General features: G+C 47.4%; 1 protein-coding gene across 1 annotated transcript; it reads right to left on the bottom strand.

The window, feature by feature from the left end:
• Window positions 1–18,975: 18,975 nt before the first annotated feature.
• On the bottom strand, window positions 18,976–34,812 carry Nfil3 (nuclear factor, interleukin 3 regulated). Its single transcript, XM_051194275.1, has 2 exons — window positions 34,696–34,812; window positions 18,976–20,793 (listed from the first exon to the last, which is right to left on the bottom strand). The coding sequence occupies exon 2, from the start codon at window positions 20,616–20,618 to the stop codon at window positions 19,227–19,229; it is 1,392 nt and encodes a 463-aa protein (XP_051050232.1). The 5' UTR covers window positions 20,619–20,793; window positions 34,696–34,812; the 3' UTR covers window positions 18,976–19,226.
• Window positions 34,813–50,554: the final 15,742 nt, after the last annotated feature.

Here is a 50,554-nt window from a genome sequence, read left to right as displayed (position 1 = left end):
TTGCTTTTGTCAAAAGATTTTTTTAAAGATAGTTTATTATTTTTATTTTATATACATTGGTGTTTTGCCTGCATGTATGTCAGATCTTAGAGTTATAGACAGTTGTAAACTTCCATGTAGGTGCTGGGAATTGAACCAGGGTCCTCTGGAAGAGCAGTCAGTGCTTTCAACCTCTGAGCCACCTCTCCAGCACTCTTGTCAGAGGATTTTATCACATCAACAAGAAAAACAACTAAGGCAAAGCCATTTGGCAGACAGATGGTACCACCCAGAGTGGGCAGATATTCCAACCTCCATTAATGCAATTACCCCTCAGGGTTGGCTGAATCTGCGGATTCAGAGCATTCTCAGTCATACTCAGAAATAATGCTTTATCAGATATCTGGTCAACCCTCAACCTAGTCAAGCTGACACAAAAAATTAGCCAAGGCATTGGCCAAATGATAAAATCTGAAAAGGAAGAAAGAAGACACATACAGAGAGACAGACCGAGACAGAATACACTGGTACTTCCTGCTATTGCCAGTAAATGGGAGGTCTGCTTCTTATTACACACTTGCTCATGAAATGTGTTGATTATGTATACCCTTGTACTGAAATTAGTTGATGAAAGAAGGCTAGTGTGGCAGGAGTGGGAAGGCTTCACATCGAACATGTATACGTGTGTTTCGGAAGAGGTCTACATACATAAGCTTCAGCATGGAAATTTACAGACACACTGTTGACCATTGGTAGTAGGAAGATCAGGTGAGGGGAAGGCTAGTGTTTCTCTATACTTCCATATCATCATCCATCCATATTCCATGACCTTAAAAATATTGTGGACCTGGGTGGTGGTGGCACATGGCTTTAATCCCATGGGGGTGGATCTCAGTGAGTTCAAGGACAGCTAGCACTGTTACATAGAGAATCCCTGTCTCCAATAATTAAAAAAAAGAAAAGAATTGTGCACACCTCTTTGTCTACTTCATCAAGTTTGGGTCTAATGTTGCCTATAGTGGGTATCAACCATCTAAAATCACACCTACTGTTGGAAAAAATAGGGATCCCTAGTAACTGAATGGACTTGTGCGTATGAGCTGGGCCACGTATGCTAGGTTGTACACTATCTGTCGAATACTCACTATGCACAGTCAGATAAGGCACTGATAAAACTGAATTGTACACTGCCAGTTGCTAACTTGAAATCCTCATTCCTAGACTTGAGAGTGTGACTATATTTGGAGGCAGAGTCTTTAAAGAAGCGATTCAGTTAAAATGAGGTCACTAGGGTGGGCTCTAATCCAACATTACTGGTGTCATTACAAGAATAGGAGATGATGAGACAGAGAAAGAGACAGAGACAGAGAGACAGATGCAGAGAGAGACAGAGAACAGAGAGAGAGACAGAGAGAGGGAGAGGGCATATGTGGACACAAGAAGATGCCCTGCTCATAATTCAACTCAAACTTGAATTTCCCGCCTCCAGATTGTAAGAAACTAGAAATCTGTTGTTTAAACTGCCCAGGCTGTGGTTTTTCCTTGGTCAGAAAACAAAGCCAGACAGCCACAGCCACACCCTGCTGTCTCTGACATGTCTCCGTTCTTCTTTTGTCCTTTTCTTCTTCTTCTTTCTTTTTTTTTTTCCTTCTTTCTTTCTTTCTTTTTTCTTTTTGCTTTGTTTTTCATGACAGCATTTCTCTGTGTAATGGTCCTGGCTATCCTGGAACTCACTCTGTAAACCAGGCTGGCTAGGAACTCACAGAAATCCACCTGCCTCTGCCTCCTGAGTGTTGGGATTAAAGGCGTGCACCACCACCACCCATCTGACTCCACTCTGGTGTGTGTGTGTGTGTGTGTGTCTGCGTGTGTGTGTGTGTGTGTGTGTGTGTTGTGGTAGGAATGTGCCACAGTGAGTGTGTGAAGGTCAGAAGACAGCTTTTAGTGCCAGTCCTCACCTTCCACCCTTGTTGGAGGCCGGATCTCTTGTTGTTAGCCACTGTTAGCTAGCTAGCCAGAGAGCTCCTGGGGTTTCTCTGGTTTTTATCTCCCATCTTCTTATAGGAATGCTGCAATTATAGGCATTCATGCTACAAGACAGATTTTACTTGGGTTCTGGGGATTCAGACTCAGACCCTCACACTTGCCCACTTGACCTACTAAGCCACTTCTTAGGTCTAGCACATTTCCACTATAACAGGGTATTTAAAAGCAAAGATCAACTGCTTCATGCCATTTGTTCTGCATTTCAACTTTTATCTATTTTACTTTAAATGTATGAGTGTTTGGCTGCACGTGTTTATGTATGCCATGTGTGTATACAGAGCCCTCAGAAGCCAGAAGAATATATTGGATCTCCTAAATCCAGAGCTATAGATGTTTATCAGAGCTCTGTGGGTGCTGGGACCCAAACCCTGGGTCCTCTGCAAGAGCAGCCATCTCTCCAGTCCTAACATTGCAACTTTTAAAATGAGGCCACTCGGGTGGGCTCTAATCTGATGTTAGTGGTATTCCTACAGTTCCCACAATTCTTTGGTTCTTACCCTCAGGATTATCACATGCAGTGAAGAGCATCAGAGATTCCTGTCTTACAAATGAAGAAACCAAGATACAGATGGAGTAAGAAAGTGAACCAGCATTTCATGGCAAGTGGTCTCAGAGGCCATTTCCCAGCCTGTGTGAACATCTGTAACCATGGAGGGTACAGAGGCGGAAGGAAAGGAGAAGAGAAAGGAAGGGGGCTGTTAGATCCAGCAGCCAGGTGCACAGTTGCTTGGGAGTGGCTGGCCTTGCATTAGTGTCCTGTGTAGTGCCCTGTGAGTGTAAGTCTAGGGGAGGCGGAGGTTGTGGAAGATGATTTTAACATGGCCTCCCAGGCCTCTGACAGATTCGTTTCAGGAATTTCTCAACTGGAAAGAATACCACAAAACTGCACAAAATAGACATCCTCTGAATTTTATTGTGTATGTCTCTTCCAGGTTCAGATCTTAGTCTTAATTTAGTCTTTATGTAGTAGAAATGGAATTTTAGTGAGATTTGTTGAAGTAAGTCACGTGCTTCAGTGGCAGACAATTTACAGCAAGTAAATAAGTATTACATGAGTTTAAGTTTAAAATAATGTTAGCAAACCAGCAGTGGTTGGCTTGATGCCATCTTGTCTCAGGGACATGAAGGGTTGCTGTGGACTGTGTGTGGCGAACAAATTGCTGCCCATGAGGTCTATTAGAAATTAACATCCAGGCAGATGCTCTTGGCAATTCTGTTACCACTGAAGATTCAGCATGCAGGGGCTGCTCTCGTTGTAGAAGAATGTGTAACAACAAGCGAACATATTTTCCCTCACATCTTAATAAGGCTTAATTTGTAGAGAGTCATACAAGGCATTAGGGAGGTTGCAAGTGAGTGACCTAGGACTGGGAATGTAGTTCAGTTGGCAGACGACGTTTCTGTTATGTATAAGGTCCTGGGTTACATCCCCAGCATAAAGATAGATGTAGGCGCACCTGCCTATGCTACTACAGGAAAGAGACAGGAGGATCCCAAGTTTAAGGTCAGGAGCTAAATGAAGAGCTGGCTCAGTGGTTGACTTCTTGCCAAATATCAAAGTTAGCACCGGTTTAGGTATCTTAGAACTACCTGTAACTCCAGTTCTAGGGATCTGATGACCTCCTAAGGCACCTACATAAACAGGCACACACATGGAACTAAAACAAAACTTCTAAAAAGTTCAAGGTCATCCTTGGCTATACCTGGTGAACTAGAGGCCAGCCAGGGCTTCATGAGACCCTGTTTCAATAAAACAAACAAAACTACACCGCTTTAACTAATAACTTTGATTACATCAGAAGCCTAAGATAGACTGAAACACTGGAATCTTACAAATGCAGTGGAATGATGCTGGCTCAGTTGTCATGTTAACAAGCTCTTTGCTCTGAGGTCAGCTGGAGTCTTTCGATTCAGACACCTCCCCAGAATGTAATTTTCCACACACCTATGGATAACAGATAAGACCCCAGCACCTTCTGAAGCCCAAACTGCCTTATTTACAAAGTATAGTTAGTGCCAGAGTCAGAGGACTCAAATCTCCAAAACTCCAGTGAAGCTCTGCTAGGAGACAGAAGGTAGACCTGTAGATGGACACCCGTCTTTGAAACTCCAAAACATTTGAGTGCTTTAAACTGAGATGCTAAAATATGCATTTGAAAAGCATAAATTAGTGGTCTGAGTTGTAGCTCAGGCAGTAGAGTCCTGACCTAGTGTGCACGATGTCCCGAGTTCGATCCCCAGCACCATGTAAACCAGGCATGGAAGAACATGCCTATAATCTCAGTATTTCAGAGGTTCAGACTGGAGGAGCAGCAGTTCAAACTCAGCACAGTGATCTCAGAATGAACGCTGAGCCTTGCCTCTAATTCTCTTCCTCTGCATCCCAGAAGCCAGGCACCTTCCAGCCCCCAGACTCCTAAGAGCACTGTTGACAGGGGTGGGTGTGTGTCTTTCACACCAATAAGAGGCAGATTTTACCCTGGAAATAGAACCATGCCCGATGCAGACTTCACAGGCCTGCAGTCATTCTTAGCGTATAAAAGGGATTTCCCTACCCTCTGTTCATACTCAGAAATAATTTTCTCTGTCTGGGATGGATACAAGTCACACTAGGATGGATTGACAGGAAGGGAGCCTGGGCTGTAAACTCCATACAAGGCAGCTGTTGTAAAGTGAAGATTCCCCGAGTCAAACTGTCACCATCTTCATGGGAAAGCCACTATTCATGTTGGGTGAAGAATTTAGAGTGCGGCCGCTTTAGGGTCACCCATGCCCCTGTCACTGACCCTTCACCCATGCTCTGTAAGCCAATGAAGTTGTTGTTGCCCCCACAGTAGGCTGCCCATTGTCACAGGTAAGTAAGAGAGTATACTAGCAACCTTTCATTTGTATTTGATTGTTAAACCATTATTTATTATTGTTGCACATGTGCATGCTATGTGTATGAACACTGATCATGTACATGTATGCATGCACTGAGCACGTGCGTGCACACAGGTCAGAGAGCAAATCTGTGAAGTTGCTTCCCCCTCCATGCACCCAGAGCATCAAACTCAGATGAGAACCTGTACTGGCAGAGCCATCTCGCTCGTATTGCTTTACCTTTCGACGGGGTTTCCTGTGGTGTAGGCTAGCCCAAATTAGCCAAGGACGACCTTGAACTTCTGATCTTCCCGTTTCCAAGTAGACACCTTGGAAGGAATGAACCATCAGATTCAGTCAGTCCTGACACTGTTAATTCTTTATGGGGAAGAGCTCAGCCTCATAGCTGGAGGGATGTAGCCAGACAATGGTAGGGAAGGACTGCCTCCCACCTTGGTCCCATATCTAGGATCAGCAGCCCACCTTTGTCACCATATCTAGCATCAGCAGGAAGTTGGAGCCAATGAGGCCACTGTGTGTATGGCTTTAACAATACATCCCGGTCCTTAGCTATTGGCTTCTTGTCCTGGCCCACAGAAAATATAGATGATAACACAAATAGTTGCTTTCAGATTGTTTTTTTACTCTCTCTCTCTCTCTCTCTCTCTCTCTCTCTCTCTCTCTCTCTGTGTGTGTGTGTGTGTGTGTTTTCACGTGTGGAGGTCAGAGGACAACTTTTGGAAGTCTGTTTTCTCCTTCCAGCAATGAAATGAGTTCTGTGGTTCGAATCAGGTAATCAGGCTTGACAGCAAACACTCCTAGGCACAATTCTATCTCACCATGTTTACTACTTAAACAAATAAACCAGTTCAAGGTGCAGGCTATCTCAACTCCTTCTGTCCTTGGATGAGAAACAGCCTTTTGTCTAGCTTATCCACACTGTATTTGCTACCTGCCTTTCAGTTACTTAGTAGCTGTTTCAGCCATCAGGCTGAAAGTTACTATACAGAATGTTCCTATTTAAGAAGCCCCTGTTTTACTAATAACTGTCCAGATCACCTAAGCAATGACGCCTCCAATTCTGTACCACCTCCATGCCATCACAACTGCCACTGGTTCCTCCTTCTCCATCCTCTTCTTCTTTAGATAGTTTCTCTATCTCAGTGTGGTCCTGGCTGTCCTGGAACTCGCTTTGTATACCAGGCTGACCTCAAACTCAGAGATCTGCCTGCCTCTGCCTCCCTAGTGCTGGGATTAAAGGTGTGCCACCACACCTGACTCCATGCTTCTTTTAAACGGAGTTAAAAGTATCCTTTTAATAACAAGGAAACAATTGAAATGCTGTGGTATAAGAACAACTCATTCAACTGTAAAACTGCGAGGAAGAAGAGTCTGTGTTCATTTTATTGTATCTCAAACTGCAAAAGTTACAGAGTTTCAGGAGAGGTTCTAGCCCAGCTTTGTGGAGGGGGGATCCACTGGGCTCCCCCAAACACAAGCACTTGCTCCACAGGGAGGACAACTTCATCCTGCCTGGCCAGGGTATTTCTTTGAAGAAGCTTCCAGATCTTCTGTCCTGGGCTTCCCAGCCTCCTGTCACCTCCTTCTCCAGCAGAGCCAGGTTGAGGGCTCTCATCTGTGTCCAAAGGGACTGTATTTATATCTTAAGTTCCCATGAAAACGCACTAATATGATCTGCTGTTGATCTCTGTCACACTTCATTATAAAGGGATTGCTGCACATTTGAGGAGGAACTCCATTTGGCGGGAAGGGATTGGATGTAAGTGAAAGGAGTCAGGAGGCTTCAGGTGTTGAAATGTGTTCCCCATCATGACAAGCTAAAAAGATGGAGATAATCCCTTTGCCGTGTTGACAAGACAGGCCTTGAGAGGTGTGATGAAGGGCAGAAAAAGTCATCAGGTGGGGCCCTGTGATCGATTCCAAGTGGCTTTATAAGAGGGAGGAAGACCACTCATACACATTCACACACACACTTACACTTACACTCATACACATTCACACACACACACATACACTTACACTCATGCACGTATATATATTCACACGTACTCACACTTACACTCAGACACATTCACACAGACAGACATACTCCCACACTCATACACATTCACACACGCATATACTCTTGCACTCATCCATACACATTCACACACACATACTCACACTTACACTCATGCACACATACACATTCACACACACATACTCACACTTACACTCATGCACACCTATACATTCACACTCATGCTCATGTACTCACACACATTCACACACACACACACACATACTCAGACATTGAGTGTGGGTACATTCCCTCACTTTTCTAGTCTGACACCACATATCTTTTTGGGACTCAACTATCAAGGACATCAGCTGGCTTGGGGGAGATGGCTCTGTGATTAAGAGCATTTGCTGTTCTTACAAAGGATCCAAGTTCAGCCCCCTGTGCCACATCCAGAGGCCCACATCTGCTGGTAACTCCAAAACAAGGGGCTGGTCTCCTTAGGCACTGCAGGCATGTGTGCAAATGCATGCATAAACACACACACACATTAATAAACCCTTAAAAAAGGAAACCACCTGATGGATGAACTTGGAGAGGAATCATGGGTTACTCTGGTATGAGAGAACTTGACAAAATTGATAAGCACAGTAACTCTAGCCACTCCTGCTTAGGCACAGTCTGGTGCTTTTGTTTTATCCTTTTTTTTTTTTTTTTCTTTTTCTTCTTTTGTATTTCAAGGAAGCTGAGGGCCTACTGTCTGGCTAAGCAAGCTCTCTCTCGCCTAGCTACTCCCCGAGCTGGATTGTTGCTTTTAGCGGCTATTATAGCCTACTTTGCTTCCTGGTGGAACAGTCTGGCCTGAGGTTAATTTACTTTCAAACTCAATGAACGGGAAGAATGGCGATCTTCTCAGTTCTGTCCCGTCGCACGCTGCCACGAGGACCTGTTAAGATGCTCCGTTCTCCTGGAGAGGGTGAACTAACTCTCTGCGTGTTTCCCAAGGTTTAGTGGCACTTTGCATGTTCACGGCAAGTGAAGTGGGAAACACGGATCATTATCTAGGTTTCCCTAACAACATGCTAATTTATAGTCCCCAGAACTCACTGCTTTCACCTGAATTATACAAATAATGGTCTCAGCTTTGTTCTGTGGTGAGGGAGAGGTGATCTTAGATGCCACGGGAGGCATAGAAACACAAAAGCAGCCTCAGATCAAAGAAGCCAAATCTAATTTATGGTATTTATTACTCTTTGAACATGGCCAAGAATATCTTCGTCAGCATCCCTCAACCTACGTAAACCAGGAGTGGCTTGTGTGTTAATGCCGAGGCATCTGGAGGATGCTGACATTCTTTCATGGGGGGATACAATGTGAGGACCTTTCCAGTTGTTCCTTGGTATCCATGGAAACATGTGTTCAAGACACATGAGGAAACCCAAATCCATAGATGCTCACATCTTTATATAGCTAGCACAGGATTTGCATGCCACTTTTGTATGTCACCAGTGGCTTCTAGACTTCTTTTAGCAGTTGTGCAATGAAGATGCTGCAGAAATTGAATGCTGTATTGTGTAAGGAATGCATCAGGTTTTGTTTTTGTCTCATTGTAAGACAAAAATGTGACCAAAGCAACTCCAGGAAGGAAGGGTTTACTTCAGTTCACAATTTAAGGATACAGACCATCATGGTGGGGAAGGTATGTGTTTGTAGCACACGGTCCTTCTAGCAAAATAGCTACCATTTTTATCACTTTAGCTGTGCCCTCTGGCAAGAGTCCATCACAATCTGGTCTGTTGACACGCCATCAATGGAGGCGAGGGTCATTGGACCCTCTTGCCACTCCCTGCAGCCGTGTGCATGCACTTCTGCCCTAACCACTGGTCTCAGACGGTGCTGACGTAAATAATGTAGGCTGGAGGAAGTCGAGATGGGCACCATCTATGTGCTATGGGTGAAGACGTTCCACTATAGCTGCCCATGCTCCTGTCAGTGAGCTCCTCTCATCCCACATTCTGTAAGTGAGCCCAATAAACTCATTTGCTCCAGGGGAACTTTAGTTGCCTTTGGGACCTTAAAGATGGAGCTGACATAGTTTATATCCCTGCCTCCAGGGTGGCAGGAGCATGAGATGGCTGTTTAGTCTGAAAGCAAAAAGGGGGGGGTGTTCTCCACTCTTTCTCTCCTTTTTATTCATTTCAGGACTCCAGCCCATGGGATGGTATTGCTCACATTCAGTGCAAGTTTTCCCACCTCAGCTAACTCAACCTACAAACTTCCTCACAAATGTACCCAGACGTTCATATTCTAGGTGAGTCTATATCCTGACAGGTAGACAGTCAACATTAACCATCACAAGGACAAAAAATGACAAGAAGTCTACAATGCTAAGAGCAGAAGCAATTTATTTCCAAAATCATTCTGACCTGTGGCTGGTTGAATGTTCAGCAGTGGACTGCTGCTCTTCCGTGGAGAACCAACTCTAGCGTCAGACCATCAGGTGGCTTGTGGTCAGTCTTTCTGGGGGTGAGGGTAAGTAACTGTCTACTTGATGTTAGCATTTTCAGGGGCAGAGCTTAGGCCCTGGCAACAGCTAGGCTTGGCTATGGGTCCTCAGCAAGCCCACAAAATGAACAAGTAACAGCGAAAGGCAGAGAGAGGAGTCTGATTCAGGGTAGCCACATCAAGACGAGGGACAAAGATCCAGTAGCTCCTCAAGTCCATCCCCAGAGTCCCGCCTTGAGGTTTACCTTTAGGTGGAGGGCAAGAGGTATATACAATTAAAGAGTCCTGGTCAAGGTGTGGTCCTGCCTATTAAATGTGTCTCCAGTCTGTTCTGTAAGGTGGTCTGACAAGTTGCCAGCACTGTGTGAAATCTCTTTGCAGGAGACAAGATGACCAATACCGGACTTGGCTTTTCCCTTCTTTTAGCATGTGATTTCTGGAAAATTCCATAGTCTGACAGCCAAAGGGAGGCTTGTAGGATCTGCTCAAAATGTCTTCACTCCCAGAGGGTGATGGTCTTAAGTCCTGGGGGGTTTAGCCTGTTGCTCATGACTGGGAAAGGCTAAAGCAGATACCATGTAAGGTGGGTGCTAAGGAAATCTGGGGCTCTTTTCTGCTCAACTCTACGGCCTGACCATGGCCCATAGAGATTAGCACCCTAAGCTGGTCAGCAAAGAACGCTGCTTACATGGCACCCTAGGGATTTTGACAGTGTGGGCCTGGAGACAAACCTCTTGTCTGAGCTCTCTGAGCTTCTGTTCCAGGAGCGCTGGAGAGCCTGTCTTGTCACTGTTGTCCCCTGCCTCAGCACGGTCCCCTCTGTCAGTCCATGGCTCCACCTGTCCTCTTCCCATCCAGGGACATGACTTGAGTCTCTCCCGCCAAACCCAACTCCCAGGTCTTTCCCTTGCTCTTTCTTCCTATCGGCACATCACCATCTTCCCTCCCCTGAATGTGCCTCGTCTTCCAATTCTCTTCTCATTCTTTCCCTGGGCCAACCTGCACCCTTGTGTGCAGGAAAAAGAAGTTTACGCTGACCCTCAGATAAATGGGAGTCATTGGCTCAGCGGTGACTTTTGACCCTTTCACTCTTGTCACAGGATGAGGGACGGTGATCTAGGGTGTCCCTCAGCCTAATTGGTACAGTTGTAGCTGGAAGCACTGATGCTCAGCCTTCTTCATGAGGTGGGGAGGCTCACAAGAAACCCACAGCTGGCTGGGCAGAGCTTCATACTGAAGAGATTGAAAGGAACTGGGAAACCAAAGCATGGGACAGTTCGGCGTGGTGCCAACCCAGGAATTTCCACACTCTTGCAGACATGCTTTTCTTCTCTTTTGGCCTCTGAAGACTCCTAGAACTTACAGAAGGGTATCACCGCACCTGGTAAGGGCTGCTTCTTAAGTCTGGAAGCCAACGTTCAACAGCAATCGGGCCTGTGCTTCCTTGTGAATCTGTGTGTGGGCAGGTGGGTATACACGGAGAGCAAAGGTTGATGTCTCTGGTTTCCTTAGTCATTTCTTAAGATAGGGTTTCACCTATTGGCTAGCCTGGCTGGCCAGGATTCTCCAAAGATCCACCTGGCTCTGTTCTTGAAACATGTCTTACAGACACATGCAGCCATGCAGGAATTTTCACATGGGTGCCAAGGGCCCGAATTTGGGTTCCATGCTTGTACAGCAAACACTAGCCCAGTTTTTGAATTGTATTTTAATTTTTTAAGCATTTACTTTGATTATTTTTAGATATGTGTATGTGTGCTATCTATGTGTGGGGATGCATTTGTGAGTACAGTACCCTAAGAGGCCAGAAATCCAGAGGTCTAGGAACCCCTGGAACTGGTATTCCAATATTGGCAGGGTTGAGCCTCCATGTGGTTGCTGGGAATTGAACTCAGGTCCTCTGGAAGAGCAGCAAGTGTTCTTAATCTCTGAGCCATCTCTCCAGTCCTTGAATTTTATTTCTTGCTAAGCCTCCAGATAGTTCACTTCAGTGACACACAATGCCTCAATTTGCTTCTCTCCAGAAACATAGTAAGTAACCAGTCATTTATTGATGTGGACATGAGAAATCTGTTGCCAGGCAGTTAGGTTATTGTGAGATCTCAGAGGGTGCATGTACCTACACAAACCATGGTGGTTGAGATGTCATAAGGCAATCGCCTTAGGGGACCATCAAATCTGAGGACTGTTGACAGAAACACCACTGTGTGCTGGCCTCTCTTCCCTGCGCCATCTTTCTTCCTTGCATCTGACTGTTCCATTTTCTAGTTCAGGCCCTTCACTTACGGTGTGCTCTTTCATTCCCTGTTGACAACCACAGAGCTGAGTGAGCTCGGTGGGCATGGAGAGGAGCTATTCTAGTCGCTTCCTTAGGCTATCAGACTACAGGAGCAGTGGGTCTCAAGTAGTTAAAATTTCCATAAGCATCTCACACTGGGGGAAGGCAAAGGCTGAAGCCCCTGTCACTGTCACCCAGAGGAGGACTTGCTTCCCAGGAAGAGATTTCACAGTTTTGACCCCCTCATAGAAGAGACTAGAGCCAAGTCAATTCTGATAGAATTGACCACCCCTTGACCAGGACTGCCTAGCTACCCATGCTTTTTGCCCTCTACTTCACCCAGGACCTCATGGCAGGGCTAAAGTTGGCCTAGAGGAAGTGAGACTTTCCACTGGACCCCTTTATTTGTTCCTCTTCCCAATGTGGCCACATAGAATACATCTCCCTTCTCTGCCTTTTATTGTCATGTGTCTCTTTAATTGTCCCGTTGAGGAACTGGATTACCCTGTCTGGATATGGCTGCCAGGCCCTGGGCTTCGAGCCTTATGGCTTCAGTAACCTGTATGCTCGCTCTTCCCACACCCTCCTCCTCCTGTTTTTCCTCCTCCTCTTCTTCTCCTGGCTTTTATTACTGTGAGTTTGTTGATCGTTCTTCTACAAGAGACTTTAAAATCCTCAAAAGCAGACACTGTTTCCCTTTGCTAGGTGTCTGCTACCACAGCGGTAGCTAGCAAGACCTCCAGGTAAGAGTTTCTCTTGAGTCTCAGTGACAACGTGTTCTAGTTTCATTCTGTCATGGTGATAAACTCTCTGACCAAAAGTTACTTAGTGGAGGAAAGGGTTTATTTGGCTTCCAGGTTGTGATCTATCATTGAGGGAAATCAGGGCAGGAACTTAGAGGCAGAAACCATGGAGGAACACTGCTTTCTGGTTTGCTTTCTAGCTTGTTCAGGCCTATGATGAACCAGCTTCCTTACACAGCTCAGGACCATCTGTCTGCATAGGGGATGGTTTCACCCGCCCATGGTGGGTTGGGTCCTTAAGCCAATCCCTCACAGACCAACCTGCTAAAGATAATATTCAATTGAGAGTCTTTTTATGGGTGATACTAGGCTGTGCTGACAAGTTAATGTTAACTAGGACATGTGCCTTATCAAAGCCCATGTCTCCTATACTGCTAAGTGAAGCCAGCTCATAGACATGGATGGCCTCGGGCCCCTGCAGTGAGAAAGATGCTTCACTAGCAGGATGCTGACCCAGATATACAGTCCAGCAAAGTGCAAAGAGGACACCAAGAAGGCACCCAGTCTAGGATCCACTCAAAACAACTGAGGAGGGAGTGGCCACGTACTTTTGCCTGTTTATATCACGTCACGAAAACGGTTTCAAGTCACATAGCTGGCTTTCAGTGTCCTGAAGCAGTCCCCCCACAGTGGGTTAACAGTGGCCCAACTGTCTCTTTAGTCCATCCACCCTAAAAAGGACAAGCAAGCCCCGCTCCCAGCTACCTTTTCTTTTATCTGCAAGGCAGCTTACTGGTTTTCTGGCACTGGCATTCCTGTTCTTGGCTCAGAGTTTCCTGTGCCTGGAAACCCAACAAAGCTGTAGAATGAGAGGAGTTGTTCACTTGCAGGTTACTGGTCTTGGGGTAGCTCCCTCTTCTGTTTCTATTGTTCCACATTATTGTCAACAAGTTCATTCCCCTCCTTTCCAGCCTCCTGCTCTCGTCCACGTTTTCTTCCTTTCTTCTTCCTTCCTTCCTTCTTCCCTTCCCTCCCTCTCTCCCTTTCTATTCTTATACTTTATTTTCAGTGTGTGTGCATGTGTGCGTGTGTGTGTGTGCGTGTGTGTGTGTATGCACCCATGTATGTGCAGTGACATACGTATGCAGCTCAGAGGACAGCTTGCAGGAGATCAGGAGATGGTAGGTCCTCCCACCATGTAGGCCCCAAGAGTGGAGTTTAGGTTATCAGAACCGGCAACTGGTACCCTTACTCTCTGAGACATCCTGCCCGATCCCATTCTTCATACATGGGTGAAATGGCATTGGATATGCTGGGGACACTTGGCTAAAGTGGAGGTGACTTGTGCTCCCCACTAGCAGCCTTGGAGATCTCTCAGGGGCTACTCTGTCACTTCCCAGTCACCTGAGCTTCCTCATCTATCCCAATCACTTCCTGAAATCAGCCTTTCCTTCTAGAATCCACACTAGCTCCCTCTGCAGGGCACAGACAGAGTGAGGCCAGCTGTATTCCAAATGTTTTTCTCATGGCATCCTACCTCACTTTTTTAAGACCGTGGTTTATAATCCAGACTTACTCCACTCTTTTAATCTTGCTGGTATTCTGGGGCCCCAGTAACCTCCTGTCAGTGGCAAATGTTCCTCATTTGAAATTTTATGGCCCAAGTGGTTGATGGGATACAGCCCAGATCATTGATGACTACATAACATCAATGACTCCTGTCCCTCCCTGCCAGCTGGGGCTGCCAGCAACTTTCATCTGTGAAGGTTTTCTAGTTTTCAAAACTGACTTTAATAGCTTCCAGCTTTTCAAGAAAATCTCTCTCTCTCTCTCTGTGTATATATATATACATACATATACATACATATATATGGGTCTCTAATTCAGTCTGACCTCAAACCCCCAGTGTGGCCAAGATTCTCTTGCCTCTGCCTCCTGTGTGATGAGATTACGGGTAAGAATGACCATGCCCTGTTTATGCAGTGCTGGAGATAGAGCCCGGGTATTGTGTGTGTATAAGCACCTAACCCACACTCCTGACTTCTAACAAGACTTCATACACTTTCTTTTTTTAAACTAGCAAAATGCCCATGGCAGAAAAGTATCAATGGACGAGGGCTCAATTGTTCAGAAGGTAATGTGTATAGGTAGGCAGCCACAGGAATTCACGAAAAAGGGAGCTGTTTTTATTTTGGAGTGTTTCCTCCCTTGAAGCTAATAAACAAGCCATTATACAACTTTTGTACAATAGAAAACTAGACATGTCAATCACAGCTTCCTGCTGTTCTTAATTCTGACAGCTTCCTGTTGTGGAGCCCTTGCTGGCCTTGGATTTGCAATCCTCCTGCCTCTGCCTCCCTAGTTCGAGGATTAGAGGTATGTATCACTGCATTTAGCTTTAAAGGCTGTCTTACAACTTCTCAAGAAAGAGCCCCTTCATCTTCTCCCTTCCTCTTCCTCCATAGCTACCTTTTCCTCCTCTGAAGTGGCTCACATTGGCTCCTGCCTACCCTCCTTGTCCAGGCATGGGGCTTGGATCATGACCCTGCACTGCTGGCTGCTGGCTGCTGGGAAAGCTTCTACAAGGGACCCTCTCATTACAGTGGCACAGTGGCTACTCTTTCTGCACAAACTCAGTTGCTGTCATAGGCCAATCTGAGAGCTGCATTTTGGATATTCCTGAAACTTTTTGGTGCTCTGAAGTGTATGTTCCTCATCTTTTGATAGTCAAGGCTGTACATGGCTGTAAACCTCCATGTGTGTGCAGGCCAGAGACCAACATCAGATGATTGTGTGTATGTGACTTGAGTGTGCAGGCCAGAGGCCAAGGTCAGGTGATTGTGTGTATGTGACTTGAGTGTGCAGGCCAGAGGCCAAGGTCAGGTGATTGTGTGTATGTGACTTGAATGTACAGGCTAGAGGCTAAGGTCAGGTGATTGTGTGTATGTGACTTGAGTGTGCAGGCCAGAGGCCAAGGTCAGACGTGCTTCTAGTGCTGTCCACTTTATTTTTTGAGACACAGTTTCTCAGTGAAGCCAGCAATCACCTATCGATCGGGCGGGCTGGCCGGTGAGCCCCAGAGATCTTCCTGCCTTCACCCCACGAGCTCTGAATACAAGCTTGTACCACCACATCTGGCTTTTCTTTTTTCTTTCCTGAGACAGTCTTTCCATGTAGCCATGACTGTCCCAGAGCTCACTATATAGACCAGGCTAGCCTTGAACTCACAGAGATCCACCTTCTTCTGCCTCCCAGGTGCTAAGATTAAAGTCATATGCCACCACGCCTGGCCTCACATCTAGCTTTTTATGTGGATTCCAGGGATTAGACTTAGGTGTCCTTGCTTACATAGCAGCCCTTTACCAACTAAGCTGCCTCTCCAACCCCATTTTCTATCATTCTGGGCAGGGCACAGCAAGGGAAAGACGGATTTCTGTTAGCAGTTCGGAGCAGAAGCGCTTTAGTTTGTTGTACTTTTTTTTTCTGGTTCTTTACGTGTTGGTAAGGTTCCTTTTATTTTCAAGGTATAACATTTTAGTCATCTCAAAGATAATGTAGGGTCTTGAAATGCTAAGGCCAAGTGACACTAAGAGATAAAACAATGGGGGTGGGTGGCATCCCTAATGACCGCTCACATCTGACAATGAATCTGGAAGACAAACTGGGCTTGGAGGTCACTGCTATGGGACCAGGCTCCTGAGGCCCAACCCAAAACAATGGCAGCCAAGATTGGGAAGGTGCTGTGGTCTGAGGCCAGCAGTCTTCATGGTCCTGGAGACCAAAACAACAGAAACAAACCAAAACAGGTAAACAAAACAAAACAAAAACTCCCCCAAAACAAAACAAAAACCCCAAAAACTTCAAAACAAAAGACTTTCCTTTTTTGCACCTGGCCCTGTTCTTGATGTCTTTTAGCAGCCCAGAGTATAGACTGAGCCATTTCTGTATAGCTGACCAACACTTTTCTTAATGTTTTCATTCTCTTTATGACTGCAATGCTCACTGCCCACACCTTGTTAGGAATGACTATGTTTTAATTTGTGTGTGTGTGTGTGTGCGCGCGCGCGCGCGCGCACGCACATGTAGGTATCTGAGCTCAATAGAAGAGGGTATTGGATCTCTTGGAGTTGGAGTTACAGGTAGCCGTGAGCAGCCAAAGGAGGGTGTTGAGAACTGGAGTCCCCCAGAAGAGCAATTAAGCAAGTGAGCTTAACTGCTAAGCCATCTTTCCAGCTGATACACAATGTTTTCCCATCCAAGACCTAAACAGGCCCAACCCTGCTTAGCTTTCTGGATGAGACTGGGCTGGTTAGGGGTAGGATGGCTGTGTTTCCTATTGTCCCTCTGAGTGCATCCACAGAGACAGGGGACAACTGCTTGGATGTGTCAACACAGACATATTATTTCACAGGGCTCTGACTCATCAGCTTGAAGAAATCCCCCTCTCCTTATTGTAATTACTTTTTTCCTTATTGCACTTTTGTTTTGTAAGGCTAAGAACTGAATCTCAGGTCTTACACATTTGATCTTAGCACTGTGCTGCCATGCTACAAGCCCAGCCCTGGAGACTTCTTCCCATGTAGGAAAAACGACATCCTGTGTCTCCTACAGTTCATGCTGGGTGACTCATCCTGTCCATCCTGGGCTGCTTAAGTATTTTGACTCCATTCTGTCTGTTAGGCCTGATTCTTTGCTTTACAAGGCTTGTGGGTAACTGTCTCAGGCCTCAACTCAGCCTGTATGTAACAAGACTGCCCAGCACTGGGGAGGCTCAGCCTGTATGTATGTAACAAGACTGCCCAGCACTGGGGAGGCCGAGACAGGCAGATCTCTGAGTTCAAGGTCAGCCTGGTCTACACAGTGAGTTCTAGGACAGCCAAGGAAAAGACTGGGAGAACCTAGGTAGAAGTGGAGGTCCATAGCAAAAGGACAAAGTTGGTGGCTTATGTACGTGTGTCTGTGTGAGACAGGAGGTCTCTTGAACACAAAGCACCATAGTATAAACTATGACAATGCAGAAAACACAGCCTAGAACAAGTACCAGGCCTGTGCTGGATATGGAGAATCAAAAAGACTCAAACAGGGCCCACTGCCTGGCCTGCTCTGCCTCCAGTCACTGTGATTGGCCTAGGGGCACAGGCCCAGTCACAGTGTAATGGTTCCCCATATCCAGCACTGAGAGACAATGAGTGCAGAGACAGCCCTTGGGTGAGGAGTGACCCACTGGGTACCCTGTCTATCACCCACCCACTCCACCCGAGAGACGGGACACCAAACACTGCACGGCAGGAGCACATGGGGCTTGTGACACTTGCTTCTTGCACAGTAGAGACTTTCGGGTGAATAACCAGGCCTGGCCTTTTCTCCAGTTTGCTGGCGGTCATGTTTTCTAGATCTATGTGTTATGATTCCTAATGTCTACAAATGGAGAGACATCCTTAATATTGTTCATTAACATAACCAGGTGACCTGAGGTGATGGGGACAGAGTCTAGGGCCTGACACGTGCTAGGCAAGTGTTCAGACACTGATTATCTCTGGCCCATAACTGAGTCTCTTAGCAAGTCATTAAATATCCCTGAATTACATAGATATTGCTGTGTAGTAACTGATGGGGGGGGGGGTCTCAGAAATTCCTTTAATGACATCTAAATGGCATTTAGCTTTTTCTTCCTCCTAGATGGCCACACTCTAGAACTCTTAAGCTTTAGGGTAATGTTAAAAACAAAACAAAACAAGAAAAACACGAGTAATAAAAACTTCCTCCTTCATCCTGTCTTTATCCGTTTTTAAACATCGTCTTTCAGCTAGCAAAGTGGGTCAGTGACTCAGCCACCCCACCACGTGCCACGCTGAAAGCGGAGGTGACTAAGGAGAGGCTGACACCAAACTGCTCAGAGTCTTTTACTCAAGAAAGTCGGAGAAAACTCAGACCTAAAAAAACCTACCTAGTGGGGAATAATTCGGTAACCCGGTGCCCAGTACAGGAGCACGCACCGTCTCTACCCTAGCCTTTCTCCCCTGGGCTACACAGCCCCACTCTGTTCCCAGTCCTTTTTGTTAGAAGCTTCCTAAACACATCACTGCTTGGAAAAGCAAAAGATTAATATTTCCATCTTTCTCTCATTCTGGGGAAGCTACCATTGCACATTAAATGAAAGGTAGAGTGCCTGTTTGTACCTTGGTAATTTTTGCATGGTGAGTGTGTGTCAGGTCAAGGGTCACAGGTCAGTGTCCGGAGTCTTCCTCCATCACGCTTCACCTTAGTTTTTGATCCAGGGCCCCTCACTGAGCCTGGAGCTTGCCAGTTTGGCTAGGCTCTGGGGCAAGTGAGCCCTGGGGATCCTCCTGTGTCTTGTGTCCTCAACTAGCTCTGCTTCTCGGAGCTACAGGTAAGTGTGCTGCTGACCTGGCCTTTCATATGCTAGGGACGGAAACCACCGTAAGATATCTCCACTGAGATATCTATCTCTCCAGCCTCTACCTTAAGAAACATCAGTAGCCTTTTCCTTTCCCATCAGAGCAAGTAGAATGGAGCCTGTGCTGTGTTTGCCACCAATCCTTTATTGAAACTGGCAACATACACACTTTATAATAGAGCAAAAATAACGTTCGCTATGTACAGCCTCTGTGGGGCTATCTGACTATACACCAGGCAGAGTGAGGGCATCAAGTCTTCCGCGTGTGCACACCAGGACACCAGACAGACACCGTGTGCACACTACAGTGAAATGACATCACAGGTCCAGTGGAGATTCGGCGTCCTCCTCCTCCACAGCTCAGCCAGTAGGCGTTTACCTGGAGTCCGAGGCTGAGATGGGTTGTGCGGTTATGAATCTCTTGAGCGAGACCACCTCTGCAGATAAGTTTGCCATTCCCTGCTTCAAATACAAATTCTCAGCCTCGGAAACCTTATAGCCACTGTCCTTGACTTCCAACACTCCTGTTTTGAAGCTACTCTGAGTTTTGCCGTTCAGTTCTTTGTGATGATGCCAGTGCTCCGATTTGAGGGACCAATCTTGAATGTTCGTCACCTGCACTGAGAAAGGAGTGAGGGAGGAATGGACCATACCCGGGGCGCTGTGCTTCTCCAGGTCAAAGTGTCTTTTGGCTATCACATCTGCAGGCGAGGAGAGTTTCTGCATGCCTTCAAACTCGCTGTCCAAACCCTCCACTTTGATCTGCATGGCCTTGGCTTTAATTCGGAGCTTGTGTGGCAAGGCAGAAGGGTTCACTTCCGGAACCTTCACCACTGTGGCATGCACCCGCTGCAGCTCCACTGGAGAATGGATGGGGCCCTTGGGCACCTGCTGTTCATCTTCTCCATCAGAGGACTTGCCCACGACACCCTCGTCGGCCTCTGAGGTTCTCGGGGAGTTGCTGGTGGACCCATGGACCTGCAGGAGGGGTGGGGAGTGGGAATAGGTGGAGAAGGGGCCGCCCATGTAGCTCTGGTAGATGGAGGTGGCATAGGTGCCCCGCTCCTCCCTGGATTCCCTGGCAAAGCTCTCCAGCTCCACCGGCTCCTGCTTGATCACAGGGAACTTGTTCTCGGGGCTCCGGCAGCCTCCCTGAGCGGGGCTTTCCTGCGTGTGCTCCACAGAGGACACCTCGGACACGTCGGACAGAGAGCTCTGCGGAGAGTGTTTGATGACTGAGATGCAGCTCCCAGCTACCATCGCGGGTTCGTGCTCATCCACGAATGAGCTCACAGCAGCCTTGGATGCCTGGTAGTCCTGAAAATACACAGCTGTGGAGTTACTGAGTTTCTGGATTTCCTGGGCATACACCGTGGAGCTAATTAAACCAAACTTTAATTTGAGAGAGAGCAGCTCGGCTTTTAAAGTGGCGTTTTCCTCTCCCAGCGCAATCAGCTTGTTCTCCAAAACCAGGTCATTGAGCCTGCGCTTCTCCCGAGACCTCTTGGCAGCTTCGTTGTTCTTCCTCCTTTTCTCCCAGTACATGGCATCTTTCTTCTCGTCGGGAATGAATTCCCGTTTCCTCCGACACGCAGAGGATTTGTTCTTCCCCACGCTCCCCTCGTTCAGGAGCAGATCTTCACTCGAGGCAAGGTCCTCCGCCACCTCGGCTAAGGCAGAGTTCAGTGCCATCACCTTGTCTGAGCTGCTGGTAGGATCCAGGGGGGCAGGCTCCTTTTTGATGGTCTGCATTTTCCTCAGCTGCATCAGAAAGGACCTTACCCTACCCCACAGATCCACTGGAGGAGAACAGATCACTTTCCCAGGGTTCTTTCGGGCTTGAAAAACTCCAGCTTCTCGTCCATCAATATTCCTGCCGTTGCCCAGTCCTGGATAAATCTGTCAGGTGCCTTTTGAAGCAGAGTGAGGTCACACTGGTTATCTGCAATAAAGGAGAACACGGTGAGTCCCTTGGGCAGATGTGTGCTGGCAGCTGTAAAGGGGCTGTGCTGAGCAGGCAGGAGGTATGGGCTCCAAAGCAGCTCAGGTCTTTAAAGAGCGAGCAAGCTGGAAAAAGACGTGAATGTACAAATACTTCCACTTCGGTGGCAAAGGACCTCTTAGCAGTGAACTGTGTGGTTCAGGAGAGGGGGGAAATGAGGTGTCAGTGGCTCACTCACCCAGTCACTGAATGTGTCACTCGGTAAAGCATCCCTTCATCCCCATCCCTCCCTCCCTCCCTCCTCCCCTCCCTCTCTCCTTCCTTCCCTCCCTCTACCTCCCCACCCTTGGATCCATCTAATCCTTCCTTCTAGCCCCATGCACCCATCTATCCATCCATCCATTCCATTCCTTCCTCCTCCCTCCCCTCTGCTCTGGGTCACACAGAAGAAAACCATGCTTAGCAGAGATAAAAGGACAAGTACAGTCATATTACAGGATGATTCATCACAGGGAGAAATGGCAGCCAGCCCATCAGCGGTGAGTCCCTGACCAGGTCCCTGGTCCCTACCTCAGAATGGCAATAGATGACACGGCTAACATCTGTTAACCTGCCATCGCACCCCTGAGGGCCTGGTGCTTCCTACTCTCCTCTGGCCCCACCATCAAGATGCTACACTTACACGAAATGCCCATACTTAGCAGACGTGAAATGCAAGGGCCCTCCGGACTCACTGACCAAACTTTTTAAGATTGACACCCACAGTGTTTTGGGGGGAATCCAAAACTCAGCTTAATAGACTTCAGTTATATATCCCCTTTGGGATACTATTCAGAGGGACTTTTTTTTTTTTTTTCTTTAGAGCTTCTTGAAAGTTAAAATTACTTCAAAACTAGAGGATATAATTATGGAAAGAACTTCTTTTCAATCTTGTAGTTTCTAGTAAAATATAAGAACAAAAGAAAAATCATCAACTGTTTTTTCACACCCATAAGTAAAATATTTATAATATGAATTGGGTCTCACTGTGTGTGTGTGTGTGTGTGTGTGTGTATGTGTGTGTGTGTGCAGACACACACACACACTGAGAATGAAACCCAGAGGAGGGCTAGGTAAGTATTGTACTCCAGGCTTTACCACACAATAATAAATCCTTACTATATGCCAGTGACTCTCGCACGCGGTGCCTCTGGATCTTACACTGACTCTATAAAGCAAAGATGCACACACCCTGCACACCCCATTCCCTATTGCCCCCTCCAAGGTGCTGCTCGCCCTGACGCGGACACTTGGTGCCTTTGCTTCATGCCAGTTATTTCTCACTCTCTGTGCCTCTTCCGGTTACCCTCTTCCGGTTTGCCTATGTGACTGAAGGCCAGAGGCCAACCTCTGCCTCTCATGCCTCAGGTTCTGTCCACCTTGTTTTTTTGACTCATAGTCTCTCTCACTAGCCTAGAACTTGCCTTGTAGGCTAGGCTGGCTAGCCAGTGAACTACAAGAATCCTCCTGTCTCTGGATCCCTGTCACCTTTTACATGCATTCTTCTTACATGAGTCCTGGGGATCAGGTTTCCATATTTGTGTAGCAAATACCCTAACAACTAAGCCAGCTAGCTCCTCAGCTCTCTGACTCACAGAAGCCTGCCTGTTGCTTCTGTCTTTTCCACGGCAGCAAGAATGTCAAACTCATAAAGACTGAGGTGCCGCACAAGGCTCTGTCCATCAAATTGGGCCGCCACCACACAGGAGAGGCTCCCCTACTCAAGGAAGCCCAAAGGTTATTAACAACAGGCTTCTGTTTGTGACAATGACACCCTAACAGTCACCACTTCAAGAAGGGTGACAGGGTGACACTACAGGCCAAAAGACAGCTTTTCAGCCTTTAGTAAAAACTATGATCTCTTGTCGCCTCCAAGCAGGCCTTGTCTTCCAACCTGGAAATATTCCCCTCTGCACAGTAGAGGGCATGCTCCTCGTGCTGCAGTAGGCATGCAAACACTCAGGGTGGTACGCACCCCTAAAGTCCATAAAGTGGACTGAGCCAGTGGGAAGGCCAAGGAAGGACGCTGACCTTGGTGGCCTTTCCCAGCATGCCTCTGAAGTCTGCCTGCCACACGGTCCCTCCCACACTATTTTTGGGGAATAATTTTTTTCTTGATGTGCTACTATTTTCCTCCATATACTTACTTATCTCAGTTCTTCCTTAAAATATACATTATATTTCATTTACACATCCCACCATCTGTGAGTTACTATCTCTACAAATCTCACAATTTCTCTACATAGCTGAGCTCAGAGACATTTCCACCTTCCTGCCCCAAAAGTGTGTATCATGTGTCTGTATCAATCTTGTTGTGGGGAGAGAGAGAGGGAGGGAAGCAGAGAGAGAGAGAATATTTGTTTGTGTGTATGTTTGCATGTGCATGTGCACAATGGCAGGCCCCCATGGCCACGCTGAACAGGTAGATGACTCTGTCTGTGTAACAAATATCAGCTCACGGTTGGGGAGATGACTCAGATGGTAAAGCCCTTGACTTGCAAGCGTGAGGACCTGAATTCAACCCCCAGAACCTATGAAGAAAGCTGGGCAAGGCAGCAGGGACTGTAATCTCAGTGCTAGCTAGGAAGATAAAGACAGGAGGCTCCCTAGGGGCTCACTCCCTGGCCAGTCAGGCTAGCCTACTAGGTGAAGTCCAGGTCTGTCGAGAGACCATATCTCAAAAACCAAAGTGAACAGAATTCTGAGGAATAACATTGGAGGTTGTCCTCCGGTCTCCGTATATACCATAACATACATATATGTATGCACTTGTACCTGTATACAGACAGACCAGTAGATGCATGCACTCACTCATACCTTATGAATTACTTGGTAACCATATACAAAACGCCTTTATACTGGGCACTAAGCTAAATTGAAGACTGTACTAGTAGGGAACCGAGCCCTTAAAAATCCAGGTTTTGCAGGCAGGGTGGGGACCGAACTGAAGGGGACTGACAGAACCAAGACACATGCTTGGACTTGAATCATGACGGGACTTGAAGTATTGATCCTGCCGCCTCCATGTCACTGACTGAGTATGGCCTGCCTTCCTCAGCATCATCAGAGAAGAACACAAAGGTTCATAGAGGCAAATGGCATGCCTATTGATCTGCCACTCACCTGATGATCAACCTGAGACCCCAAACCAGCCTGAACCCTGGCTTTGACCCCTCACAGATGCTCCCAACATCCCACCTTTCGATCCCAGACACACACAGCCACCCTTCATCTCTCTTAGTTTGGAACATCATACATTCAGCTATAACGCTCCTCTGGGGACAGGAAGGCACCTTGGATCTAAGGCTCACTCCACAAGTTGGCTGCAGCATGACAGACTGCTCAGAGCTGCGTTCAATCAGCCTGAGCTACTTCATAGTCAGATTTTAATCTCCTGAGTCCCATCTATGTTGAAATAGTGAAAAAGACACATAGCTATTGGCCTTGAATTTATGATCAACCTCTTGGGTGTCACTACACTAGTTCCAACCCTCCTAATTGTCATTATCATTATTTTATCTTTAAAAGAATATGTTTATTTGTGTGTGCTTCTGTGTGCATGGCCTTTCTATGACAGGGCTAGAGAGGCCAGATGTTTTAGGTCCCCCTGGAACTGGAATTACAAGAGTTTGTAAGTCACCCACCATGTGTTCCGGGAACCAGACTCTGGTCCCCTTCGAGAGCAATGTGTATTCTTAAGTAATGAGTTATCTCTCTAGCCTCTATCATCATTATCTTTTGTTGTTGTTGTTCAAGACAGGGTTTCTCTGTGTAGCTTTAGCTGTCCTGGAACTTACTGTGTAGACAGACAATGTTGGCCTCAAACTCACAGAGCTCCTCCTGCATCTGCCTCCCAAGTGCTGGGGTTAAAGGCGTGCAACGCCACCGCCACCACCAGGCTTACAGATTTACTTATTTTATGTGCATGAGTGCTCCATCTTTACGTATGCCTGCATGCCAGAAGAGGGTACCAGATCCTATTATAGACAGTTGTGAGTCACCATGTGGTTGCTGGGAATTGAATCCAGGTCCTCTGGAAGAGCAGCCAGTGCTCTTAACCACTGAGCCATCTTTCCAGTCCCCTCCCCCAATTATTATCTTTTAAACAAGATTATATTTGTATAAATGTTTTGTCTGCTTGGTACCTTTAGAGGTCAGAGGACATTGGATTCCCAGAACTGAACTCACTGATGGTCATGAACCCAGGATGGAAACTGAACCCGGGTCCTCTGCAAGAGCAACAAATGCTCTTAACTGCTGAGCCAACTCCCCAGCCCCATTACCATCTTTTAAACAAAACGAGTGAGCATTTCTCTGATCCAATTACTTCGTACAGTGTTTTAGTTAAAGTTCCTATTCCTATGATGAAACACCATGACCAAAACAACTCGGGGAGGAAAGGGTTTATTTGGCTCTCACTTCCACATCAGTGTTAATCATCATAGGAAGTCAGGACAGGAAATCAGGCAGGGCAGGAACCTGGGGGCAGGAGCTGATGCAGAGACCATGGAGGGATGCTGCTTACTGGCTTGCTCCTCGTGGCTTTCTCAGTCTGCTTTCTTAGAGCACCCAGGACCACCTGCCTGGGGCTACACCCCTACACCAGGCTGGGCCCTCCCCCATCAATCACTGATTAAGAAAATGCCCTACAGTCCAGTCCTATAGAGACATTTTATCAACTGAGGCTCCCTCCAGTGACTCTAGCTTGTGTTAAGTTGACACGAAACTGGCCAGCACATACAGCAAGCAGCTAAAGGACAGGAAGGCTGAGCAATTAGCTGGAGATCACACTGCAGTTAAAAGCAGAGATGACTAGGGAGTCTAGGTTCCTCAACAAGGGATGCAGGCAAATGTAGCTGACAATACCTTTTTGTTTTTATTATAGTATGTATGAAGTGCATTTGTGTGTCTGAGGCTGGAGGCAAACTCTGGGACAGCGCCTTTATTACCTTTTTTTGGTAGCAGAGTTTCTCGGTGGACCTGAAGAGTCCTGTTTCTACAGATGGGCTACCTAGCAAGCTCCCACTATCTGCCTGTGTCTGCTCTCTGTCTCCTCAGCACTGGGGCTGCAGGCGTGCTCTACTGCCCCACAGGTTCTGAGAATTCCAATTCAGGCCTCATGACCAATGGCTGGGACTTTACCCACTCAGCCATTGCCTCAGCACAGTTGAGGCTACCTTCTAAAACCATCAACATTCATGATGACTGCTTTGGATCCCAGTATCTCTCTTTATGACTAATGTAACCATGACTTCACCCATGTGTCACTGTTTAAAATCAACACCGACTGCTAGGGTACCTTAGTCACCATTTGTGTTTCTTTTTTGGGGCATAACTGACTCGAAATGCCGATTCTATGATGTTATCTCTCTTAGCGCCATTAACTCCATTACAGCCATTAGCTAATATGACTGCTTAAAGACACAAATAAAAAAGGGAAATTTAAGAGTGGGCATCGCGTCATGCCAGCTGACACACTTTCCCACGCCCACTGTGAAGACACCGTCACTGCCACTGCATGCCTTTTATAACCTGCTACAGGCAGGAGCTGTGTTTCCTAAGTGCAGATCCTTGGAGTTTAAGTCAGATGACCTAAATACTCCATGCAATTAAAATAAGACCTGACCTAAGAAAAGTCCGCAAAATAACCTAGACTACAACATAAATTCTAGACCGTTTACCCTGCAGGGGTTTCCCTGTGATTATAACTGAAATGCATGTGTAGCTCTGACCTCTGACCTCTTAGAGGTCAGTGTGGCAGTTTAGACTCTACCAAAAGAGCACCCAGCATTTTCCTGGTTCAGATACAAAGATCCACAATGACGAGGCTGGCTGGGAGCTGCCTATGTTTTGCTGGGAGCTGAATGGCAAGACCAGTAAGTGCTTGGAACCCTGAGCCTTCTCTCCAGCCTCTACTTGTGAAATTTCTGGAATGCAAATTGATCAGTTCATCACCTCCTTAGAGGTGAGCTTAGAGAGAAGGCCTTTTATGTTTGTTTATTATTATTGTGTGGGTGCATGAAGGGGGTTGGAGGTCAACTTTCCAAAGTTGGTTTACTCCTGGATCTGGAGACTGAATTCAGGTCAGTGGGTTTGTGCAGAAGCATTTTAATCCACTGATGTTTTATGTTAAGAACAAAACACTCCAGTTCCTGAGTGCGCAGCTCAGGCCCTGCAGTCACTTAGTCCAAAGTACATCCAGGCCAGGAGAAACACATGCTTAGTGCACACGTGGGGCACATACACACAAGCCACCTCTTACACTGTCAGATTAGTCCTATCCCTGCAACAAACCGACTCACTTTTTCTGTTTGGATGCATCTGCAAATAAACGTATCAAAACCTGACCCGGCTTATGGGAAAAGAAAAGATTCCAAGTTCAACAAGGGATGACTTGAAAACTAAATTTAAACTTAATAAATCGATGACAACCCTGCGTCTTATTAATGGACCATAAACTTTGCTGATTGAAATATGAACTAGTGTAACTGACAGTTGCCACAGGAGCAAGTGTTTGTAACATAATGCAGTTAAGTCTAAAGGTGGACACAAGCAGGACACACGGGGTCACCCATTAAAGCAACTTCACAGCTTGAGAAAAATGGAGAGGAGGGGAGTGCTGTGTGTGTGTGTGGGGGGGGGGGTATACAGAAATGTGGCTTTAAAAAAAAAAGCCTAATACAGAAGCTTCAAAATGGGAACCACTACTACCTGCGAAGAAAAGTTTTTAAAAGGATTTGCTGTTTTTATTTACGTGTGTGTATATGACTGTGTGAGTGTCTGCAACTTAGCGGCCAGTACCTGTGGAGATCAGAAGAGTACTGGATGCCCTGAAGCTGGAGTTACAATAAGTTGTGAGCTGCCTCATGCCAGGCCTCGAACCAAACTCAGGTCCTCTGGAAGAGTAACAAGGGCTCTTCACCATTGAGCCACCTCTCCAGCCCCTACTTGTGACACTTTTGAAAAGATAATTCATCAATTTAGTAACTCCCCTGGAGTCTTGCTATGACCAAGGGCTTCTGATCCTCTTGCCTCCATAGCCTAAGTACTGTACTACAGGTACACACAGTGGCATTGGGTTAGGGGTGCTGTGAGAGGGGACCCCGGGCATTTGGAATACATAGTCAACACTGCCAACTGAGCTACAACACCAATGTCCCCTAAGTCTTAGGGACACCAGCATCACAGTCAACCAGTCTAAAGCATCACACATACACACACACACAAATCATTAACAAAAATAGATGCATGCTGGGGACAGGGCATGGCAGAAAGAACTCGCAAATGTTCCCAACCTCCCTAGCCTGGCTTTTAACATTCTTGTTCGGTTTCTTAATCAGCACAAGACAGTAAGTGCCATTTATTGTGCCCTGTGCCTTGTGACTAGAGTGGAAGGTTTATTTGAAGGCTACTTAATTGCATTTAAGATCCCTAGAAAGTTAATAAAATACACCGTGTTCTGATAATTGAAAGGCTTATAAACACCCAAACTCCAGTGAAACCATGTCCTCAAAGCCTGGATTATTAACGAATGGCATCTAGTAAATCCCCACTAAACTTAAAAACCAAGCTCAAACTCTAATTAAAGCCATACGAGAAACCCCCCCCCATAACTACAGGAAAATTAGTTGCAAAGAAATGTGAGAGGTAAGTGGGAGTGGTGGCAATAAAGGCTCATTTTGAAACTGAAAAAACAAAAAAAGGTCTTATGTAATTGTGATCAAAGGTCAGTATCTTTCGACATTCACTGTGAGTCTCATTTGGATAAAAATCAACTCAAATAAAATTTAGAAAAATAACAGGATATCAAACAATGTACTAACCCTGTGAAATGCAGGCATGCCTGGCAGAAACAAGAAGTGAGCATTATAGGAAATCTCAATTACATTGTTTGTTATGTTTGACTTGAATCCCAAGCGTGCTCTCATTCCTCAATACAAATTAAAAATAAACAACTTTTAACAGCACCGATGCCATCTGGGTTACAATGGAAATAATGAGGCATGTGTGATTTTTAAGTTGGGTAAAAATAACGCTGAGCACTCTGACCGCGCCTTTCCATCCCACGCTTCAATTAGACCTGCATCTCGGAACCCACTGATGACCACGGCAAGGTCAGCGAGAAAACTTCACTGGCGGGAGTGAGTCAGTCAGGGGCCTTGCTCAACCAGTGTACAGCCTTTCACAAAGGGCTTTAATTTGCAGGCCGTTGCATCATGGTGATGTTATAATTGCCAAGATAAGCCCTCAACACAGAAAAGGAAACTGTTTCCCAAAGTACAGTGAGCTTGTGTTCACCCTCACTGAAGGGACAGACAGCATGGTGGAGGAGAGTGGGTATGGCGGACAGAGTTCCCATCTTCGTGAGTCCTGGCCTGGGCAGCTTCTCTAAGTGCCTGTTTTGTGAAGTGAGGGTGCTGAGTGGGTCCTCCATCTGCCTTATTAACCGCCCTTCTTATTTCTGAAGAATAATCATCAAGGCCGTGATGACTCCAGGTTCCAGCCTTTTCTGCAAGGCACTATTCTAGACTGCCCTAGGTTACTTCAACAAGATCAAGAACCATCAGTGTAACAGGGTCTGGCATTAGTTGTCAACCACACAGCTACATGTACTATACGATGGTGTATGTATGATCCCACATCTAAGAACAGCCATTGCTGACCTCAGGCCAGAGGTTCTGAGGCAAGCATCAGCCAAGTCACAGAATTCCTGGGATCTGGAAAAGGTCAACCCACTCCTGCTGTGGGGACTCATCATCTCTCTTCCTACGATATTTCCCTAAGACATTAACCCAATTACTTGGGACACTGAAGGGCTTTGATGCCATCAAGAATTCCCTTGAAACAGACATTAACACATACAAGTCAGTAGTATTCAGGAACAAAAAGATGTGGATCTTCACAAACCCAATACCAATCCTGTCCTTCCTCTGGTATTCGGGTTCAGTAAAGGAAAGTGAGCCCAGGCCCAACCATCCTGAAACATTTATCGAGGTCCTTCAAACGGTCCAGCTCCACAGGTCTCCCCTTCAAGATTCCCTAGAGGCCAGTGAGGGTAGATCATATACATACATACCCCAGGCCAGAGGCCTGGGCAGCACCTCCTAAAGCTGTTGAAAGAGGGTCCCCAGGGCATCCAATTGCATCCTCCAAAATTGAATTCCAAATTTGCCATCCACAGAGAGCAGCCTGAGCTGATCACCCTCCAACACCTAGATGCTTTGCGTGAGTGACATCAGCAGCCCACCCAGGGAACCCCGCAGCTGGGATGAAAGGGCAGGGAGGTACTTTTACAGAGGGGGGGGGGGTTGCATCTATGTAGGTGATTTAGAGTTAGGAAAATCCGACCACATATATAATATTAGGCCACTGACCATATAAACTTTAGATACAAGAAATAATAAGAACGTGGGTTCAACCGGCCACATACAAGCAGGGACTCTCCATCATGATCAAGACAACCCACGCCCATTGCTATAGCCATTTGGAGGTCTTGCTTTTTCATTCCAAGAATGGAGAAGAGCTTGAATCTGAAATACAAGGAAGACTCTAGGAACAAAGGTGTCTGTGGGGTTGCGCAGCTAGCGGTGCAGCGGAGTTGAGTCTATTCCCTGGCTGTGCTGCCCAGCGCTGCGCTGTCCAGACGCCCAACTCCGCTGGAGCCTGCGCCTAGGAGGCACGCCCGCTTTCCGCCTCAGGCCTCCCGGCTCCGGGTGAGCGCAACGAAGCGCACGGCACCCCGCGAGCCTCCGCCCCGCTCCGCGGCCGCGCCCCCACGCCGCGCCGCTCCCGGGGCCCGCCTCCCGCCGGGTGGGCGGCGCAGCGGGGCCTCGGCGCCGCGAGGACCCCCGCGCCAGAACAAAGGAATGCGGGGAGGGGGCGGGGAGGCGCGCGAGCCACCGCGAGGCTCGTCCAGCGGCTGCCCAGGGGCGCGTCTTGGGCCGAGGTCCCCGCCTGCCACCGCCAGGAGCGTGCCGGGTCTCTGGGGCGGGAGTGAGGGGCGCAAGGAGGCTTGATGGAAGGCGGTGCTGCAAAGCCCCCGGCAGGCCTGGGTCTCCCACCCTAGCCCGCAAAGTGGGTCGCGGGGGGGGGGGGGCTAGGGCAACTGCAGCATCTTGGAAAACAACTGAAATAGGGGTAAATAATTTGTTCCAAAAGTCAATATCTACATCGTGTCCACCCCCTAAAATATATCTCGCAGACACTATTAAAAACGTACACACCATTACACTAAGTAAGAGTACGGGAAGAAATTTAATATCCAGATACTTAACATATTCATCTATCCCCAATGAATAAAACTAGGTTACACAGGCAAAAATACAATCTACTAACCTATATATGCTTCCCATAACTCATATCTGATGTGTGTGTGGGGGGGTTACGATGTGAAATAAATACTTCTGACCTCATTAGCCGTTGTTATTTACAAAAGCCAGAGAGAAGATGACTCTTGGCCATTCCCTGCTGGCCTCTGAGCGCAGCAGTTCCTCCAAAGTGTCCTTTAAAATGATAAATGGGGCCCCGCGTTCAGCAGCAGTCACTGGGCGCTGCGAAATGCCTTCCTAAAAATACAGCCTTATCAGAGGTCTTGGAAGGCTGGAGTTAAAACTACAGCAAATGGCCTTGAGCTTGTATTTGCACACTGCCCTGGAGACACCCGAAATAGCACCGAGGCCACGATTGTTAAAATGTGATAGGGCTAAATTTAGAAAGACGTACATTTCATTTAGGGCAAAAGACACACATTTGGCAAGCATGGGCTAAGTCAAAGCTTAGTCCGTTGTCACTTTCCGGCTTAAAATATCCTTAAAAAGAACCAACAAAACCCCCGTTGATAGTGACATTCTTAAACGCTGAGATTGCCCTACTTTCTTTGTGGCAAGATTATAAAATCACGTAATTAGCTCTCTTTCTATGCTCAATAGTCAGTAAATTCGGCAGTTACATAACCTAACATTTCCAGGAATCTATTAATGATCGGTCTTGTGGTGTCTGAAAAAAAAAAAAAACAACCCACCAATGACGATAAGGTGAGAAAAAAAAGCTGATGGAACGGAACGCATTCCAGTTAGGAGAGTGGGGAGACAAACGTCACAATGGCTCGTCCCGGTCTTAAAAATAACACCTCGAACATTTAAGGAGCCCTGCTCCCCCGCGCGCATCAGTATCCAACACTAGGAATCCTTCCTTCTTAATAATGAATTCCGTAGGCTCGTTTAAAAATAAAATGCTTATTTGGGATGATACAGAGGTACCAACAAGGATCTAATACCCAACGCTGCGCTAAAACGACCAAATCATTGCACACATACGTGCATATTCCCACATCAGCTCGTCCCCGGTGCCCACGTTTTACCTCGGGCCCATTATGCAATGTAAGAAAGGACACAACCCTCCACCTTCCCGAGGGCTCGTAAAACACGCTGACGACAAACAGGGTGGAAAACGTCGGTGCAGACACAGCGCTTGACACAAACAAACGCTGCGCAGGCATCTCCGAATGCCGTCACCGTTCTCCCAACCCTTTAAGCAAATCAAGACGGTTCCCCGTGACTCAACTCTCCCCCTTGCCGGCCCAGAGAGGGGACCAGCACGGAGAGACCCGGGTGAGCAGGGTATGTCGTCTGGATGCTAGGGGAATCGGCCTCCGCTCCGCCTCCCCGGCGCGCTCTTCTCCACCGAAACATCAATTTTCCTGAAATCCGGAGACATTATGCAATAGCGGGGAGGGGGAGGGAGCGCGCGGCAGCCAGGGCTACGTGCCGGCGCCAGGGCGCTGCAATCAAAGCAGCTACCTTAAGGTGGCGAGTCCCCCTCCTGCCAAGGCTGCAAAAGTTTATGTAATGCATGCCCCGCGCACACACGCCGCCTCCCGCCATCCCTGCGCCGCGCCCGCCCGCGTCCCGCGCCCTACGCCCGCCGGCCGCGCGCTCCGAGAGCGGGCGCAGAACGGAGCCGGGGCCCCCGGGCCGCCGGTGGGCGGAGCACTTACCGTGGTTCTGCTCCTGGCCGGTGAAGGAAAGAAAGGACGTCTGGGACCTGGCTGGCTGCGCCGGAGCGCGATCCGGGCTCCGCCGGGCCCTCAGCGGGCGGTGGCGAGGGCGCGGCGCGGGAGACTGGCGGGCGCGCCGGGTCCGCGGGCGCCGTGGCCGCGCCGAGAGATGTGTGTTAGTAGGTCAGTTCCGAGCGCCGCGCTACGTCGCCGCCCGCCAGCCCCGCCGTGACGGGCGGCCGCCGCCCCAATCGCCGCGCCCGCACCCGCCCCCGGCCCGCAGCCACTGGCCGCGCCGACAGGGGCGGGATCCCCGCCGCCCCGCCCCTGCCCGCCCCGTCCCCTCCGCCGCGGCGCCACCGCCAGTCCGCGTCCTTCCCTGGCCGCGGTCGCTGCTGCTCTCCGCTCCGCGGGGACCCACGCTGAGCACTGCGTTGCGCAACGGGACGCACCGCGGAGCCACCGGGGCGCGCCTGGGAGGAGCCCGAGACCCCTTTGCCCGTTGCCGGCCGCGCCCTTCGTGGCCACTGCGCTCGCTCAGTTCACCTTTTTGTTTGGTTGTTTCCCCGAGAGCCACAGCGGGCTGGGCTACCTGTTGCCAACAGAACCCCGGGCAGGGCTGCGAGGACCCGGGCCTGGCGGAGACCTTGGCCTCCTTCTGCCCACGGTCCCCTTGAGACCGGGAAGGGGCGCGGCGGCCGGGATGAGCTGTGACTGAAATGTCCCGCTTCTCTCCCGGCTGTTGCCCTGCTGCAGGGAGAGCTCGACTACACAAATACCGCCCCCCCCCCCAGCACAATTAGGGCGAAGACGACCCCTGCGAAGTAGTTGCGTAACACGACTGGGAAACCAGGCTGGATGCGGTCGGTCTGAGTCCCCAACCACGTGGAGAGGGGGCGGCTGCTTCCGAGGACCTGAGGGTCCGCGGCCTGGGTGCGCCCGACTGGGACTCCCACCAACCTTCGGTGCCCAGGCTCGAGCATAGAGGGCACTCCACGAAGGAACTTAACCTGGTAGCTCTCCTGTCCTTTCTGTCCCCCAGTGAGCACGCCAGTCCCCCCTCCCCCTAATTCCCGGGCTGTACAAAAGACATAAGGAAATGGGAGACAGGGCATCTGGCGGCATGTTCTTAAGTCATTCTCCAGTTGGTTATTGTAAAGGAACGTGGCGCACACACCCCACGTTTACAGACACGTAAGATTAGTGCCGGCCTTGGCAAAGGGAGCCATATTCCTGACAGTGACGCACGCGCTTGCCCAAATACGGAATGTGGCAGGTGGCGAGGTCCTTGAGCGGTCTCCTGCTCTGCTCGAACTGCGGGAGCTGGGCTCGAATGATTCCCTCACTACTTTCTTTTCCTCTCTCTCTCTCTCTCTCTCTCTCTCTCTCTCTCTCTCTCTCTCTCTCTCTCTTAAAGCAACCCCCCTCCCCAAGTAAGGAGCGAACGCGCGGGTCTCCCACCCAGAATATCTCACTGAATGGCTCTCTTTCCATCTACTCTAGGCACTCATTACAAAGATAATCTCGGAGGCACACATAGTGCTAGTTTAATTACCTGATAGACTTTTGGACGCCTTCACAGGGCAATAAATGATGGGGTCTATCTGGTAAAAATACCCCTTAACCAATAAGCCCCCCCGCAACGCAGACAGGAGTCGTGGTAAACCTGAAAAGGCGGCCACCAGTTCAGGAAACAAACCGCCCTTTTACTCGTTTATTTTGAAGAACTGACTGCCTTGATGTAAACGAATCTTGATTTAGTTAATCGATTCCACTTTTCTCGAATTTACTGATGTCATAGGATCCCGAAGTAGGTAGAATAAGGAGTAATATTTGCACAAAAAGCCAATTGGACTTGCGTGACTCACCGGAGACTGACAGCGGAGGAACGGACGCTCTGACCCCCGACGCTGTTCCTTAGACTAAATTTTGAAATCTGATGCCTGTCTTCATTCCCCGGGGCAGTTTACACTACGCCTCCACCTCATTTGTATTTCCGTCATTGTCATCTAACTTGGAAATCAGAGGAAGTGTAAAAAGATGCAACTGATACCAACTTGGAAAATAACTCTCTTGCGCCCCCTGGTGCTTAGGAAACCGCTCGAAGAGGCTCTGTCCCAAGGACTGGGTGATGGTGTGTCCAGGGTTACACCTTGGAGGGTCCATCTAGTGGGCAAGTGCTTGCAATTAAAACTGAAATTGAAGCATGACCCTGGGGTGGGAGGACTTTCCCCAAGCCGCCAGTATGCTAATTTCAGAACACGCTGAAATAAGGTCTCCCGAGGAGGGAGGTATCTGATGCAAGTATGAAGTCCAAAGTTGAGGGGTGTTTTGTTTGTTTTTTTGCTTTTTTGAAGTGCGGGGTTTGAACCCTGGGCGTACTGCACACGAAGCAAGTGCTTTATCAGCTGAAACTCAAAATATCCTTACTCTAAGCAGTTTCTCTGAGTGCTGGAATTGGGGTTGGATGGATGCAGAAGCCACGGAGAGGTGACCTGGACGGGCGGAAAACAATCACCGATGTCTTGTTTTCATCCTGTTGACTGTTCTCCAACCAGAAAATGTAAGCAGTGTAAGCTGAGAACAGTGAGGAATGTTTCAGTTGGAAGGACCAGACGGCTCAGGGCTCAGATCTAGGCATCCAGAGGGGGTCCCCTTCATTGTGGTGCTGGGCATATAACCCAGGCCCAACCCCAGTTAGAAAACTCTAGCCCAGTGTCCAGAAGCTTTTGCCCTGGACTTGCTTGACCTGGTTGGTTCCTTGCAGGTACTTTATGGAGGGTCCAGGAGGTGAGTTACCTGTGGCCTGTGACACAAGAGAGAAAATACCTTCATTGCCACAGTAACAGACCAGGGGGTCATGACTCCAATTATTCAAAAGTTGGCATTATAAATACCTTTTTGGGTTGTGTGTGTGTGTGTGTGTGTGTGTAATGTCCTACTTTTCAATGTTTGCAAGGAATTTGTTTTTTGTTTGTTTTGGGTTTCTTTGGTTTTGTTTTTTGTTTTTCTTTCTTTCTTTCTTTCTTTCTTTCTTTTTTTTTTTTTTAAGTGAGGCTGGTGAAATGGCTTAGTGGATAAAGGCACTTGTCACCAAGCCTGACATCTGCGATTGAGCTCCAGGGTTCAAAAGGTGGAAGAGGAAAGCAAAGCTGTTAACATTGTCCATTGACCTCCATGCACTGTGACATGAATTTGAGTGGATTCACATGCACACACACACACACATACACACACACACACACACACACACCCCATAAATAAATAAGTGAATGAATGTTATACATTTTAAAACAAATAAAACATTGGGCCTGGGTGTAGCTCAGTTGGTAAGGTGCTTGCCTATCATGCACAAAGCCCTGGGTTCAATTCCCAGCACCACATGAACCAGACATGGTGGTGCATGCCTGGAATCCCAGCACTCAGGAGGTACTGGCAGGAGAACAGAAATTCAAAGTCATTGTCAGCTCCAGGCCAGCCTGGGCTATGTGAAACCCTGTTTATAACTCAGTGAATGAATGAATAAGTTGGCCTAGGGCTTATCTAGCTGGAGCCTAGAGATGGAAAGTCCTATGGATATGATGGTCACAGTGCTGACTGACAGGCCAGTAACAAACCAAGTCTGGAGTTCTATCTCTCTGCTTTGTGTACCAGATTCTGAGTTTCTTCATGGAAGTCCCATTTGCATTTGCTATGTACCCTTTGATGACTCCAGCCCTCACTTGCTGACCTCGGCCAATGTGACAGCTCACCACCTACCGCTGTACAGGGTTTATTGATCCTCTGATACCTTATATTTAGTTTTAGTTTCTAAAAGGCATATTTGCTTTAGTTTTATGCACCTGAGTATATTGCCAGCATGTATATCTACAAGCATGTGTGTCTGGTGCCTACAGGAGCCATAAGAGGGCATCCAAATACCCCGGGCCTGGAGATGGTTGTGAGCTGTCATGAGCATCTGATAACTGAATTTGGGCCCTCTGGAAGAGCAGTCAATGCTCTTAACTGGTGAGCCACCTCTCCAGCCCCATAGTGTATCTTTTAATTAAGCTTTGCAAAGCAGAAGTCCTCTCAGTTCTTAGAGACATAGGTTGTCGTTGCTTGTTTGTGTTCAGTTACTGCTTTTCAGTGAGAGCTGGTGTGCTGCCCGCCGGGCAAATGGTCTAAGATAGCATTTCTGCTTTGACTTTTGGATTCCTTTATCCCGCCAAGCAGTGACTCTTTTCATGCCTGAGTATGAAGCTGAGAGATTCCTGCTGTCCCCCAGCCTCTCCCCACCTCCTCCCACCCATCCCCCTCCACCCCTGCCAGGCCCCTGCTGTGTGGTTCCCTCATCCAGACTTAAACAAAATGTGCCTGGCCTAATTCTCCAAAAAATGGTTTGGTGGTTTTGTTTTGGGGGAGGAAATTGAGTAATAGAAGAGGGTCAAATATCAGTCCCTAGAGAAGGAATGGCTTTAAAGCATGAGAAGCCAGAAGGTGAAATAGCTCCATGCAAGCTAAGAAAGGTCTCTACATTGGCTACAAGTCCCCCCCCCCCCCCAGAGGAGAGCAGCTGAGGGTTCAAATGCATTTCAGAGGCTTTCCAAATGACTCAGGGAAATGTTGTAAGCGTGGTATTGCAAAAAAAAAAAAAAAAAAAAAACGGAAGCATGTCCTCAAATTGAGCCGCACATGGCACATATGTCAGTCACTGTTCCCTGCTCGTGCAGATTAAACGGCAGATGTGGGTGGTGGTGCAGGAGGAAAGGGACAGACCCCAGAGAACGGAGGAATTGGGGCTTTATTAAAACGGCTGGGATTTTGGAAACAGCTGATGGCATCGTTTGCAAAACATTGTTGATGGAGCAAGCCTGGTGGCAGCAGTTGACAACTGGGACAGAGCTAGCTGCCTCTCAAGGACATGAAATCTACAGTTGTGAAACATGTTCTAGCAGAAAGAAATCATTTTACCGAGAATAAGAGCTGACACATCCACTCTGCGATACAGCTCAGACCAAGAAGGTGCAAAGCTTATCTGAACATTTCTGTGAAGTCCTGCCCAGAGTGCTTTACTGGAAAGAGATTCGGCTGCCAAGCAGAGGCCTGGGCTCTTGAACGCTCTGTACTCCAGTATCACCTAGGGGGTCACTTCACGTCACGGAGGGTCTGTTCTGTCATCTAGCCCTTCAGGAGTAGAAACGGGAGCTGCAGCAGAGATGATCCTTCTGCTCCAGCCCCTGCTAATGTACAACAGGGAGACTGCAGATGTGGGCTTTGCAGACAAGCTACTCCAGGTGGGAGCCTCCTCAGTTCACACCCCTCCCACTGACTCTGTTCTACTGCACACCAGCCTACTCAGAGACAAGGCTGTCTTCTGCAGTGAGTGCTGAAGACCAGTACTCTGGTAAATGCTCTTAGAAGCCAGGAAGCCGGGTGCTTGACCACACTTCTGGGCTTCTGAGAAGTTTCCAGTCTCATAGGCTCTGAGCAGCTCTGCAGAAATTCAGGTTCAGCTGCTGTTGCTCAAAGTCAATCGCACATGCCACACATACTCGGGGGCATCAGCTGCAGACCACCCATGCACACTATAGTTACCTATACTCAGGGTTCAGCTGCAGACCATCACACTTGCTGCAGTCACATACACACACAGGCATCAGCTGCAGACCATCACACACACTACAGTGACACAATACTCAGAGCTCAGCTGCAGACCATCACACTTGCTATAGTCACACACACACACACACACACACACACACACACACACAGGCATCAGCTGCAGACCATCACACATGCTACAGTGACACATACTCAGGGACATTAGCTGCAGATGATGCTACAGTCACACACACTCCAGGACATCTTGCCAGTCACTGCCAAAATGACCAAAAATCAGACTCTCTGCCCATCACCAAAGGATGAAGGCAACAAGGTCCAGTGTTGCCTTCAGAAATGGAAGCCCCTGCCTCCATTTCAACTCCCCTGCCCCGAATCACCAGCCTATGGCTGTGGCAGGATACTCTCTCCCATTGTCCTCTGCCTCAGTTTCTCTTTTTGGTAGTCATTTATGATAATAATATCGATCCCAGTAGTTTTGGGAATAAAATCACCAAGGTTGCCCTTGCTTAGGGCTTGAAACAAATTGGCATGTGTTAGGGATTCCTACCCTTAGCTCAACCAAAGCTCGGGCTGGGCCTGGGGGTACAACTTAGTTGGTAGAATGCGTGCCTACAATGCAAGGCCTTGATTTGACCTCCAGCACTGAAATAAAGTGTTGTTGTGGCTGTCACCTATAACTGAGCACTCAGGAGGTGGGGGGGGGGAGGAGCTAGAATTGAAGGTCATCCTTTGCTAGACAAGGAAGTCTAGGTCAACTTGAGTTATAAATCTTGTTTAAAAACAAACAGATACACAAACAAAGCCCAGTCTTCATCTGGGAAACTACATTGTCAGACATGACATGCACACATGCATATACAGTGTGTGTGTGTGGTATGTGTATATATGGTGTGTGTGTGTGTTATGTATATATGGTGTGTGTGTGTTGTGTATATATGGTGTGTGTGTGTGTGGTGTGTATATATGGTGTGCATGTGGTATATGGTGTGTGTGTGTGTGTGTGTGTGTAGACTAGCTAGACATTGCCAGGTCCTCCTTCAATTTCACTGAACAAGTGAGCATCTATGATTACAACACAGCATCCCAGAAATAAATGGGAGTGTCAGGTCACTAAGTCACTGATGATTCCATTTATTGCGCACCTGCTAACTGTCAGGCATTCCCAATACCTGCTATAGCCAAGACCTCATTCTTCCTTTCATTTGACACTCTGGCCAAGCCAGGCTCATATAGACTCGTGGGAGAATGGGTGGTGGTGGCAGATTTAAAGCAAATCTAGATCACTCTCACAGTTTGATAACGGTCACTCAAACGTTATCCCATGGGAGGGAACAGAGTAGTTCTTGAAGGGGAGAGGTTTGGCTGAAATTTTGGAAGTGGGTGAGAGATCATGGACTGGAACGCTCATCGCCAGTATTAGTGGCAAGCGTCTTTACACTGAACCATTTCAGTGGTCCCCAACTGAGCTTTTAAGGACTAATACCACAGGTACAGTTGGAGTCAGTTTAGTGGCTCTGAGGTTGGGGCTCGGTGGTAGAGTGCTTGCCTGGAACGCATAAGGCCCTGGGTTCCATCTCCAGCTCCAGAGAATAAATACAAGAAACACTGTAGGATTGAGCTGGGACTCTGAGTGATGTGAATTTCTGAAGCCTCCGTTTCCTCATCTGAAAGGCATTAGAGTAGAACTGCACACACAGGGTCTGTGCTTCGGCTCTGTCTGTCGAGGAGCGGGGTAAGAAATGGCCCAGGCAGCCACAGCAAGCTCACATCCTTATCAGGGCATCCCATACAATGAGGACTCCCGCCCTTGCCGCTCCATAAACAGACGATGGGTGTCTAGAGGAAACAGGCTCAGCTCTGGGAGTTGTGCTTTGCTAGCGTGAAGCCCCTGCATCCTTCCCAGGGCCCCTCTAGGAAGCATCTTAGCTGGAGCCAGAGAGGCGTGGCCCGGGGCCCAGCTTTGCTGGATCTCAAAGTGGGGTGTCCCCATAGGCTTTGAACAGCTAGTGGCAGTGTTGTGGAACCTTTAGGTAGGGAGCCTCGCTGGAGGAAGTGGGTTGCCGTGGGTGAGCCGTGAGGTTTTATAGCTCAGGTCAGCTTCCTTTTCACTCTCTCTGCTTCCTGACTACAGAGCAGCCATGACCGCGGCCTCAGACTCCTGCCATCATGCCTTCCCACCATGGTGAACTGTATTATCTAAAACTAAGTCAAAAGACATGTTTCTTCCTTTATATTGCTTATTGCCGGGCATTTTATCATGGTAACAGTAATGAATACAAGTAAGTTGGCCAAAGCCGAGACCACACGACCCTCCCCATCAGTCACTAGTTAAGAAAATGCCCTGCCGCCACATCTTAGGGAGGCATTTTCTCAATTGAGGCTCCCTTCTTTTGGATGATTCTAGCTTGCGTCAAGTTGATATACAACTAGCCAGGACACTTGGGTTGTGTCGAGTTCCACCATAGCTCTCTTGGAATCCATTAGGTTGAGGTATCCCAGGCCTTACTACCCGTCCTCTGGAGCAGCCATCTTGGAGCCTTAATGTCTCCAATCATTGCCAGCAAGTCTGACTCTAGCTGACTCCATCTGGGCTTTCCTGCTGCGGCAAGCTGGATTTTTATACACCCAGAGCAGAGAGGTCACTTCCTGCTACCTAGGAACTTATACCTGGACAGTGGCCTGGGTGTCTGTTTTCCTCAGGAACCACAGAGCATCACAAGGCGAATTGTGAGCAACAGAGACAGAACAGCTCACAGTGCTCAGCAGCACAGAGTCCCCAGACCTGTGTCTTGGGAAGGTCTGGTCAGCAAAGCACCAAATCCCCTGGTCCTAGTGTTTTCCTTCCTCTGTGTCTCCCTCCCCCTCCCCTGCTTTCCCATCCCCCTTGCAGTTCTGGGACCAACCCTCCCTAGAGACCCTCAAGATTCCAGCTCCCATTTCTAGGAAACCCAGGTGCAACCAAGTTCTTTCTCTTCCTGAAAACGGGTATCAAACTCAGCTCCATTCTTGCAAATTCGTTTTCTGATAAGGAACTTCTTTCACTTATCACTAAAAGCAGCAAACAGAGCAAGGTCCTTCAGCCTTGCAGGGAGACGCTGGCCGTGTTGGGAACTCCTTCCCGACTTTCCTTCTTTCCAGGCAAGGCTGATGGTGCTGTGGGCCCAGCATGGGGGGCGGGAGGTGGGACAGACACAAGAGGAAACACGGAACTCACCGGCCAGCCATTCTAGCTAGTCAGTGAGCTCCATATTCCCAGACTGTCTCAAAAACCAGGTGGAGGGCAGCGGAGGAAGATGCCCCTGTTGACTTCTGGCCTCCACATGAGCATGCCAGGTGTGCGCACCCACACTTTACCTGCACACTCATGTGCACATGCATACACACCCACACATAGGTTAAAAGCAGGCAGAACAGAAAGACTAGTGCTTCATAAAGCACAAATGAGAGGGTGTGGGGAGGGGTTTGGTTTTGGCTGTGATAACTTGGCTGGGCAGTAATAAGATGTGATTTTGTACATATTTTAATGTGATGAAAGGAAGGTCTGGATCGAAAAAGGTGACTTTCTTGTAAGTGAAAATCATCTACTACTACTATTGGTTATTTGAAGAACACACACACATATATTTTAAATTTCTTCTGGATCTTTTCTGTGGTGTGTGTGTGAGAGATGTGTATGCATGTATGAGTGTGTGTGTGTGATGTCTCTGTGTGATGTGTATGTGAGTGGGTGTGTATATGAGCATGTATGTATGTGTGAGTATGTGATGTGTGTGAGATGTGTGTATAAGTGTGTGTATATGTGTGACAATGTGATATGTGTGTATGTGTGTGTATAAGTGTGAGTGTGTATGATTGTGTGTATATGTGTATGTGACATGTGTGTATGTGTATATATATGATGTGTGTGATGTGTATATGTATGTGTGAGGATATGTATGGATGTATGTATACGTGTGTGTATGTGTATGTTAGTGTGTGAGTGTGTGTGATGTGTGGTGTATGTGTGTGTATGTATGAATGTGTGTGAGTGCGTGTGTTCACCTGAAGCAGTATTAGAATGTGCTACCCCGATTCAATCTAATGTCTAGGATCTCTCAAGATTATCCCAAGTGCTCTGTGTGAGAAGCACATTAGCAAACAATGTCCTAATAGGGACAGCAGAGACCAAGAGCTTGTCTGTGCTGTTCCACAATGCTGTCCTTTGGTTTTGAATTTGTTTCCATGGCTGGGCACTTGCAGGAAAATCAAAGTTGTTTTACTGTGTCCAGACAGTAAGTATAACTCATCCCTACAGGAAATGGAGACACTGATTCATGCATTTACTTTCATGGAAAATTATACATTATAAAATTATTTTAGCTTTTTAGTTTAGTTTAGTTTTTTGTTTTTTCAAGACAGGGTTTCTTTGTATATCTTTGTAGATCAGGCTGGTCTCAAACTCACAGAGATCTGCCTGCCTCTGCCTCCCGAGTGCTGGGGTTAAAGCGGTGTGCCACCACCGTCTGGCTATTTTAGCTTTTTAAGTTTATGTGTGTATATATGAGTGTGTGTGTTTGTGAGGGGTTTGTGCTGGTGAATACAGGTGCCCTTGGAGACTGGAAGAGAATTACAGGCTGTTGTGAGGCGTCTGTGGGTGCTGGAAATCAACCACACTTAAGTCCTCTGTAAGAGCAGTAAGCACTCTTAACTGCTGAGTCATTTATTTCTCCAGCCTGGATGTATCCTGCCCTCCTTTCCTCTGTACAAATTTAAACAGGGAAACAGTTAGGTCCTTCATACTGAAGTTGGAAAGCAATTGCCTGAAAACACTTTGAAGACTGCAGCCAATGCAATGAATGAGACAGGAAAACAAAACAGAAAAGGACACCACAATGATGCCAGGTCCCTGTGTCCCTGTGTCCATCTCCCCTAATGCATGCAGAGCACCGGAACACACAACAGGGGCGCTCAGACTCGGAGCTGAGCCAGAGGCTGGTGTCTAAAGGCAAAAGTCTTCTGACTTCAGAAAGATATTGGTAGGGGAGCAGTTATGGCACACATCCTATGGTCACTGGCATGTGACCATAACAAACTACTGAGCCCCTTCGTTATGATATCCAGGTTCCTCTTCCACACTTTTGGGGTCTCAGTCAGGCTTTGGTGAGGACGTCATGGACAGGTGTTATCGTAGTTTGACTCATCCAACACCCACCTCCAAGTTTGTTTATTTATTTATTTATTTATTTACTTATTTATTTTGGTTTTTCAAAACAGGGTTTCTCTGTGTAGCTTTGGAACCTGTCCTGGAACTAGCTCTGTAGACCAGGCTGGACTCAAACTCACAGAGATCCTCCTGCCTCTGCCTCCCAAGTGCTGGGATTAAAAAGGCATGTGCCACCAACATCCAGCTCCAAGCTTATTCATTAAATCTTTTTCTATCCTGGGCTCTGAGGATAACAGAGATTTATTCAGATTTGCTCTGAAGAGGGGGCGGCAAGGTGCTGAGATGTCCTAAGAAGCTGTAGGTGATGCCTCTGTCCCTTTCTGTTAAGCGTGTGTGTATGTGATGCTGGGACTTGAGCACCTAGTGTGACAGGCAGGCTGGTGGATGCTGAAAGTGTACAAAGCTACCAGCGTCTCAGGCCCCAGGGTGTCCATCCTTCAGTAGAACAGTGCTTTGTGACCTTCAGAATTTCACCCGTGTTTGAAAAAGTAAGGAAACATAAATACTACATATGACACCTAGGTAGTGTAAAAGTTTTTGTTTTCTTTATGTGTATATGAAGAGTATGTCACATGTGATCTGATGCCTTCAGGGACATTGGACCTGGAGTTACAGGTACCTATGAGCCACCTGAGGTGCATGCTGGGAACTGAACTCAGACCCCTCGTAAAAGCAGCGAGCATTCTTTTTAGTCTTCGAGCCATCTCCCCCACTTCCCAGGCAGTGTTTAATAAATGATTGCTTTTGTTATAGCTTAACACAGGCTTGAACATTTTAAATACAATCAGGGAAATGTGTTATTTGTAAAACAAAAAACTATTATAACGAGTGCTACATCAAACGGAAAAGTAAAATTGATCTGTGTAAATAAATGACTAGAGAGGTCCTTAAAGAGGGCCAGAGAGATGGGACTACAGATGGAGGTGTTTGTGGCTCAAGCTTGACTGCTTGATTTTGCTCAAACCAGGGCCCACCTAAAGATGGGAGGAAAGAAGCGACTGGACAAAGTTGGCCTCTGACCTCCACATATGGGCTGTGTCATTTGTACCTATACAGACACATTATTCACACAATAGTACTTAAAAAATAAACAAAACTTGAAGCCGTGATTAAGCATTGGACAGTGACATTAAAAACAGAGCCCAAAATAAAGAAGTTGAGTATATTTCTGATAAAAAAGGACCACTGTTCTAGAGATAATTATTGCACGCAAGTACCCACGAGTGTCTTCTCACCAGCTCTCAGGTATTTAAATGAATTAAAACAACACAATGTTGTAGAAGGAGCTGTCAATACAGTGGTAGGTATGTTCTGATCATGTGCTGAGTCTGGAGTTCAAGTCCCCAACACACACACACAGAGACAGAGAGAGACAGAGAGAGAGAGAAGGGAAACAATAGACATTCTAGAAGTAGATTAAAGTATATATAGAAGATAACATATATGATGATAAATATAATTATTGACATCAGGAAAGTTCACTGTTCTTGCACAGGACCTATGTTTCTAGCATGCACATGGAGCTCACAACTTCCTATCATATCAGTTCAGGGTATGTGATGCCTTCTTCTGATCTCTGTGGACTACTGCATGCACATGAACGTACACAGGTTCACACACCCACATAAGGGACTGGAGAGATGGCTCACTGATTAAGAGCACTGGCTTCTTCCAGGGGACCCGGGTTCAATTCCCAGTACCCCCATGGCATCTCACAACTGTCTGTAACTCCATTTCCAGGAGCCACAACAACCTCACACATCCATGTAGGCAAAACACCAATGCACATTAAAAAAATTAAAAATAAATCTAGGAAAAATAAAAATAATTATTGAAATCCAAGAGCACATCAGTGGGGGACTTACACAGGAACAGATGTAACATAGCCATCTTGTGCAGAAGGTGATCTCTGCAGGGCTTAGTCATTGTCGATGTGTATGACTGTGCTAGGTGACTTACCATCAACCCCTCCTCCGATGACTCCACACATTGTCCCTGATGCTTGGAAGCAAATGGGAACCCTAGCCGGTGGCACTCCTGTTCAGGAATCTGGACCACGGAGCCCAGAGTCATGGACTAGAATTCTGACTTACATGGCAAGGTTGCCCCTCACACTGCTCCTTCATTCCCAGCTACCATGAAGCCGAATGTTTCCTGAGTTCCCACGCCAGGAGCACTGTTCAGGGCAGGAAGAGCCAGACACCTCACTTCTGCCTTCAAGCCTCTCGAGAGTGCGTCCCAACTATGGCTGTAGTCAGCTTCCCCGACCTCAGGCTCAGGGGAGCCTGGAGGGGCCTTTAGCGTGTCAGCGTTCTCAGGGCAGCTGAGAAATTCGAGGCCGAATATCAGCCAACACAGAGGAAAATGCATCCTGCCTGGACCATCGGCTAGACTCTACCTCATCCCAAACAGAAAAATACTCCCACAAGTTAAAGATCGAAGGGAACTAACCAAGAGAAGCCAGATGTGAACTCTGGGAGAGAAGTTATACAAGAAAGGTAAACATACTTGGGCAAGTAAAATCAATCACTTTTGTCTGATGAAGTTGTTAAAAAAAATTGTAGCTGAAGGGATGGCTCAGAACGCTTGTTGCTTTTGTGGAGTTCCTCTGGATGGTTCACAGGTGCCTGTAACTCCAGTCCAGGGGATCCGATGCCCTCTTCTGGCTTTCAAAAGTACTGCTCCAATGTGCACATAACACCCATAAATAAAAACGATAATAATTCTTATTGAAATTAAAACGAGGGAAATGCTTAGAACTTTTCTTCTAGACAAAATGTTAGCATACTATAAGTATGAAGTATAAAATATGTTACCTTTTTAAATTTATTTTTTACATTCCAGATCCCCCTCCTTCCTCCCCTCACCCCACCCCCATTCCACCTCCATCTGATCCTCAGAAGGATAAGGCCTCCCCTAGGATGTCAACTAAGTCTGTCCCATCCCTTCATTGAAGCAGGACCAATGTGCTCTCTCCCATGTTTAGGCTGAGCAAGGTCTCTCTCCATAGAGAATGGGCTGGCTCTAAGTCAGTTTGTGCATTATAGTTCGATCTTGGTCCCACTATCAGTGGCCTCATAGATTGCCCAAGTCACACCATGTCACCTGTATTCAGGGGTCCTACTTCAGTCTTAGGTAGGTTCCCAGTTGACAGTATGGAGTCAGGGACCCCTCACTAGGTCAGGTCAGCTGATTCTGTGGGTTTCCCCATCCTGGTCTTGACTCCTTTGTTCATATGGTTAGCTGTGGATTTCTGTATGTCCTTCCATCTGTTTCTGGAAGAGGCTCTAGCTTCTCTGGGTTTGTGGATATAGGCTGGTTATACTTTGCATTATGTCTGGTATTCACTTATGAATGAGTATATACTATATTTGTCTTTCTAGATCTGGGTTACCTCACTCAGGATAGTTTCTCCTAGTTCTAACCATTTGCCTGAAAATTTCAAGATGTCATCATTTCTGTTGAGCAGTGCTCCATTGTGTAAATGTACCATATTTTCTTTATCCAGTTTTTGGTTGAGGGGCATCTAGGCCGTCTCCAAGTTCTGGCTATTACAAATAATGCTGCTATGAATGTACTCTAGCAAATGTCCTTGTGGTGTGAATATGCCTCCTTTGAGTATATGCCCAACAGTGGTATTGTACGGTCTTGGGGTGGATTGATTCCTAATTTTCTGAAAAATCGCCAAAATGTGTTAACTTTTTTGGTGTGATATGTTGATATGTCTATAAGAACAAGAGGACATCTAGCATCAAATTAGTAAAAGATACAAAATTAATTAAGTTTAGAAAAGGTCAGGTTTGAAGAACTTTGAAGGGTGTGGAAACAGACCAACTTCATTAGTCATGGAAACATGGAAATAAAACAAGGTATTTAAAACTGTGTGTGTGTGTGTGTGTGTGTGTGTGTGTGTGTGTGTGTGTGTTATTATTTAATTGGAGAAAATGCCCCACTATGTAGCTCTGGGCCTGGAATCCATTATATAGAACAGACTGGCCTCAAACTCAGCTGTCCACCTGCTGCTGCTTCCCAAGTTCTAGGATTAAAGGTGTATGTCCCCATGCCTGGAAGTGTGTGTTTTACATATTCAGAAAGTGTATCCTGAGACAGAGAGGTTTTGCTATGTAGCCCAGGCTTGCCTTGAACTCCATATCCTCCTGCTCCCACTTCTTGAGGGCTAGGATTACAGAGTGCACCATCACACCAGCTCTCAAGTCATAGAAACTTTACAGAAAAGTTTTAAGTAAGAGGTTCTCCCTGCCAAGGACCCAGAAGGAGCCACAAAGAGCCAGGGGCTGTATGTCCCATCGGATTATAAGTATAAATAAAATGTTCGTTGCCTTTGCAAGTAGTCAGGCAGCTTTATTTACTCCCAGGGTACTCTGTGTTGGCACCAATTGCATTGACAGCCGATTCCCCTAAGTGAAGCCACCCTCCATCTACCTAAGAGGCCCCTGGTGGCATGGATAGTCGCTTCCCATGTCCGCTCTCACAGATAACTCTGCAGAGGCAGCCTTGGGTAGTCTTTGCTCACCTGAGGGATTATTTCTGGGGCAAACCTCAGTGGTAGAACACTTGCCCAATACTGAAGAGGCCCTGGGTTATATCCCCAGAATCATATATACATGCACACACAGACAGAACATATATCACACAAAGCTTAAATTAAGTTTTCACATTTTATTTTATGTGGGTAAGTTTTTTGCACGCATGTATGTAGGCACATCATGTGTTTGCCTGGTGCCTGTGGAGGTCAGAAGAGGGAGTTGGATCCCTTGGAGCTGGAGTTATATGTAAGTGTCTATGTGGGTGCTGGGAACTGAAACGGAACCCTGGGTCCTCTGGAAGAGCAGCCAGTGCTTTTAACTGCTGAGCCATTTTTAAAGCTCCCAAAGCTTGTTTTTTGATTTTTTTTTTTCAAGACAGGGTTTCTCTGTATTGCTTTGGAGTCTGTCCTGGAACTTGCTCTGTAGACCAGGCTGGCTTCGAACTCACAGAGATCCACCTGCCTCTGCCTCCTGAGTGCTGGGATTAAAAAGGCGTGCACCAACACCTGGCTCAAAGCTTGTATTTTTAAAACACATTTTCATGCATTCTTAGAGAATTTCGCATGTGTAGAGCAGTCCATCTCGATGACATCTCCCCCCACTACCCCCTAACTGCTTCTGAACACCACACTGCATCCCCTCCAAACTTTTCACCTCTTCTTTGGCTGTTTGTTTCACTCAGACACAGTCACAGTATCTCTGTGGTAGTTGGTCTGTTCGCAATAATTGCTGCGTTTTCTTGCATTCCATCATAGACGTTATGTTGCATAAGTTTCTTCTTTGAAATTTGGTACTCCACCCTGTCTCACTTGAAAAACCTACTGTTTGGTTCTTTACTTCAAAAGGATTTTTGTACACCACAGGTTTCTGAGCTTGTTTTCTACCGATCTTTTTTGCTGTTGTTTGCTGTTGTGTTGCTGTTGTTAGGATGTCAGAACCACAAGGTATCAAGAGAGACTGCGCTGTGTGACTGAGGATAGACTGTGTTCTGGAGCTTTGGTGTCTCCTACAAGCTGTGTGACCTTGAGAAAGTTGCTTGACTTCTCTGGGCTTCAGTTGTCTCATCCATGATTTTTGTGTAATTGTGAGTCCAGGGAAGTTGTTGCTTTTCTCTCACCTCTCATCTCTCTGCTGTCTGCTCGGAGCTGGGATGTCCACATTCTTCTGATCTCATGGAGAAAAAAAAACCCTTAAAATTCCCTCTGCATCCCAGTGAGTAGCGCAGCTGTCACCAAATACTCAACCATTTCTATATCTGATACTATGGGGAGGGGACTCTGGGGCCAAGCCCTGGGTGTGAATATGGGGGGTGACTTCCTCTGCAATAGCGTACTTCTCTCTCCAGCATCTGCTATTAAACATCACGTCATCAGCATCTCAACATAGGGTCACCAACATCCCACTTGGGCGGGGAAGGGGGACTTTGAATGAACTAGCCACCCTGCTCACCTCTGTTTTGAGTTCACACCGCATGGTTCTTTCTTTCCTCTCTAATTCTCTCTCTCTCTCTCTCTCTCTCTCTCTCTCTCTCTCTCTCTCTCTCTCTCTCTCTCTCTCTCTCTCTCTCTCTCTCGTGTTCCTGTATGTAAACATGTGTGTTCACACGGAAGCCAGAGGTCAGCATTAGGTATCTTTCTCTCTTGTTCTCCACTTTATTTTTTGAGGCAGAGTCTCTCAATTGCAGCTCACCCATTGGCTAGACTAGCTGGTCAGTGAGCCCCTGACCTGCCTGACTCTGTCTCCCCAGTACGCACCATCATGGGTCCTGGGCATCTCAGAAGGCCCTCATGCTTGTCCATCAGATGGTTTACCCATGGAGTCATCTCCCCAGAGGCATCACATTCTTTTATAGAGAGGATGCTGATAGTGCATGCGTGCGTGTGTGTGTGTGTGTGTGTGTGTGTGTGTGTGTGTGTGTGTGTGTAGTGGTCACTCACTCCTAGGGACTTGTACAACAGGAAGCTGGGTGGCAGGTGGAGCAGCAGGTGGCAGGTGGAGTCTGGAGCCGCCTTGGATGCTCGTCTGGGCTGAAGATGGGCTCCTAGCAGCTGTGCTGCCGACCAAGCCCCTCCCCTCTGCCCACCACACTGGCTGATGTGGCTGTCCCTCACGCACCAAGATGGCTAAGGCTGGACATGGGAGGGACAGGAGGACTCAGCACAAAATGGCCGACACAAAAGTAAATAGTGATGAAATCTGTTATATAACCAGGCTTGGCAGTGTGCCACTTTTGTGTGGGTCATGCATAGATGTGACTTTGAGGTCACAGACCTGAGCATCAGCCAGAACCTTCACTGTTGCTGTCAGCAGCCTGCCTGTTAGTATTCAGGTGTCTGAACTGGCCTGCCCTTAGGGGATCTGACAGCTGCAGAC

The sequence above is a fragment of the Phodopus roborovskii genome, unplaced genomic scaffold, assembly GCF_943737965.1.
Source record: "Phodopus roborovskii unplaced genomic scaffold, PHOROB, whole genome shotgun sequence".
In the NCBI taxonomy this organism is placed as follows: Eukaryota; Metazoa; Chordata; class Mammalia; order Rodentia; family Cricetidae; genus Phodopus; species Phodopus roborovskii.
This window is presented reverse-complemented; position numbering and strand designations above follow the sequence as displayed.

What these genes read in the sequence shown, in the direction of transcription:
- Nfil3 (XM_051194275.1), bottom strand. Translation starts at nt 20,618, where the DNA reads ATGCAGCTGAGGAAAATGCAGACCATCAAAAAGGAGCCTGCCCCCCTG.